The sequence below is a fragment of the Xenopus laevis genome, chromosome 3L, assembly GCF_017654675.1.
Source record: "Xenopus laevis strain J_2021 chromosome 3L, Xenopus_laevis_v10.1, whole genome shotgun sequence".
Classification (NCBI taxonomy): Eukaryota; Metazoa; Chordata; class Amphibia; order Anura; family Pipidae; genus Xenopus; species Xenopus laevis.
The window spans coordinates 137,473,569-137,545,657 of NC_054375.1; the positions used below are offsets into that span (position 1 = coordinate 137,473,569).

The 72,089-nt window shown below is 41.7% G+C and overlaps 2 protein-coding genes across 2 annotated transcripts; both read right to left on the bottom strand.

The window, feature by feature from the left end:
• Positions 1-991: 991 nt before the first annotated feature.
• Positions 992-41,903, bottom strand: LOC108710329 (synaptic vesicular amine transporter). Its single transcript, XM_041587009.1, has 15 exons — positions 41,821-41,903; positions 22,171-22,305; positions 21,644-21,950; positions 21,231-21,289; positions 20,500-20,583; positions 18,910-19,002; positions 18,561-18,650; positions 16,139-16,179; positions 15,998-16,058; positions 9,219-9,314; positions 6,821-6,899; positions 6,306-6,357; positions 4,040-4,223; positions 3,231-3,364; positions 992-1,243 (listed from the first exon to the last, which is right to left on the bottom strand). Exons 2-15 carry the CDS (start codon positions 22,283-22,285, stop codon positions 1,190-1,192), a joined length of 1,449 nt encoding a protein of 482 aa, XP_041442943.1. The 5' UTR covers positions 22,286-22,305; positions 41,821-41,903; the 3' UTR covers positions 992-1,189.
• A 7,210-nt stretch (positions 41,904-49,113) lies between these two features.
• On the bottom strand, positions 49,114-69,493 carry LOC121401585 (synaptic vesicular amine transporter-like). Its single transcript, XM_041587008.1, has 15 exons — positions 69,393-69,493; positions 66,051-66,185; positions 65,524-65,830; positions 65,100-65,158; positions 63,955-64,038; positions 61,949-62,041; positions 61,391-61,480; positions 59,330-59,370; positions 59,189-59,249; positions 57,279-57,374; positions 55,411-55,489; positions 55,250-55,301; positions 52,561-52,744; positions 51,472-51,605; positions 49,114-49,365 (listed from the first exon to the last, which is right to left on the bottom strand). The coding sequence occupies exons 2-15, from the start codon at positions 66,163-66,165 to the stop codon at positions 49,312-49,314; spliced, it is 1,449 nt and encodes a 482-aa protein (XP_041442942.1). The 5' UTR covers positions 66,166-66,185; positions 69,393-69,493; the 3' UTR covers positions 49,114-49,311.
• Positions 69,494-72,089: the final 2,596 nt, after the last annotated feature.

Genomic DNA, 72,089 nt, shown 5'->3' on the forward strand with positions numbered 1-72,089 from the left:
CAGGTGTAGTGAATTTTAATTAGTGATGGGCGAATTTATTCGCCAGGCGGGAATTTGCGGCGAATTCCCTCGATTCGCCGCCGGTGAATAAATTCACAAAACCGCCGCGAGAATTGGCCAGCAAAAATTCGCAGGCGTCAAAAAAAAAATGGACACGGGCATCCATTTTTTTGGACGCCTGCGAAATTTCGCCAAAAACTTTATGACAGCATTTATTATCATATTTATTAACACAGCTGATAAATTAGAGTCTATTGCATTTAAGTATAAGGCACTGGATCCTTTATTAAAGGGGTTGTATACCCTGCTGCTCTGCACTGCTTAACCCAACTTTTGCCGAACTACAAATACCAGAATAATGTAACATATAATGAAGGTTGAGGCATTCAGCAACGTGTTGTATTCTTAAAGCAAGATTGCAAAAAACAAAAACTTTTCCAACACTTTTACCCAAATTGCCACAGCCAATTGCCACAGTATTAAAATGAAGAAAAAAAAATCCTCCAATGAGAATCTCAGCTGATCTGTGTAAATCTTGCTCCCTGTTCTTTGTTCCAGCAACTGGAGCTGAACGCTTTCAAGGGATGCATCACCTTTAAGTTCATTTTTAGTATGTTATAGAATGGCTTATTCTAATCTAAGCAACTTTTCAATTGGCCTTCATTTTGTCTTTTTTTCTATAGTTTTTGAAGTATAGTTTTTGAATTATTTGCCTTCTTCTGCTGACTCTTTCCAGCTTTCAGATGGGGGTCACTGACTCCATCTAAAAACAAATGCTCTGTAAGGCTACAAATGTATTGTTATTGTTACTTTTTATTATTCATCTTTCTATTCAGGCCTCTCCTATTCATATTCCAGTATCCTATTCAAATCAATGCATGGTTGCTAGGGTAATTTGGACCCTAGCAACCAGAAATTGCAAACTGAAGAGCTGCTGGGAGAACTGTCCTGCAACATTATTTTGCAGAAATCATCCAGCACTACACATAGGAACAATTTAGCATTCAAAACTTTATTTAAATCATAATAGTATGCATCACATACAACAGTTTTATGGTTAACATATTTATCAGTGGAACATACTGTAGGTAACCAGGTGATTTAATGTTGTAAATGCAAATATTTGATGTTGCATCATGATGTGTCTCTCAGAGGTAGAAGTGTAAACTAGGTCCAGTAAGTTGTGGGTCTAGTGGTCATCAGGCTTGGTCTCCTCTGGCATTTCTTCGTGGTTTAAAATAGGCTTAAAGAAAAATTTTATTTAAGTTATATAACTGAAGGTGTTTTTTTTTTGTTTAGTTACTTGTCTCTTGGACAGAAATAGGACAACTGTGTGGCCTAATTACCATGATTTTCATTCCCTGGACTACACCATGTTACCAACCCTCCTGCTACCACCATAAGGACCATGCCAAAGCTTCAAAAGACCAACTCAAACCATTTCCATCATCATAGTGGAAAACTTCTAGAAACATACCAGAGAAGAAATGGGAAGATCTTACATGGAGCTGACCAGGTACGGAAAATCTGTAAGTATGAAACAGTTTTCCCTTTCCCTCAACACCTCCACGTCAGCATTGAGTGGGAAGTAGCAATCTAATACCTCCAAAAGGGGAGGGTGATACATCCAACCACGTTGCAGAAAATGCCAACAAGAATGAAACCTCCACAGGTGAACACAGAAAATAGCAGTAAATGATTAAAAGCCAGACCCCAGGACCCAGACACCAAGCTTATTACCAGGTTTAGTTAAACAGATCATAGCAACAATAGCTTAGTAGAAAACTCCAAGGGTATGAGGAATTGTACTGGAAAGGAGATAAAACCCATTGACCAAAGCCTGTTTGGCCTGACCCTGTTCCTATGATGCCTTATTGACAGACCTAATGCTTTGTCAAGGCTGAAAAGAAAAACATTGCTTGTGATCAGAGAAGGTCCACAAGACACTGGAATGGAAATGTGTTGGTCCTAGAAAGCTTAGGGACAGTTCTTTTGATAGCAACAATTGGGAGTGGATAATACAGCCATGCACCAATCACTTAAAGCTTTAGGTTGGGCATGTGACAGAGGGCAGAGAGGCCTTGCACAGTGTCGGACTGGCCCACTGGGTCACCAGGAAAACTCCCGATGGGCCCAGGTGTCAGTGGGCATCTTGCTTCTAACCATTTAGCATATTTCATGATCCTTACCTATTCCTTTATGGGGAAATGCTTAATAATGGAAAAATATAATAAGTAGATATAAAAGACTAGAAGAATAAAGAGGTTGAGAGAGGAGAGGAGGCATAATAGTTTGGAAAGTGGGCCCACTGTCTAAGGTTTTCCGGTGGGCCTACGGTCTAAGGGGCAAATTCACTAACCTGCGAAAATTTGCCAGCGATGGCTTCGTGCATATCGCAACACTTTGCCAGGCGTAAATTCGCCTGGACAACGCTAATTCACGAAGATCCAAAGTTGCGCACAGGGTACCGAACGCTGGCGAAATTATGCTCAGCAGTTCGAAATTCAATGGACGTATATTCTGCAGCAAATACATTGCACTACACAAGGCCAGGGAACCTTAATAAAATTATATAAAGTTGATATAATGCCCTACACATTTGCCCACAGTTTAGTTTAGGTGCCCTCTTTCGCCAGACCGAAAATTCGGCTGGCGGTACAGTGCGAAGTTGCACCAGAGTCTATCTCCTTGGTGAAATTACGCTAGCGAATTTACGCCAGCTACCATTAGTAAATCGGCGAAGTGCCGAAATGATGTCACGCTGGTGAATTTTCGCCATCGTTAGCCACTTCGCCCTTTAGTAAATGTGCCCCTAAGTTTTTCTGGCGGGCCCACTGTCTTAGGTTTTCTGGTGGGCCCCTGGCATCCCAGTCCAACACTGGCCTTGCACATGCCCCCCCCATAGTGTATTTAATGCTGAACTGCCTAAAACTTGTCAATAACACAGTATATGTTGTATTTCAAAGTAAAACAGACTCTTGTGCTTATATACCTTTGAGCACTTAAAGAATAAGTTGCCTTAACACATTTCCGTGATTTTACATTTTCCCGGATTTTATACTATTTTTCCCTGGTCCCCCAAAAAACAAAAATGTGGGCTCTACTGCATTTTACCTTGCAGCTTATTTGTGGCCTTGTTCAGTAAGAGCAAGTGGATGTTGACCACAGTTTAGCTAAAACATTGTAACATTGAATACATTTAAATACAGAAGGAAACAGAGTTTTCTCACCTTTTTCTCATCTTTTCCAGGGACATTACGTAGCAGAATGAGGAGAGGGGCATAAGTAATAAGTAACACACATAATATGACCATTACCCAGGTGAATCCGATGGCACTTGCAATGGCTCCACCAAATAATGGACCTAAAGAGTCAAACAAAAACAAACAGGCAAGTTAACTGGATCTTCAATAAAATGTAATACTCAATATATAGGGGGGTTATTTATTAAAGGTCGAGTTGTGTTTTTGCTGAAAAAAACTGAATTTTTCAAGGGTAGTTTCAGTAAAACCTCTAATTTTTCAGAATAAAAAAAAATTTTCAAGTTTTGAATTTATTCGAAGTAGAAAAAATCTCACAAACTAGATTTTATTGGCTTGGCTTCCTTGTATACTTTCTCTTTACAGAAAGTCCATCTCACATAGACATTTTATCAATATGATCCGAATTTTTAAAAACGTCCTTTTATACTGTAATAATAAAATATTACCTAGAACTTGAACCCAACTAAGATATAATTAATCCTTATTGGAGGCTAAACCAGTCTGCTGGGTTAATATAATGTTTACATGGTTTTCTAGTAGACTTAAGGTATCAAGGTCCGAATTATGGAAAGATCTATTATCCGGAAAACCCTAGGACCCGAGCATTCTGAATAACATCTCCCATACCTGTAGTACGTTATCTCAAATGCATTTTTGGGCATTGTGTATACTCCTGCATTCATAAATAAACACCGATAGTTTTTTCTTTAGATGATGAAGTGATTATTACAATCAGATGTTTGCTTTAACACATGATGCTATGGATGATTCCTCACCTATAGAAAATCCAAGACACAAAACTGAATCCAATATGGCGTATATCCCACCATAGACTGATGTGTGACGCAGATCAATGAGAAACGCCATCATTGGTACTACTGATGCCCCCACTAAGGAAATGCCAATGCCAAGTACAATGGAAGGTCCAATGAGTCCAAAGATATTTTTAGCTAAAGGAAACTAAGACAAAAAAGAAAGGTTAGCATTTATACATAGTACATACTTTAAGTAGGCATTTGGATTAAATGGATGATGAAGTCCTGCAATGTTACTACGTTTAAGCGGGTCAATATAACACTTTTTTCCATTATGATGAATGTTGTGGGGCATGTTGTCATGTGTTTATTCCAGCAGAGTTATGTAATATCAAAACAAAATCTGCCCCATCTGTATATACTTTAGAGCAGTGCTCCCAAATTGTGTGGCAGCCATCCCAAGGGGGACCCAGATCAATGGCAAGGGAACTGCTCAGACTAAAGGGGGTGAGATTTGGTGATAATGCCAGTTTGCTCTCCTAGCTTTACCTGAAGGGCCAGGTGAAATGTCAGTTAATTAAGACTTTTAATGAACATTCATTTGATGTCGCATATACTGTATTATCGGAACTTGGCTGAGACATCAGTGGTTTCTTTTCTCTGTAACCTTCTTATGAGGTATGGGGGAAGTGACCAAAGGTTGTACCTCCAACGGGACTTGAACTCAAAAAGTCTGACAACCACTTCTATAAGGAAGGGAATCACAAAAGGGTTGGTAAATACACAGTTCCTAAAGTGTTGGTCGCCAAATTGTAGAAAATATCGTAAGCATGCAAATGGAGAAGTATTAGAAGAAGAGTTATAGAAGGTATCCTATAGTTTTATGGATTCTTCATAATGCCACCAAATTGTTAAAAAAAACTGTTATTTTCTCTATTAACGTATCAACATTTTTGTTGGTGTGAAAAAATGTCTATAAAAATGTTGTGGGTATGACTAGTTCTCAGAAAGGTTGCACATAAATAATCACTTTTTAACAACATTTTTTAAAAAAAATTGTCTATAGAGAAGTGGAAAATCATGGATCCCCAACCTGAGCTACATTCAAATGTGAAAAGAGTTGTGGAGCAACACAATCATTAAAAAAGTTCCTGGGGACGCCAAATAAGGGCACCTATGTGGACTGGCAGCCTACAGGAGGTTCTGTTTGGCAGTTCACCTGGTTTTTATACAACTAAAACTTGCCTCCAAGCCTGGAATTGAAAAATAAGCACCTGCTTTGAGGCCACTGGGAGCAACATCCAAGGGGTTGGTGAGTAACATATTGTTAACGAGCCACTGGTTGTGCATCATTGATATATATTATTGCCATGGTGTCCTGACATTTTATAAAGATTTTGCTAATGCTGGCATTTTTTGTTTGCTTAGAAGAAAAAAACCCAAAGTTCTTATTGTTAATTTTAGCTATAAAATGAGAAAAACTCATTATATTACTGAAATGCACATGTAACACTTCAGCTCATAGAAATAAGAAACTTTCTAAATATAATAAATTCTAAATTCTTTATCAATACCAAAATATTCAAGTTACTCTTAACTAACCCCCCTCTGGGGGAAATTTACTAAAGGGCGAAGTGGCTAACGCTGGTGAAAATTCACCAGCGTGACGTCATTTCAGCACTTTGACGATTTACTAACGGTAGCTGGCGTAAATTCGCTGGCGTCATTTCGGCAAGGAGATAGACTCTGGCGCAACTTCGCACTCTAACGCCAGGCGAATTTTCAGTCTGGCGTTACTATGCAAATTCACTACGTTTTTGATTTCACTGACTGTTACCTCTATCGTCCTTCACCACCATTTTTTCCTATTTAAAGGGTGATAGACTGAAAAAGATCGTAATTTTTTTTTGGGGTACCCTCTTTCTCCCCATAATTTCGCCAGCATTTGGTACCCTGTGCGCAACTTCGGATCTTCGTGAATTAGCGTTGTCCAGGCGAATTTACACCTGGCGAAGTGTTGCGATGTGGGTGAAGCCAGCGCTGACAAATTTTCCCCAGTTAGTGAATTTGCCCCTCTATCTATATCCAGCTTTGTGTCATACACCAATGAATTTAACCTGTCTATCTAAATATGACTCTGACTGCTGAATAGGGAAAGATTAAACAGACTGAATATTTTGTAATTATCGTTCCAGATAATAGTCTAATAAACAACAGGCCATAGGGAGCACAAGACAATTACATTCCTCAGCACAGAACACACACAATAATGAGCACCAATACTCACACATATAACCCCGATCCCTTGAAAAATAAGTCCAAGCATAAGGCAAAGCCACCTGGGGTGTGAAAAAAGAAGGTCACTTATAGAGTCTTTAATTTCCACCAACCCTTATATTTGCACTCTTCCTTCACAGAAGCCCACTCTTAAGCTCCCCATAGACGCGACAATTCTTCTTGCTGAACGACCGTTTTAGGGAAGCCTGACCAATCGTTCGAAATTATCGTGCGGTTAGTGGGATTCGAACGATCGTACATCTTACGATTTTTCGGCCGACATCTGTCAGGAAATTGATTGGCCAGGTCAAAAAATCTTTGTCGGTCCCAGTGCAATCTATCTATGTTTGCAGGGCAAAGCAGGCAGCTCCCCTTTGTTTTCCTGGCAAATTGGTCTTTTTAGTTGATGGTAAATTCGTACGATCGTACGATCGTTCTGAGAAGATCGTGGTCTCACAATCAGGATCTGATCTTGTAAAAATCTCAACATCTATGGCCAGCTTTAATGTTTTGATTTTCACTCACCTCCCCCATTTTAAAGACAGAATCGCAAATCCATTGAGGGTCAAAATGCAGGTGAGCATAGCTGGAACAAATGCCAGACCTAAAGAGTGAATTTGTATGGAAACAAATGGGAAATTAAAAATGTAAAGTAACACATAATCTGTTTCATAACCTAGCACTATAGAGCTTAAAAAGGGCAAGTAAGTGTAATTTATTGCATCAAGATTTATGGAGTAGATAGTATTGAACCATACATTTTGCAAGAAGTCATACCTATGCTTTTCCTCTTCAACAGACAACACTGACTGTATTCAGGGTCAGAGTGGGGCACCGGGCCACCGGGAAAAAACCTGGTAGGCCCTGATGACCGAGAATCCAGACCCGATCCTGCACTCCCTCGTCGCTCCCCCGATCCAAACCTGATCCAGCATTCCCCCATCACTGCCTCGCTACCCTCCCTCCCCGATCCAGACCCGATCCTGCATACCCCTTGTCACCCCCTCACTGCCCTCCCTCTCCCGATCTTGCATTCCCCAGTTACTGCCTCGCTACCCTCCCTCCCCTGATCCAGACCTGATCCTGCACTCCCCCATTGCTCCTCCGATCCAGACCTGATCCTGCATTCCCCGCTGTCACCCCCTCACTGCCCTCACTTTCCCGATCTTGCATTCCCCCGTCACTGCCTTGCTACCCTCCCTTTCCTGATCCAGACCTGATCCTACACTCCCCAGTCAAAGAAGTGCAGGGTTGGGTCTTACTGCAAAGGCAGTAAGCTAATACTGTACATTGTTTGCTTACTATAGATTTTGTGATTGGGATACCAAATACAGTGTGTAATAATGCCACTCCACAAATGTATACCTTTAATCCATTTTATAACACCCAGTTACAGTTTTTAAAAAACTACATGACTTGTGATGATGAACACTGGCTAACATTTCAATATGGCAGTATCATTATTGTGGGCAACAACTCCTGCCTCTCCCCCCTTCCTTCAGTGGGGACTATTAAACAATACAAGGTTTGTGCTTCAGTACAAGTACATCTAGATATATAGGGATTCTATATGGAATAGAAATGGTCTTTTACACCCCTGGTAGGAGTTGAATGTGAATGAGCATCAAACCTGCCTATTATACCAGGGTTCCCACTTTTGCCAGTGGTTAAATCTGGGCAAATTGGGGAACTGATTAAGTCAACAGCGGGCAGTGACATTGGGGGTGAAAGGCATAAAGTCAGGGGGTAGGGGGTAAGGTTACTGCATCACTTAGACACAATTGGGTGGATTTCTGTTTTGTTTTCACAATGTTGGATGGGTGAAAACCCCAGATTATCATCACGTGGAGGAAATTAATAGACAATAGAAGAGGTGCCAATTGGAATGTCAGATGTTCTTAAAACAATGTTCTCCTTTAAAGGTATAACTTTGGTGAGTGATCTTATTAGATAATGTACTTGATCCGATTTTAAGAGTAAATACCTAGTGTGGTAGAGTGACCAGGAAAAGGTGGAAAAGGATCACTCTAGCCTTTAATTTCTCCCCAGGTACTGAGATAGGCTCCAGGAAGGGAGTTATAAGACTTTAGTAGTCAGGGACTGCATTCCGCAGATCCAGTCCAGAGATTGGAGTTCACCTTCCACAGGAAAGCTGTACTGTGGAAAGGGTAATTAAACTTAATTGGAAGTTTAGAGTGTGTCTCTCAGCAGGACACAGCAGGTAGGAGACCTGGCTGTGTTAGGAACTCCCAGAGGAGCTGGGAGTGCCGCCTGATACTGCACGAAGCAGAGGGAACCTGTGACCTTGACAAAGTTGTGCCAGGAGGCTGAACACTACCAGGAAGGAGTCCTATGAGTACAGGGGTGAGCCACAACATTGTTTTGTTTGCTGGTAGTCCACAAGGGGCCCAGCCTAGTCAGGGACTGCTCCAAAGTTGGAAGGTAGTGCCCAGTGGGCTAGGTTTTCTTTTATGATTTGTTTGTATGATACAATGGTCACCCCTGTGTCTGTGGACAATTCACTGTGTTTGTTTAAAGTGGGAAAATAAACTGCTGTTTTCCTCGAAGAAGCCTGTGTGTCCCTGTCTTTCTGCTCCTTTGACCCATGCTGCCTGCCCACCATTGACTAATCCCCCAAAAGTTACGTGTTCAAGCCGCCAGCTTGTCACACTAGTTACCAATCTGAAATTCTTCAAGCTTAAAATACTAGGGTTTGCAATCAGGACCTATGGAATTACACTCAACTAAATTATTATTTGTATTTGCAGCCTATGAATACAATCTTTAAAAAGTCCAAATTATTATTTGTATTTGCAGCCTATGAATACAATCTTTAAATAGTAAAAAATAAATAAGCTAGAAAAATATTTTAATTATTTAGTAGAATATGTTTTTTAAATAAGTATGATTGTCCGCAACTCACCAAGCTGATAGCTGGGGGCACACATGTGTTCCAACATCCTTAAAGGCACAGTTGTTTGCAGTAAGCTAAAACTTAATTTAGTGAGGAAGTCTCCCGCTAAAGACAAAAACAAAGTACATCTTACATAGGCTCATGGCACAGATTAAAGCTGTTTTACAACTCGTCTTTTTTATACAGACTACAATAAACTGGAATCAAAGGACTGTATAATTAAGAAGGATAGGTATGGGATCCGTTATCCAGAAACAAACAGAAGACAAAAAAATGTGGTTAAAATCAAATGGGTGAAAGAGAGGGAGGAATTTCCAGGCGGGCGCTTTGTGGCAAGAAATTTGATCAAGGGACTTATGGGATTTACCCCTGCTGATGTGTTTGCCCTGCTAAGTGTCACTGACACTGAGTTTGATCTAAGTTACAAACTGCCACAGGGGCTGGAGGAATTCTGGAGATTGTACCATCTGCAGAAGGGGATAAAGGAGTGGGAGGGTTTCAGAGTAACACCCGTCTCTAAGCCACAAACTCAGAATGTCACCATAATCATGAAAAGTGAGTCTGTGCACCCAGAAGACATTGTCATGTGGCTAAAGCGGCAGTGCACTGTATTGTCTCCCCTAGTCAAGATATATGATGAGGAGGATTTCTGTGTGGGGGGGTACAAGGTCCAGGTAAAACTGAATTCCCAGGGGTATGTTCAGCAGCACTTGCCAAATTCATTCTTTATTGGTAAGAGCAAGGCTGTGTGCTACTATGTTGGGCAGCCTAAGCTGTGCTAAATGTGGCTCAAAATCCCATTTTGCAGGGAAATGTACTGTACAAAAGTGTGCTTTCTGTTGGGAGATTGGGCATCACAGCAAAGAGTGTGTGAATAAGATCAGATGCAATCTGTGCTTAAGAACAGGAGAACCCGCTTTGTTGCCATTGAATATCTGAGCAATACAGAGGCAGACATTATTTTCCTACAGGAGACCAGACTTTCATCCCTACAGGAGATCAGGGAAGCAAAGAGAGATTGGAGGGAGGGACTTTCCTTTTGGTCCATAGCCTGTGAGCCAGCGGGGGGAGTAGCCATTCTTCTTAAGGGCAGTAAGCACTTTGTGGTGAAGAAGGTGGTGGACATACAGGTGGGCAGGTGTATGATGCTTGATATTCAGCATGAAGGGAAACTCCTCCGGCTAATTAACATCTACATCTGGGCCTCAGTCTATTTCTGAGAGGAGGACTTAATTGACTGATGTCAAGCGGTTTCTATACACTTCTGTCCCAATAAGTTTTGCTGGGGATTTTAACCAGGTCTTAACTGCTGAGGACAGAACTGGGAGGCTGAATAAATATGAGAGCTTGTTTTTTAAGACTCTGATAGAAGATGCAGAGCTGCAGGACTTGACCATTATAAATGGGAGAAAAGGAAAACTCACATATAGATGTGGGGAGCGCAGCAGCAGAATTGATATGGTTTTTATCAAAAAGAACGAAAGTTTTTCTAATTTTAAGGAAATAGGGGTTGAATTTTCAGACCATTTAGCTTTATTTTTTCATTATGGTCTGTTAGGTAGGATGGGTTTTGGCAAAGGGCTTTGGACTTTGGGGAAGGAGCTGCTAGAGGAGGAGAGTGTTAGAATGACTTTTAAGAATCTTTTACAGAATGAAGTATCTAAGAGAGTTTTTCGATTGTGTTTCAGATTGGTGGGAATTAGCTAAGGATACTTTCCGGACTTCTTTCCGAACTGTCTCTTTTAAAAAAGGGAGGGCTAAAGAGAAAGAGAGCTGGTCTCTAAGAAGGAAACTTGAGATCTGTATTTCGAACGGGGAGGGGGGAGAAAAAGTTAACTGGCTTGTTGAGGCAGTGTCAGTACAATCGGCTTAAGTCCCTGGTTCTGGCGAGGGACTACGGGAACTCAAATTCCCCGGACCCTTACCAGAACTGTAAGGAGACGTTTAAAAAGAAGCGTGATGAGGGCCTTTACAACCTTCAGGGTGAATTAGAAGTTTCTAGGGAGGGTATCCTGGAGGTTGTGAGGTCTTACTACACTGACCTTTACAAAGAAAGGGCTTTGGATAAAGGTAAGATTCAAGCTTTCCTGGAGGCAACCCTAGTTTCAAACACTGACAATTTGGACTTTTCCCCTTTGGTGTCAGAGATAACAGAGGAGGAAGTACTGCAGGCAATTGAAAAACAGCAGAAAAGGAGGGCCCCTGGGCCAGATGTTTTCACTGCTGAGTTTTAAAGCACGTTTAAAGAAGAGTTGGTTCCACTTCTTACTGACCAGGGGATGCCTTCCTATATCTATGCAGTCCTCCTCTCTGGTTCTGATATCAAAGGGGAAAGATTCAAGGCACGTTGAGAATTGGAGGCCAATTGCCCTTCTCAATTGTGATAGGAAGATTCTGGCTAGGATTCTCTCACAAAGGTTGGGTGTGGTGGCTGGGTCTCTTCTTTCTAATTCTCAGTTCTGTTCACTGGGGGAAGGGACATTTTTGGTGCTGTTCTTTCTCTCAGGGAAGCACTGGAGAGGTGCAAGGCTTGGCAATGGGGCAACTACTTTCTCTCTTTAGACCAAGTAAAAGCCTTTGATAAAGTCAATCATGAATATCTATGGGCTGCTTTGCAAAGATACTGCATTCCGGATGAATTCATTAGATGGCTAAGGGTTTTGTACAGTGGGGCAAGTAGCCTCCCATTGATTAATGGTTGGAAAGGTGAGGACTTTTTGGTGAGAGCTGGCGTGAGACAGGGATGTCCTCTGAGTCCACTACTGTATGTTTTCTCATTAGATCCATTCTTGAGGAGACTACAGGATTGTGGGCTTGAGGGGGTTCCATTTCCATCGGATCGATCCTTTAAGTCCATAGCCTATGCGGACGATGTCACTCTAGTAATATCAAAACCTGAGGAGGAGAGAGGTTTTGGAGTGCATCGAAAGTTACTCTGAGGCCTCAGGGTCTCAGATCAACCAAGAAAAATCAGAGGCTTTTTGGACTCTAGAGGGGGAACCAAGCTTCAGGCTTGACTAATTCCCAGTGGCCCCAGGTTTAGTTAGAATTTTAGAGATTAAATTTGGGAAGGGAGATCTTGCTAAGGAAAATTGGTAACACAAACTGAATGCAGGTCTGGCAAAGGTTCAGTGGTGTCAATCCTGGAAGCTGACCTATAGAGAAAGGATTCACATTATTAAGACTTTCCTGGTTCCGCTGTTTCTCTTTGTTTCTTACATCTTCTTGTTACCAGAATCTCTCTATGCCCGGATCCAGAGCCTGTTCTTCCAAATGCTTTGGGGGAATAGGCTCAACCTGGTAAAAAGGGGGATCACGTTCCTGCAGAAGAAAAGGGGAGGGGTTGGACATGCCATGTCCCGTGGCTTTCTTCTGCACCATCTTTCTGAAGTTTAACTTTGGTGGGGTGGTGCGGGGGAGAGAGTCTCTGTGGGAAATCAGTGTTAGAGACTGTCCATCGCCTTTTATTAGAGATTGGTTACTCGGTGGCAGAGTGAAAGCGGTCCGGATAAGAGGAGGCTTTTTACCCACATATCTGAGGCAGACTGTAAAGAAGATCCTGAAGAAGTGGAACATCAGTGCAGAGGATTTAAGATCAGTCCATAGGAAAGTCATTTATTGGAGAGTTTTAGATCTGTATTTTGTTTCTCCAATAAGTGTTGCAGATTGTCCTGGGGAGGTGATGGAGGAGAGTCTCCATTTTCTTACTAATAAGAGATTGTCAAGAAAGTTTTGGGACATCACATGGTTATCTCTGCAGGGCAGACTATTTGTCAGAGGCAATCTGAAATATTTAAATGTGGTTGACAGGGAGTGTCCATGGGGTTGTGGGGTGGAAGAGACACAGCAGCATTTCCTACTGGAACGTCCAGTTTCCTTCTCTCTAAGAGACAGTGTGGCAAGAGCTTTAGCTCTAAATATGTTCAGAGATTTGGACTTTGCTGAACTTTCATATGGTGTCATTAAGAACGATAAAGCAGGAAACATAAACAGACTCACACTGTATATAATTCTGGCAGTTATGAGGTATCACTTATGGCAAATGAGGTGCAGAATGACCCTGAGTCAGTTGCAGCTGTCAATTGAAAATGTCACCATTGCTATTTGTCGAGATATTGTTATTATTAAAACGAAGGAGACTGAGATTTTTGATATGTGCAAAGATTTGTGGGAAGGTTTTCATTTGTCTTTTTCAAATGTTTGATTTGTAAGTAATGTAATATTTTTCTTTGTTCTAATCTGATTTGTTTTTGTAATTTTGATTATTTTAAATAAAATTCCCTAACACAAGATAACAGCTGCCTGGTAGATCTAAGAACAACACGCAATAGTAAAAACCCATGTCCCACTGAGACACATTCAGTTACATTGAGAAGGAAAAACAGCAGCCTGCCAGAAAGCATTTCTCTCCTAAAGTGCAAGCACAAGTCACATGACCGGGGGCAGCTGGGAAATTGACAAAATGTCTAGCCCCATGTCAGACTTCAAAATTGAATATAAAAAAATCTGTTTGCTCTTTTGAGAAATGGATTTCAGTGCAGAATTCTGCTGGAGTAGCACTATTAACTGATGTGTTTTGAAAAAAACATGTTTTCCAATGACAGGATCCCCTTTTTCTCTGTAATAATAAAACAGTAGCTTGTACTTGATCCCAACTGGAAACAAAACCAGCCTATTGGGTTTATTTAATGTTTGTATGATTTTCTGTAGACTTAAGGTATGAAGATCCAAATTACAGAAAGATCTATTATTGAGAAAACTTATGGTGCCCAGCGTTCTGGATAACACGTCCCATACCTGTATTATAGCAACGTTTTCATTTATGGGTTCATGGTATATTTTTAATGTGTATTAAGGCTTCAGTTCTTTCCACTTTTCCAAGTGTCTTTCCTTTGGAACTCCTTTCCCCTTATGCACCCTGAAAACCAATTTATTGTGCAAGAAGTCCATATTTGGTTACCTACGCCCCATGAGAAGGATGTTTCCCTAACTGGAGGATCTTGTGACAAGCTCCTGTCCATAGGTTATATAAAGGGTTGCCACCTTTGCCAAAAAAAATTCCGACTGGTGGGGGCGGGTACAAAAAGGGGGCATGGCATGACGTCAAAGGGGCGTGGCGTGACATCAAAGGGGCGGGCCACAGCGCGGCCAAGACAAGAACCGAAGGACAAGGTAAGTTTACAGGGGATTGGGGGCTGGCCGAGGGGGTCTTTTTAGGGGTATTATATATTTACCGGCAGCTACATTGCCGGTAAATTTGTAATACCGGCCCCGGCCTTGGCAGGTGTTTTACCGGCTAGGCCGGTAAAATACTGTACGGGTGGCAACCCTAGTTATATAGGGGGCACATGGCTTTTCCTTTTTGGTTTCCACACTGGGAGCCTGGACTGTAAGGCCCCAGTATCAAACTGAGGAGCTATACAAGAGCAGAAACCTTAGAACATGGACTTCATAAATTTGGTAAATGCAGTGGATAGTATTAACTTCTGTAACAGCTATAGGAGTTGTGATTTAGATTAGTTTAGCAAGATCAGCAAATGGCTCTGCGGTGTTAGTTATCCAAAGAGACAGGTTTAAGGACCAAGGACTTGACCTTGAGTGATGAGACTATTCCTTCACAAATTCTTGTTAGATTGCTCACCCTTTGCTATACCACAAACCTTTATGTATATTTGGGGGTTATTTATCAAGGTCCTAATTTATCTCAGTATTTCTAATATCCAATTTCGAGTAACTCTGAATTCCCGAATGGACCTTATTTATGAAGGAAAAAGCCTGAAAAAATACAGTCAGGCAAAACTCGGAAAACTTAGGAGCTTTCCCCAAAAAAAAAATTGTTCGGAGTCTTCCGCAAAAACTGTGATTTTTTTTGGAGTTTTTTGCTCCTAATCCCTGAAATCATCGGATATCAGTACAGACATCGGCGCAAACACAGGGACCTTCCCCATTGACTTATACAGGACCTCAAGAGCTTTTAGATGCTGGTGTTTTGGAGTTTTTAAACCATCGGACTTTAATAAATCTCGAATAATTCATAGTTTTTTGGGGTTTTTTGCTCGGAAAACGACTAATTATTCGAGGTTCTGAGCCTGATATACGTATAACCCCCTTTATGTCTATATTTTTGGATTTATTGATTGTGAGATAAAAATGATTGCTAAGGTGGCTTCTGTTAAGTACTTGAAATGTTTTAACCCATCCCTTACAGCTGTGGGCCAACTCAAAGAGAAAATTCAGATGCATACTGAATCCTTTCCTATGAAACTAAGGGGGTTATTTAGTAAACTCAGAATGCAAAAATCACTAAAAAGTTGTGATTTTTTTTAATAAAATCGGACTTTTAAAAAAATTATGAATTTTCAGAAAAGTCTGAATCAGAAAATCCTGCATCTCAGACCTGTCGAGGTTGCATATAAGTCAATGGGAGAAGTCCCAATGATTTTTTGATGTGCGCTAGGTTTTTGACAATACCCCGAAGTTTTCAGAGTTTTCGGGCAGAATTCTGAATTTCCCGGTGAAAAATCCAAAAAAATCGTGAAGATCGGATGAGAAATCCCAAAAAAACGTGAAAAACAGTTTTTTTCGGATTTTTTCCCACAAACAAAATGTTTGGGAAAGTGTTTTAATAAATAAGACCAAGAAACCCATGAGGAGTTTTTTCAGAAAATATTAAAATAAATTTGGATTTTGATAAATAACCCCCTAAGTGATATCATCCAACATATCACAGAAAACAGAAGACTAAATCCTGCCACTTTTTCTAAATATCACACTTTAAATGGCATTACCAACAGTCACCAAAATGTAAGGATCCGCAAGTAGAGTCCGATAAGGTGTTGCAGGGATACTCTGTGGGGAAGAAAAAAAAAGTATTACAAGGACCCGATCTTCTCTATTCACTGACAGCTATTAAGTAGACAGGTACTTACTCCTGGGGAAAACTTTGGTTTAAGTATACACAGCCGGAGGGCTAAAGACAAAGTTGAAAATGAGCATGTTATTGTTGTTATTGCCCATTTTTAGACTCAAAGAACTGCAATTTTCAAGCAGGTGATAGGAAAAATGTCAGTCCCAGTAGCTTGACTTAGTGATATTGATGCTCTTGCTTGGACATCTTGTCATCGTACCAATGCAGACACTATATTATGACATCACTATGACAAACTCAAAATAAAAGGATGCCAGAAGCATAGGTTTAGTGCTCAATTATATTTCTTTCACCATAAATTTCCTGGGTGCACTATATCATTGGTTAGTGACTTCTACTCTGTCCCTGACTATTCTGATTGCTGACAGCCTTGACTTGTGCCTGACTCTTGAAATCTAATTATGCTTAACCACATGATACATCACAATTGAACTTTTATTGATTTCTCAGGAATTCAATTGAAGCCTTTGGGGAAAAAAATAGAATTGAATTAGGTGAAAATTTTTTCCTCCACCAATTGAATCTCGTCCATGGCTTTTCACGTGATAGACCATGAGATAACTTTTTCTTACTGAATCAAATCTGGCCCATTATTGGGAAATGTTTGGAATTTTACAACCAAAGTTTCCCAGTTTGTTTTTCTTCAACTACTGATCAACTACACCACCCAGCATCCAACAACAGACAAATGCTGACAGACAGTCTTTTGGAGTATGTGGTCTGTGCAAATGTACAGGTGCCATATGGAGGTGCGGTGGTTTGGAAAAACTGGCTATTAACCTTCTTACATGCCAAACATGAATTAAAGTAACACTGATATTTTCTCACTATCTGCTTTTTAAGCCAACCCGAGTATAAGCCGAGGTACCTAATTTTACCTACGAAAACTGGGAAAACGTATTGACTCGAGTATAAGTCTAGACACAACTACAGCCCTGTCTCTCAGCAGCGCACATTCTGCCAAAGCGACCCCCCCAGCGATCAACCGGACTTCTTTGCAAAGTTGATGGTGACAGAGAATTGCCAAACGGATTACTGTGTGCATTGTCCCACTGTCCCACTACCATGTGCAGAGGGTGCTGTGTGATATTGCCATCACTGTTAATCTTTCGTATAACCAACAGAGGGTGCTGTGTGATATTGCCATCACTGTTAATCCTTCATATAACCAACAGAGGGTGCTGTGTGATATTGCCATCACTGTTAATCTTTCATATAACCAACAGAGGGCACTGTGTGATATTGCAGTCACTGTTATTCTTTCATATAACAGAGGGCGCTGTGTGATATTGCAATCACTGTTAATCTTTCGTATAACTAACAGAGGGCGCTGTGTGATATTGCCATCACTGTTAATCCTTCATATAACCAACAGAGGGCGCTGTGTGATATTGCAGTCACTGTTATTCTTTCATATAACCAACAGAGGGTGCTGTGTGATATTGCAGTCACTGTTATTCTTTCATATAACAGATGGCGCTGTGTGATATTGCAGTCACTGTTAATCTTTCATATAACCAACAGAGGGCGCTGTGTGATATTGCAGTCACTGTTATTCTTTCATATAACCAACAGAGGGTGCTGTGTGATATTGCAGTCACTGTTATTCTTTCATATAACAGATGGCGCTGTGTGATATTGCAGTCACTGTTATTCTTTCATATAACCAACAGAGGGCGCACAGTTATTCTTTCATATAACCAACAGATGGTGATGTGTGATATTGCAGTCACTGTTATTCTTTCATATAACCAACAGATGTCGCTGTGTGATATTGCAGTCACTGTTATTCTTTCATATAACCAACAGATGGCGCTGTGTGATATTGCAGTCACTGTTATTCTTTCATATAACCAACAGATGGCGCTGTGTGATATTGCAGTCACTGTTATTCTTTCATATAACCAACAGAGGGCGCTGTGTGATATTGCAGTCTCTCCCCAAGTGAACTGTTGGTATAGGAATGATTAAAAGTGACTGCAATCTCAGCTACTGGCCCGCTGACTTGAGTATAAGCCGAGGTAGACTTTTTCAGCACATTTTGGATGCTGAAAAACTCGAGTATATACGGTATACATTGTAAGGTAAGGTATTGGCCTATGTTTCAAGCTGGCTGTAGATCAAGGAAGTACTGTAATACTGTAATCACAGGATGATATTTAACCCAAGGCCATGGTATATATACAATACGTGCTTCATAACAACAGAACAGATCAGATAAGCAAAAATGACCCTTAAGGTGGCCATAGACGCACAGATAATATTGTACGAAACAAATTTACGTACAATATTGTGTGCGTGTATGGTGGAAAAAGAGCCGACCAATATCGGCAGAAGACTTGGATATCGGACGGCTCGTCGATCGGGCTGGACGGAAAATTTCGATCGGGTGCCTTTGAAAAAACATGTATCCCATGTATTACCTCCATCCAGCAGAGTCACAGCAGCTATAACATAGAATGGAGAGGATTTCCCCAGAAACCCATTCATGAGAGATCCAAAGGGAGCAGCAACTGCACATGGGAGACAGCAGGAGAAGGGAAATTATTATTATATACTGTACATTTATATAAATAAAAGACTGGAAAGCTAATGGGATGCCTTACATGGTGGCCACAAGTTTCCAGCACAATTGTGCCATTGTGAAACTCAAGGTTCTGAACTTATTAAACTGCAAGGCACTACTGAATATTTGGGGGCCATAGCTGTTTGAATCCATCATTGTTGAAGTTCTGAGCAATACAGAGTGAAATAAGTTCTCAATGTACTTACCTAGGGCCCCAACTGCCAATCCACTTGTAGCTATTGCCATGACTTTCGCTCTTTCATTATCATCTGGGTAAATATTTGCTAGCAAAGCCAAACCTGACAGAGATGTATTTAGAGTTACAATATAAATAATTGTAGAGACGTCATACATTTTATTATTGTGTTGCAATGTTTGGTACGGTAAAAAATGGGATTTTTAATGTTATAAATAGAGTGTAAATAGAAATCTTTCATCTCCTACTAAAGGTTCACAAGAGAGGCAAAACTAGCTTGGAGAGTCCATGGCTGTTTACACTCCATCTCACAGCAGCCAAATCACTATGCCTGGACCTACAATTTCAACCAATCTCTCAATTCAGCAGAGACTTATGCAGAGCAACCGCTTCACTTCACCACTTCAGTCAATGGACAAATAGTTGCTGACAGCTCTGTGTAACCTGTGTGGAACTAGTCGAAAAGTGAATTTCTTGTAGTAGAGCACCACAAATCTTACTTGAATAAAATGCCTTTATTTGGAACAGTGTTCCAAATAAAGGCATTTTTATTCAAGTAAGATTTGTGGTGCTGAACTTCAAGAAATTCATGTAAGAGGATTGGAAAGTGGCCATTCAAGGTACGTGGCACCTTACACGCGCACCAGGACCCCCAGATTTAAAGATTTAAGAGCTGATTCGACTAACCAAACTAGTGGAAAAGTAACAAGATGGCATCATTTTTTATTCTTTCTGCTGTATGAGATATATGGTGGTGTATTACAGAAGAGTACTATATACATGTGTAGCCATGCATGTTTTCTTTGCAAATAGGCTTATTATCTTGTTTGTGGATTCATATTTACTGTTATTCTAAGAGCTGCAGCAGTGTAAAAAATAATGTGAATGAGGGGACTACAGCTCCCAGAAGGCCGTGCTGTGCAGAGGAAGTGGGAGAAAGAAAATCCCATAGAGGGGAGGAGGAGAGAGAAAAGGGCCTGAGAAGAAAGATTGCTGAGAACTGCTGGACATTTCTGGGATACAGGTAACCAGTATATCATTTGTGCAACAGCAGCAACACTGGGATTGACTCTACAATATAGTTCCCTCTAGGGTTGCCACCTGTCCGGTTTTGACCTGGACAGGCCGGTATTTTGAAGGGCTGTCAAAACTTCCTGCCCCGTTTTCCAAATTAGGAAAACCAGGCAGGATTCCCCATGATTGACATGACGATCGGCCAATCGCTGTATCATAGCCCCACCCCCTGATGTCATGACCCGCCCCACTGCATCCAAGTCCCGCCCCCTGCCCCAGCTTTGCTGTCTTTTAGGACCTTAGGGGGAGCTCCAAAACATCCATATATTAGATGTTAGATGCTTATTTATATTTGTTATTAAAATCAAATGCTAGTGTAGATTTGACCAATTGACATTGCCTAGCATTTTGTTATTGTTGACTGTTCCTACTTTCTGCATTTAACTTTAAATTAATTTAAGCCAAGTTCTTGTGTAATAAATCTGGGTTCAACTGCTGCTTGTGCCAGTATTTATTTAAAGGTGTCATCACAGACATATCCCTAGTATATCAAGCCATACCCTTGGGTGGACTACATATATATTACCTGGTACAGTGGTTAAGGATGATCCAATACCCTGAAATCCCCTGGCCACGCAAAGAAAAACATACTCTTCGCCAAAAGCGTACACTACAAAATAAACCAAAACACAGCTAGGAGGTTATTTATCACAGGATGAATTTTAGAGTTTTTTATAGCTCAAATGAATTCACAACTTGAATGGTTTCTAATTTAAGAAAAATCTTGAATGGAGAAAACTAGAATCAGCAAGTTTAGGGCTAACAACCCGAAAACTTGAATTGATCAAGTTTTTCGTCAAAAAAAACTCAAATCGTTGGAATTGATAAAATTTTCGGGCAAAACCCTCTGAAAAAAACCTCAAACATCATGAAGGCTATTGACATCATCAAATGGGTCAAAGGACCTCTGTCATTGACACCTACATGACCTTGACAGATTTTAGGATTCAAGCTATTTCCAGGGTCAGTGTAGAATACATTTAGAGGAATTCGAGTTTTTTTATAACACGAAAAATCTATTTTTGACTCAAAAATAACTTTGAAAACTCGATTTTTTTATGGAAAACACAACTCGAACTTTAATAAATCTGCCCCTTAAATCTAGGATGCCTGAACTGTTGATATCCGGCTATTGTTGAGCTATACTTGCAAAGGTCCTAACAATCTAATGAGAAAAAATCCATACTAAGGCAGGTGAAGCAAGGAGATAAGGAGATAGAGAGTGAACTTATAGAGAGAGGAGTACATTATACATACTTAAAGTTGAGGTGAACACAACAGCAAATCCAACAAACAATGGTGCATCATATCCAAACCTACAGGAAATAAATCAGTTATTTAAAGGAGTAGATAACAGCTAGTTTCCTCTTGGGTAACTAGAGTCCATGCGATGTTACGTCACTCTATTCCCGAAGATTACAGAAGAGAAGAAGATGTCAGGCGTGAACTCGAATGCCCTGAATCTGCACCGAGGGGTAAGTAAAGAGTTAGGGGCATTTACCAAGGCCGGGGGGAGCAGGGAGGGGGATCTATGTAGGGTATGGGGGTAGGAGTTTTTAATAGCATGGGTTTGGTTCTCCTTTAAAGAAAACATTTTCAATCATATTTCCGAATAAGGAAGCTTTAGATAATTGTATTTATTTATTTTAAGTGAAGACATATTAACTTACCTGTTTGTTAGTTTTCCCACTATGGGGTTTGCCACAATTTGCACCATACCCTTAAATGAAAGGAGTAGACCTATTTTCAAGTTCTCTCCATGTAAACTGTCCTTCTCCTGGTCATGGCATTCACCATCTATTCCAGATCCTTGAGTCCTGCTGACATTTTGTTCTTGGTAAATTCCTTCACTTGAGTTATTGTAGAGAGAAAGGTTGAATAAAAAAGTGTAGTCCGAGACAGCAGAGGAATTGGATGTTACGGATGTGTTTTCTTTTCCATGTAGAGAGTCATTAAGTACAGTTGGAAGTATTGGAGCTGCCAGAGGAAGAAGAATTAGTCAATGACCTTTGTATGACTGTAATTAGATTACTAATGTCTGAGGTTTCAACATTTATGATTTACTATAACATATTTAACAGTTATCAGGCAATATAAGGGGCACATGTTATACTGGAGGGTGAGCAGGATACGAGAAGGACAACATCTGGGAAACAGCAAACTGTTAACTGTCTATTCAGAAACTACACAGACCTACCAATAACAGTGCTAAGTATACAGTCCACAAACAGAGCCACCGTGACCACAATAACAACCATTGTCCGGGACTCACGTGTCTCCATCAGCCACTGACGGAAAGAGCGTCGCTCCATGGTGTTCTGGATTGCTGGCTCTGGAGAAGCATTAAAGTAAAAATAAATGTACAATTGAACATGGGTTAATAATATTTCAGCACCAAGACATCACTAGCCATAACTCTTTGTTCTTCTTTCCTTCCGTTCTTCTTAAAAATCTTCATGAAATCATTTGGTTAGTCAATTTTAGTCACCTATAAAATAATATGAGTGTCTGGGAGCTAGAGATGTCGCGAACTGTTCGCCGGCGAACTTGTTCGCGCGAACATCGGGTGTTCGCGCTCGCCGGAAGTTCGCGAACGTCGCGCGACGTTCGCCATTTTGGGTTCGCCATTGTTGGCGCTTTTTTTGCCCTCTCACCCCAGACCAGCAGGTACATGGCAGCCAATCAGGAAGCTCTCCCCTGGACCACTCCCCTTCCCTATAAAAACCGAAGCCCTGCAGCGTTTTTTCACTCTGCCTGTGTGTGCTGAAGAGATAGTGTAGGGAGAGAGCTGCTGCCTGTTAGTGATTTCAGGGACAGTTGAAAGTTTGCTGGCTAGTAATCGTTTTGATACTGCTCTGTTATTGGAGGGACAGAAGTCTGCAGGGGTTTGAGGGACATTTAAGCTTAGGTAGCTTTGCTGGCTAGTAATCTACCTTCTACTGCAGTGCTCTGTATGTAGCTGCAGTGGGCAGCTGTCCTGCTTCTGATCTCATCTGCTGACTGCTGCAATAACAGTAGTCCTTGTAAGGACTGCTTTTATTTATTTTTTTGTTGTTTTACTACTACTACTACTACTACTACTATAAGAGCCCAGTGCTATTAGTCTAGCAGTGTTGGGGAGTGGGACTGGTGTGCTAATCTGCTGCTCCTAGTAGTTCAGCAGCACCAACTTTAATTTTTTTTTTTTAATATTCATTTTTTTTTTATTTTACTTTTTTTTATTTTACTACCGCTGTAGTAGTGTATAAGTTGACCTTTTAGGCATTATTTGCCCTGTAGGCATTATTTGCACACTGTTTTCTTCAACCCGCCATCGAGCTGTGTGACCTTGTTCACATTCTGTCTAAATATCCATAATATTACCGTCTCCAGAAAAAACACCGGAGTCACTTTTTTCAAGCAGCCATAATATATTTTACGTAATCCGTATCCACCGCTGTAGTAGTGTATACGTTGGCCTTGTAGGCATTATTTGCACACTGTTTTCTTCAACCCGCCATCGAGCTGTGTGACCTTGTTCCCATTCTGTCTAAATATCCATAATATTACCGTCTCCAGAAAAAACACCGGAGTCACTTTTTTCAAGCAGCATTCATATATTTTACGTAATCCGTATCCACCGCTGTAGTAGTGTATACGTTGGCCTTGTAGGCATTATTTGCACACTGTTTTCTTCAACCCGCCATCGAGCTGTGTGACCTTGTTCCCATTCTGTCTAAATATCCATAATATTACCGTCTCCAGAAAAAACACCGGAGTCACTTTTTTCAAGCAGCATTCATATATTTTACGTAATCCGTATCCACCGCTGTAGTAGTGTATACGTTGGCCTTGTAGGCATTATTTGCACACTGTTTTCTTCAACCCGCCATCGAGCTGTGTGACCTTGTTCCCATTCTTTCTAAATATCCATAATATTACCGTCTCCAGAAAAAACACCGGAGTCACTTTTTTCAAGCAGCATTCATATATTTTACGTAATCCGTATCCACCGCTGTAGTAGTGTATACGTTGGCCTTGTAGGCATTATTTGCACAGTGTTTTCTTCAACCCGCCATCGAGCTGTGTGAGCTTGTTCACATTTTGTCTAAATATTGATAATATTATCGTCTCTAGAAAAACCACTTGAGTTACTTTTTTTCAAGCAGCATTCATATATTTTACGTAATCCGTATCCACCGCTGTAGTAGTGTATACGTTGACCTTGTAGGCATTATTTGCACACTGTTTTCTTCAACCCGCCATCGAGCTGTGTGACCTTGTTCACATTTTGTCTAAATATTGATAATATTATCGTCTCTAGAAAAACCACTTGAGTTACTTTTTTTCAAGCAGCATTCATATATTTTACGTAATCCGTATCCACCGCTGTAGTAGTGTATACGTTGACCTTGTAGGCATTATTTGCACAGTGTTTTCTTCAACCCGCCATCGAGCTGTGTGAGCTTGTTCACATTTTGTCTAAATATTGATAATATTATCGTCTCTAGAAAAACCACTTGAGTTACTTTTTTTCAAGCAGCATTCATATATTTTACGTAATCCGTATCCACCGCTGTAGTAGTGTATACGTTGACTTTGTAGGCATTATTTGCACAGTGTTTTCTTCAACCCGCCATCTAGCTGTGTGTATTATCGTTTCCAGAAAAACCAACTGAGTTTTTGTTGTTGTTGTTGTTTTTTTAAAAATAATGCCAGGCAAAGGCAGGCCGCCACGCAGAGGCCGTGCTAGGGGCCGTGCTGCTATGCAATCCTGTGGCCCTAGCAAATTGCCCAGTTTTAAAAAGCCAATGACCCTGAACTCCCAAAATGCTGAAGAGGTAGTTGACTGGCTTACACAGCACACCCCATCCTCTACCATTTCTAACTTTACCACAACATCCTCCTCATCCTCCACTGCTATGGCCACCCCACGTAACACTTCCTCCACCACCGGTGCCCCTTCTTCACTGGGGTCAGAGGAGTTATTTTCCAATGAGTTTCTTGAACTGAGTAATGCGCAACCATTATTGCCAGAAGAAGATGAAGGAGATGAGGACCTTACACCAGGTTTAATTCTGGCAGAGAACACGATAGAGATGGACATAATGAGTGATGAGGAGGAGGTCCCCGCTGCTGCTTCCTTCTGTGATGTGTCAGAAGAAATTGATGCATCTGAGGAGAATGATGATGAGGAGATTGATGTTTTGTGGGTGCCTAGTAGAAGAGAGCAAGAGGAGGGTAGTTCAGATGGAGAGACGGAGAGTCAGAGAGGCAGTAGGAGAATAAGACTTAGAAGAAGCAGGGAGGACAGCCCGCAGGGATCAGCAGGGCAACAACATGTATCGGCACCTGTGTTCAGCCGGCCAACGCACCCGCCATTGCCGCCAATACCGCCAACTCCGCCAACTTCTACTGTTACCGCCAGATCGCACACTTCCAAAAAGTCAGCAGTGTGGGATTTTTTTAATGTGTGTGCCTCTGACAAAAGCATTGTAATTTGCAATGAGTGCAGTCAGAAACTGAGCCTTGGTAAGCCCAACAGCCACATAGGTACAACTTCTATGCGAAGGCACATGAGCGGCAAGCACAAAGCACTTTGGGAGCAACACCTCAAAGGCAACAGGCAAACTAAAAGCCACACTCCTTCTGGTCCAGCATCTTACTGCTCTACCTCTGCTCTCCTTGACCCGTCTGAACCACCCTCCACTCCGCCTTCCACCTTGACCACCTGTTCCCATTCCCAGTCATCTGCCACCAGCCAAGTTTCTGTGAAGGCCATGTTTGAGCGTAAGAAGCCAATGTCTGACTGTCACCCCCTTGCCCGGCGTCTGACAGCTGGCTTGTCTGCACTCTTAGCCCGCCAGCTTTTACCATACCAGCTGGTGGACTCTGAGGCCTTCCGCAAATTTGTAGCAATTGGGACACCGCAGTGGAAGGTACCCAGCCGCAATTTTTTTTCTAAAAAGGGAATACCACACCTGTACCAACATGTGCAGAGCCAAGTTACCGCATCTCTGTCACTTAGTGTTGGGCCAAAGGTCCATATGACTACTGACGCATGGTCCTCCAAGCATGGTCAGGGCAGGTATGTCACCTACACTGCCCACTGGGTGAACTTGGTAATGGCTGGGAAGCAGGGAATGGGTAGCTCAACAACAACAGTGGAGTTGGTGTCACCGCCACGGATTGCACGCGGTTCTGCCACCACCTCTACTCCTCCATCGCTCTCTACCTCGTCTTCTTCTTCTTCTTACTCTGCTGCTGGGTCCTCCTTCTCCTCCTCCACACCTGTGCACCCCCAGCTCCCCCTAGGCTATTCGACGTGCCAGGTACGCCGTTGTCACGCTGTCTTGGGGATGACGTGCCTGGAAAGCAAAAACCATACCGGATCTGTACTCCTGTCATCTCTGCAGTCACAGGCCGATCGGTGGCTGACCCCACACCAACTGCAGATCGGAAAAGTGGTGTGTGACAATGGAAGCAATCTGTTGGCAGCGTTGAGACTAGGCAATTTAACACATGTGCCCTGCATGGCACATGTGTTAAATTTAATAGTCCAACGTTTTGTCTCCAAGTACCCAGGATTCCAGGACGTTCTCACCCAGTCCAGAAAGGTGTCGGCCCATTTCAGACGTTCCTACACAGCCATGGCACGCCTTGCTGACATTCAGCAGCGCTACAACATGCCAGTCAGGCGTTTGATTTCTGACAGCCAGACTCGCTGGAATTCAACGCTCCTTATGTTGGAACGTCTGCTGCAACAACAAAGGGCCGTCAACGAGTACCTTTTTGAACTGGGTGGTAGGACTGGATCTGCACAGCTGGGGATTTTTTTCCCCCGTTACTGGGTGCTTATGCGCGATGCCTGCAGGCTCATGCGACCTTTTGAAGAGGTGACAAATATGGTCAGTCGCACCGAAGGCACCATCAGCGACCTAATACCCTTCGCTTTCTTCCTGGAGCGTGCCGTGCGACGAGTGACAGATGAGGCTGTAGACCAGCGTGACGAGGAGCTGGAAGCGCACGATTTCTGGTCGGAATCACCAGAACGAACCCAGGCACCTGCTGCAACGCAGGGAGAGGTGCCAGAAGTGGAGTCAGAGGAGGAAGGTGGCTTTGTGGAGGAGGAGGAGGAGGACCAACAGGAGCAGGCTTCCCAGGGGGCTAGTGGTGACCTTTTGGGGACCCCTGGTCTTGTACGTGGCTGGGGGGAGGAGACCGTGGATGATGCAGTCCTTGATAATGAGGAAGCGGAGATGGATAGCTCTGCATCCAACCTTGTGAGAATGGGGTCTTTCATGCTGTCATGCCTGTTGAAGGACCCCCGTATCAAGAGGCTTAAGGAGAAGGACCTGTACTGGGTCGCAACGCTACTAGACCCTCGGTACAAGCATAAAGTGTCAGAAATGTTACCAACATACCACAAGTCCGAAAAGATGCGGCATTTACAAACCAGCCTGCAAAACATGTTGTACAATGCTTTTAAGGGTGATGTCACTTCAGGAACTCATCAACATTCCAGGGGCAGAGGTGCCAGTAATCCTGCCACGAGCACACCTGCAAGGACAAAGCCCTTTGGCCAGTCTGTAACGTCAGACATGCAAATGTTTTTCTGTCCAAGGCAGCGCCACAACCCTTCTGGATCCACCCTCAAAGAACGCCTCGACCGGCAGGTAGCGGACTACCTGGCATTAACTGCAGATATCGACACTCTGAGGAGCGATGAACCCCTGGACTACTGGGTGCGCAGGCTTGATCTGTGGCCAGAGCTGTCACAATTTGCCATGAACCTCTTGTCTTGCCCAGCCTCAAGTGTGCTCTCAGAAAGGACCTTCAGTGCAGCAGGAGGGATTGTAACTGAGAAGAGAACTCGCCTAGGTCACAAAAGTGTCGATTACCTGACCTTTATTAAAATGAATGAGGGGTGGATCTCGGAGGGTTACTGCACGCCGGAAGACTTGTTCTGACTTCTATGCAGCTGTCCTTCTCTTCAAGCCTCATGACTCCACACACAGCTGTCCTTTAGCGTCCTCCTCCTCCCTCCGCCACCGTTACAAACTAGGGTGCAAACCCTACTGGTTTAATTTTTTCTGGCCTCTGTGCTTCAGTGGCTGCAACCAAAAAAACTGGGCAAACAATGTCTACAAGGTCAACGTATGGCAAAAAATGACTATTTTCAGCATTTATATGGCATATTTTTTCTGGCAACTGTGCTTCAGTGGCTGCATCCAAAAAAATGCATATTTTCTGCATTTATATGGCATAATTTTTCTGGCCTCTGTGCTTCAGTGGCTGCAACCAAAAAAATGCATATTTTCTGCATTTATATGGCATAATTTTTCTGGCCTCTGTGCTTCAGTGGCTGCAACCAAAAAAATTTATATTTTCAGCATTTATATGGCATAATTTTTCTGGCAACTGTGCTTCAGTGGCTGCGACCAAAAAAATGACTATTTTCAGCATTTATATGGCATATTTTTTCTGGCCTCTGTGCTTCAGTGGCTGCGGCCAAAAAAACTGGGCAAACAATGCCTACAAGGTCAACGACGTTGACCTTGTAGGCATTGTTTGCCCAGTTTTTTTGGCCGCAGCCACTGAAGCACAGAGGCCAGAAAAAATATGCCATATAAATGCTGAAAATAGTCATTTTTTGCCATACGTTGACTCAACGTATATGGCAAAAAATGACTATTTTCAGCATTTATATGGCATATTTTTTCTGGCAACTGTGCTTCAGTGGCTGCGACCAAAAAAATGCATATTTTCTGCATTTATATGGCATAATTTTTCTGGCCTCTGTGCTTCAGTGGCTGCAACCAAAAAAATTTATATTTTCAGCATTTATATGGCATAATTTTTCTGTCAACTGTGCTTCAGTGGCTGCGACCAAAAAAATGCATGTTTTCTGCATTTATATGGCATAATTTTTCTGGCCTCTGTGCTTCAGTGGCTGCAACCAAAAAAGTTTATATTTTCAGCATTTATATGGCATAATTTTTCTGTCAACTGTGCTTCAGTGGCTGCGACCAAAAAAATGCATATTTTCTGCATTTATATGGCATAATTTTTCTGGCCTCTGTGCTTCAGTGGCTGCAACCAAAAAAATTTATATTTTCAGCATTTATATGGCATAATTTTTCTGGCAACTGTGCTTCAGTGGCTGCGTCCAAAAAAACTGGGCAAACAATGTCTACAAGGTCAACGTATGGCGAAAAATGACTATTTTCAGCATTTATATGGCATATTTTTTCTGGCAACTGTGCTTCAGTGGCTGCGTCCAAAAAAACTGGGCAAACAATGCCTACAAGGTCAACGTATGGCAGTTGTTTAAAGAGAACAGTAGATTACTAGCCAGCAAAGCTACCTAAGCTAAAATGTCCCTCAAATCCCTGCAGACTTCTGTCCCTCCAATACAGAGCAGTATCAAGCAGATTACTAGCCAGCAAACTTACTATCATCTGTCCCTGAAATCACTAACAGCTCTCCCCCTACACTATCTCTTCCAAGCACACACAGGCAGATTTTTCAGATACATTTTTGCCCTTGATCCCCCTCTGGCATGCCACTGTCCAGGTCGTTGCACCCTTTAAACAACTTTAAAATCATTTTTCTGGCCAGAAATGTCTTTTCTAGATGTTAAAGTTCGCCTTCCCATTGAAGTCTATGGGGTTCGCGAACCGTTCGCGAACCGCTCGCGTTTTTGCGCAAGTTCGCGAATATGTTCGCGAACTTTTTTTCCGACGTTCGCTACATCCCTACTGGGAGCAACTAGTTTTGAAATGTCTTTGGACATCTGGAACAATTAGGGAACAATAGTGATGGGCGAATTTGCGCCGTTTCACTTCGCTGAAAAATTTGTGAAATTCGCGAAACGGCGAAAAATTTGCGAAACTGTGCCGTTGTCTCGTTTTTTGGCAGCGCGGCAAAAAAATTTTTTTGACGCCGGCGAATTTTTGCCGCGAATTTTCGCGGGCGTTTCGCGAATTTATTCGCTTACTGCAAATCGGGCAAATTTGCGCCTGGCGAATAAATTCGCCCATCACTAGGGATCAACCAAAGGGTCACTGCTGGCTTAAAGGATAAATACACCTTTAAAATAAGTGAATGTAAAATTGGTGAAAGTGCTATTCTAAGCACTTTTGTCTTTTACATTCATTATTTATTGTCTTTGTATCCCAAGATATTAAAGGAACAGTAATGTCAAAAAATAAAAGTGAAAATATAATGCAGTTTTGCCCTGCACTGGTAAAACTGATGTGTTTGCTTCAGAAACACTACTATAGTTTATATAAACAAGCTGCTGTGTAGCAATGGGGGCAGCCATTCAAAGGAGAAAAGGCTCAGGTTACACAGCAGATAGCATACTGTATAAGCTCTGTCTGTCTAATGGTGTTATCGGTTATCCATTAGTTAACCTGTGCCATATAGCCGTTTTTCAATTTCTGCCATTGCTCCACAGCAGCTTGTTTATATGAACTATAGTAGTGTTTCTGAAGCAAACACATCAGTTTTACTAATGCAGGGCAACACTACATGATATTTTCATTACATTAAAACACTTTCATTTTTTGGTGTTACTTTTCCTTTAAAGGATACATTTACTATTAATATGAATGAATTTTGTTCCAACAGCGCCACCTTCTGGTCATTTTCTTGCATGCATTGCAATGACAAACTGAAGAATCCTATGACTGTCCCTGATGTACTTTTCTTCTACGGGAATGGGTAATGACTCTAATATCCACAGGATAATGGTTACTACTAGAAATGGACATGCGGAAAATCTCAGGCATGCACTACAGACCTTATTAGTGTTCAGAAGTCAGTGAATGATCTTTTGTGGTTGGAATGGCACAAACCTTCATTAGGTTAGAGTACTCTCTACAATTGTACTGTACTACACTGGGAACTCATGAGTAGTAAAAGAAGAACACTGAACAAAATGGCTACAGAATGATTCAAGGAAAAGTTAGCCTTGTGAACTTACTGAATTGTAGCTTAAACAACCCCAGTTACAATTTATTGTAGGCACACCAGAGGGACTAATATAGCCTTAGATGGATATTCATTTTCCTTTCTTCTTGTTTTGATTATATGAAGTTAGGAATGTAGCCTTGAAAGAGGCTATGCGGCCCATGAGAACTTTGTGCACAATAAACAGCTGGTAATGTTCATATTACTCCTTTTGGGAGGGGAGGCATCCAAGGCAGGAACACTAGTGCGGAGAGCGCAACTGCGCTCTCTCGCACTAGTAAAGCAGAATTTCCGGTTTCAAAACAGGAAATTCGGCTCTTAAAAGTACAGGAGCGGCTTTTTGCCGCCCCTGGAAATGTATCTGGTGCTGCCGCCTGAGGCAAGCGCCTCGGCACGCCTCATTGGCCGAGCACCCCTGGCCCGGCATTGGTATTTATATAAAAAAGCTGCTGTGTAGAAACGGGGCAGCCATTCAAAGGTGAAAAGGCTCAGGTTACACAGCAGATAAGCTCTGTAGAACACAATGGTGTTATCTCTTATCCACTATTAATCCTGTGCCATATAGACTTTTTTCAATTTCCACCATTGCTACACAGCAGCTTGTTTATATGAACTATAGAAGAGTTTCTGAAGCAAACAGATCCGTTTTACCGGTGCAATGCAAAACTACATGATATTTTCATTACTTTAAAACACTTTTATTTTTTGGTGTTACTGTTCCTTTAAGGTATTCTTAAGGTAGATCCAAATAATGGAAAGATCTGTTCCCTGGAATACACCAGGTCCCAAGCATTCAGTATAGCAGGTCCCATACCTGTATCTCTTTCTTTTGAGCTTTGAGTCCCCTTGATAAAATTGGTTTAAAATTCCCGTGTTTCTGGGTCACTAGGGAAAAGCAAACTTTTCCAAGATTGGTTTGGATGATTTCTTGGACAAGAATGATAGCCAAGGCTATTGTGATAGTCTTGGATACAATGAAGATAGATATTGGTATATATAGTTTCAGTGGATGTGTATAGGTATGTGTGCTGGGTTTCATTTGGAGGGGTTGAACTGGATGGACTTTGGTATTTTTTCAACCCAACTATGTAACTGAGGGCCTCCAGCCATGCTGAAAAGGACTGTATAAAATTCTGCTGATCACCCAGAGAAACTGTCCTTCAATAAGAATGAAAGGCATGTGTTATTATATTTACTGGTGTCAGTAGGAATATTGTAGAGATATTACTGATAAAGAGAATGTTGTACAAGCACATCTTAAAAAGATTTATAAGTTACAGAATGAATCCAGAAAATTGGGCTAAAATAGAAAATAGAGCTGACCTTTAGGGATGTAGCGAACGTCGGAAAAAAAGTTCGCGAACATATTCGCGAACTTGCGCAAAAACGCGAGCGGTTCGCGAACGGTTCGCGAACCCCATAGACTTCAATGGGAAGGCGAACTTTAACATCTAGAAAAGACATTTCTGGCCAGAAAAATGATTTTAAAGTTGTTTAAAGGGTGCAACGACCTGGACAGTGGCATGCCAGAGGGGGATCAAGGGCAAAAATGTATCTGAAAAATCTGCCTGTGTGTGCTTGGAAGAGATAGTGTAGGGGGAGAGCTGTTAGTGATTTCAGGGACAGATGATAGTAAGTTTGCTGGCTAGTAATCTGCTTGATACTGCTCTGTATTGGAGGGACAGAAGTCTGCAGGGATTTGAGGGACATTTTAGCTTAGGTAGCTTTGCTGGCTAGTAATCTACTGTTCTCTTTAAACAACTGCCATACGTTGACCTTGTAGGCATTGTTTGCCCAGTTTTTTTGGACGCAGCCACTGAAGCACAGTTGCCAGAAAAAATATGCCATATAAATGCTGAAAATAGTCATTTTTCGCCATTACGTAAAATATATTATGGCTGCTTGAAAAAAGTGACTCCGGTGTTTTTTCTGGAGACGGTAATATTATGGATATTTAGACAGAATGGGAACAAGGTCACACAGCTCGATGGCGGGTTGAAGAAAACAGTGTGCAAATAATGCCTACAAGGCCAACGTATACACTACTACAGCGGTGGATACGGATTACGTAAAATATATGAATGCTGCTTGAAAAAAGTGACTCCGGTGTTTTTTCTGGAGACGGTAATATTATGGATATTTAGACAGAATGGGAACAAGGTCACACAGCTCGATGGCGGGTTGAAGAAAACAGTGTGCAAATAATGCCTACAAGGCCAACGTATACACTACTACAGCGGTGGATACGGATTACGTAAAATATATTATGGCTGCTTGAAAAAGTGACTCCGGTGTTTTTTCTGGAGACGGTAATATTATGGATATTTAGACAGAATGTGAACAAGGTCACACAGCTCGATGGCGGGTTGAAGAAAACAGTGTGCAAATAATGCCTACAGGGCAAATAATGCCTAAAAGGTCAACTTATACACTACTACAGCGGTAGTAAAATAAAAAAAAGTAAAATAAAAAAAAAATGAATATTAAAAAAAAAAAATTAAAGTTGGTGCTGCTGAACTACTAGGAGCAGCAGATTAGCACACCAGTCCCACTCCCCAACACTGCTAGACTAATAGCACTGGGCTCTTATAGTAGTAGTAGTAGTAGTAGTAGTAAAACAACAAAAAAATAAATAAAAGCAGTCCTTACAAGGACTACTGTTATTGCAGCAGTCAGCAGATGAGATCAGAAGCAGGACAGCTGCCCACTGCAGCTACATACAGAGCACTGCAGTAGAAGGTAGATTACTAGCCAGCAAAGCTACCTAAGCTTAAATGTCCCTCAAACCCCTGCAGACTTCTGTCCCTCCAATAACAGAGCAGTATCAAAACGATTACTAGCCAGCAAACTTTCAACTGTCCCTGAAATCACTAACAGGCAGCAGCTCTCTCCCTACACTATCTCTTCAGCACACACAGGCAGAGTGAAAAAACGCTGCAGGGCTTCGGTTTTTATAGGGAAGGGGAGTGGTCCAGGGGAGAGCTTCCTGATTGGCTGCCATGTACCTGCTGGTCTGGGGTGAGAGGGCAAAAAAAAGCGCCAACAATGGCGAACCCAAAATGGCGAACGTCGCGCGACGTTCGCGAACTTCCGGCGAGCGCGAACACCCGATGTTCGCGCGAACAAGTTCGCCGGCGAACAGTTCGCGACATCTCTACTGACCTTGACCCTGAACATGGAATAATAACATGCCTGTATAAAAAAATCAAATATCAAAAACATGTAAAAATACAGGTCATAGGGGGGGCGTGGCCGACTGAGCAGCTACGTGGCCGCATTTTTCCGGTGCTCCAGGGGCCCTGTAGTGAACACCCTATAACCCCTTACATACACTGGCACAGCACTCACCACCGGCATCCTGAGAGCGGAGAGGCACTCCGGCACCCGCTCGAGTAAGTGCGGGCTTTCCAGCTCTCCCAGAGCCTGAGGGCGCGGCGCGGCCTAGCAGCGCTAGAAGCCGCGGCCTCTAGTAATCAAGGCCCCCAGGCGCAACTGCCTGGCAGCGCGGTCCCCGCCGGAACCCGAAAATAGAGCTTGGTCGGAGGAAACAGTGACAAGCAGCAGTGGGTGAGTGGCTTGGAGCCCCGGGGGCCCCTCACTGCCACCTAATATTCACGCCACAAGTGCCCAACAGCACCAGCACACAAGGCCCTGCCTTGTATCCAGCTATGCCATAGTGGCTCCCTATGCCCAGCAAGTTCTAAGTGGCACCTGTTAGTACCTATCTGCCTCCCTTTGACCCAAAGGACTCTAGCCAGCGCAACTCCAGGGTCAGGCACTGAAACTACATACCTCTGGGCCCATTGGGTCTACTCGCTGCCCCTGTGTATTATCTGGACTGTCACTTTGGCCCTGAGCCTAGCTAATTGTAGGAGCGCAGTGTATCACTCTATCATGCCAGCTTGACCTGCTACCCTGAATGGTCGACCCATGCACCACCAGTAATCCTCACGCACGCTTTCTCCTTCCTTCTAACCAAGTCTTCATAAGCAGAATACTGTTGCAGATCGTTCTGTCCAGTGGAATACAAAGATGGGAAAACACTCTCAAAAACCAAAGTCTGACACAGCAACGAAGCTTGAACGCTTTGCAAGAACAACGTCTCAGGGCCCGTCGCGAGACTCTGATAATGCTTCACCTCCATCATCACCGGCCTCCCCTCCTATGGACCAGGAGACGAGAGAACCATCCTCGTCGGAGCTGCTTGCAGCGATAATGGAGAGTCGTACGGCGACTACATCACAGTTGGAGGAAATAAAAGTGGATCTCTCGCTCTTACGGCATGACCTCCAAAATATTAGAGAACGCACTACTGAACTGGAGACAAGGGTCTCCACACTGGAAGACACTGTAACTCCTCTTCCAAACGACATCTCAGAAATTAAACAGCAACTGAAGTCAGCTATTGACAAATCTGACGACCTAGAAAACCGACTACGCAGGAACAATGTGCGCATCATAGGTCTGCCAGAGAAGTCAGAAGGCCGACACCCTGAATTATTCATAGAAAACTGGCTCAAAGACTTGCTGGGAGCGGAGACCTTCTCCAATATTTTCGTGGTTGAGAGGGCGCACAGAGTACCGACTAGACCCCTACCACCGGGGGCCCCTCCTCGACCATTTCTTCTCCGCATGCTAAATTACAGAGATCACGACGCTGCACTACGGGCAGCCAGACTCAAAGGGCCTCTCTCATTTAATGGAACCACTGTGTCGCTGTATCCAGACTATTCACCGACCATACAGAAACAGAGGGCTACTTTTACTGCAGTCAAGAAGAGGCTCAGAGATGCTAAGATTCCCTACAGTATGATCTACCCCGCTAAACTACGAGTACAGGAAGGAGACAGAGTCCAAATTTTCAGCACACCTACAGAAGCTGATGATTGGATCACCCGAAAACAACCCGGGAGATCACCACCCCGCAACTAAGCTGAGGAAAATACCTTAAAGGCCGGACACTCTGCACATAGTGTGCCCCATCGATATGAATCTGACCACATACTGTCATATTGGTGAGTAGCTGTTACTATGCACCCCTCCTGTAAGCTACTGATTTCCCCACACACCCATCCTTGGCCAACGGGCTGGCCCCCAACATTGATCCCTTGCTAACCACCTCAGTTAACGGCTGCGGACCCCACCACTGATCCCACCTTCGAAGTATATTCATGATAGGGCCCAGCCCTTAGACATGCTCCAGTGGAACGCATAAGCATTTACTAGCCCCCTTATAGTCAGACTTTTGTACTTGGGGGTACTGGATCATTGCACCCTAACGAATTGTGACTAATGTTGGTGCCAGACTACCCGCTCCTGGTTACGGGGCTGCACATTGCTTACAAGGTTCCATCTTTATCTCACTTTCATCAGAGTTGTGCCGGTCAACACAACAGGTGCATGGGAGGCCGCGACATACGGCATCCCATTTAAACTTTTGAACAATTTATTATTACATTTGTTGCTTACTACTGTTATATTTTCATGTTTATGGGTTAAGAAGGAGCGCTGCTTAGGCTGCCACAGCAACACTCCCCATGTCATGTAATTGTTCTGGGTATAGGCCCACCCAGGTTTGGTGGGTGGGCAGGGAGGGAAGGGACTGTTTGTTTGTCTATTGTTTGATGTTCAACAGACATACAGTATGTACGCAAAGCACTCTACCACAACAAAACCTGGCAGGAGCAAAAGTCAAACCCCAATAGGACACCAATCTGTCAGTCATTATTCAGAATTATTATGGGGGACATAAAGTTAATATCATGGAACGTTCGAGGTCTGAACTCGAAATTTAAGAGGGCCCTAGTATTTGATTATGTAGCCAGATATAAACCAGACATACTCCTACTACAAGAGACGCATCTGGTAGGACAAAAATTGCTGGCACTTAGGAAACGGTGGGTTGGGTATGCCTATCACTCCCACTATTCCACTCACTCCAGAGGAGTATCTGTAATAATCCGTAAGACTTTACAATTTGAACTCCCAGATCTAACCACTGACCACTATGGGCGATTCATAGTTCTCCACTGCAGGATAAATAACCAAGAGATGGTACTGGTTAATTTATATATGCCACCCCCCTTCAGTAGGGAGACACTAACCATACCTCCCCAACCCGCTCTGTATTATTGGAGACTGGAATGCGGTAATGGACCCTCAATATGACAGGCAACACACCAACCTGGCCCACTTAAACAATGGACTGAAGCTCTAGGGCTATTAGACATCTGGAGGCTTAAAAACCCCCTGGGAAGGCAATTCTCCTGTCATACGGTGGGGAAACATACCTTGTCACGGTTGGATATGGCCATCGCATCTACAGACTTTACACAATGGGTAAAAGACGCCAATTACCTCCCAAGAGCCTTGTCAGATCATGCCCCCCTGCAACTACTGATTAGCACTACACCAAGGCAGGGACACTCTCTTTGGAGACTATCCCCCTGTGGCTTAACAGCACGGAGGTGACGGAGGCATGTATATCTGAATACACCGCATATTGGGATGTCAATTCAGGAACCAGCAGCCCTAATATGGTCTGGGAGGCGTCCAAGGCAGCCGCTAGGGGCACACTCATCTCGGCAATTGCTGGGGTATGCAAATTGGCTAAACAGGCTGTCACTGAGGCAGAGGAGAGGGTCTGGGAAGCAGAACGAGCATACAGTGATAGGGAGGGGGATGCTAACCACCAGGCACTAGTACTTGCCCAAAGGAACTTAGAACTAGCACAGACGGCTATTACCAGGAAAAAACTTCTGTATGCAGCCCAGAGGTCCTTTGACCAAGGAGATAAAAATGGGAAGACCTTAGCATACCTAGCGAAAGCGGTCCAACCGTCTACACTGATTCCCAGGATCAAAACAACTGCAGGCATATATACCTCTGACCCAGCAGACATGGCAGAAATATTCGCATGCCACTTTGCCGACCTATACACCACACGAGTCAAATACTCTGACACCGAACTAGAACAGTTCTTACAAGAAATCCCCTTTCCTAACCTTTCCAGAGCAGAATCCTCCTATCTAGACAGCCCAATTACGCTAGGAGAGGTAGTAGACGCCATTGGCAGTCTCCCATCCGGGAAGACCCCAGGCCTTGACGGACTTCCGGTAGCCTGGTACAGACTCCTTAGTGAAACACTTGCCCCGCAACTTCTTACCACTCTTCTAGAGGCTCAAAATACAGGCTCCCTCCCTCAGTCCTTCTACTCTGCACTGATTGTGCTTATACCAAAGGAAGGGAAGGACCTGGACCTATGCGACTCCTACCGTCCCATTTCACTTATAAACACAGATGTCAAAATTCTGGCCAAAATTCTCTCCAAACGCCTCAACAAAGTTATAACCTCAATTATCCACCCAGACCAAACAGGCTTCATGCCCAATAAAAGTACGACTATTAACTTACGCAGATTACATACCCATTTGCAAGCCACTCATACGAACGGGGGTACCAGACTTATAGCGGCGTTAGACGCCACTAAAGCCTTTGACTCGGTTGAATGGCCCTACCTATGGAAAACCCTAGAGAAGTTTGGTATAGGCCCTACCTTCATAACTTGGCTTAAAATCCTCTACCTAAACCCAGTTGCGCAGGTCAGAGTCAATAACACTCTCTCCAGAGCCTTCCCTCTTACCCGAGGCACCAGACAGGGCTGCCCCCTCTCTCCCCTCCTTTTTGCCTTAGCAATAGAGCCCTATGCCATTATGGTCCGACATACCCCTGAAATTAATGGACTCAAATATGGGGAATTGGAGGAAAAAATAGCACTATATGCGGATGATCTTCTATTACTCCTAGCAGACCCACATGACTCACTCACACTGGCGCTCTGCCTAGCTGACAAGTTTGGCACATACAGCGGTCTGGTTATAAATAAAGGGAAATCAATCTTATTTACTCTAGAAACTGCGCAGAGAGTAGGTGCAATCCAGGGGCTGCGGTGGGTATCCAGCTTTAAATACCTTGGTGTGAATATCTCGCCCGGCACACAAAACTATGTAACAGACAACATTGATCCAGTGATACAAGGTTTCAAAACCACTGTCAGCCAATGGGCCGGCTTACCTCTGACGGTCTGGGGCAGGGTCAACCTATTCAAAATGGTATACCTACCCAAATTCTTATACTTCCTGCAGAATTCCCCAATATGGATACCCCCGCAGGTCTTTAAACGCATTGACGCTATTCTCTTTCCCTTTATTTGGGCAAACAAACCCCCTAGAGTTAACAGGCTAACACTCCAGGCTTCCTTGGATAAGGGGGGATTAGTCCTTCCACATCTGCAAATGTATTATTATGCAAGTCAACTAGCGTTCATACATAACTGGTTTCATCCCGACCCCGAAAACACACTCACAACTCTACACGCCACGCTGGCGGGCTCTCTCGAAGCAATTAGAAATATGCCTTACAGGAAAGCCAAAGACACCCCTGAACTGCCCCCCACACTAGGCTGCCCACAAAGAGCCTGGATGCTTGCCACTAAAGTTCTCTCAAAAGCTGCAAGCCCTCCATCCCCCTATACCCCACTATGGAGAAACTCCAACCTGCAGCACCTACTTCATCTACCGGACTTTAAGTGCTGGCCAAAATTAGGGGTCAGACACCTATCAGATCTCTTAGTTAACAGCACCTTCCCGACTCTCACCCAGCTAGCGACTAAACTGAACCACCCAAACATTGCTTGGCACCGTTATTTCCAACTCAGACACGCATTTGCGGCCCAATTTGGTAGTCTGGCAATCTGTACAAATACTCAACCGCATGAAGACAGGCTTTGGGACCCAAATCCTCAAAAGCTGGTCTCTGGGCTGTACAAGGTTCTAATGTCCACCATCACTAGTCCATTTACCAAAGCAAAAACCAAATGGAATGACCTTATTCCTGCTCTAGATGATGATATGTGAGAAGATGCAATAGGGGAGCTATACAGCTTTCTAATCTCTACAAAAGATAGGATGGTGCAATTCCGTATTATAAATTGTACATATATTACTCCAATCAGGCTCAAAGCCATGGGCAAATGTCCAAATGGAAATTGTCCCAAATGCCAGCATCCAAACGCTGACTTTTTTCATTTGCTTTGGTCGTGTCCCCTGGTACAAAGATTCTGGGCCAAGGTGATAGCCTACCTAACTAATGAAATTCTGCTCCCTGGAGCACTAACACCAGAGGTGTGCTTACTGGGACTGGTGGACGAATTGGCACCTCTAAATAAAACGCGGTATTTACTAAAAACCCTGCTATTTTACGCCAAAAAACAAATTGCCATGACATGGATGAGCCCACAGCCCCCCACAGTGAAGCAATGGGTAAAACTGGTCAATACCAGGCTTCCGATGATAAAACTAACGTACATAGCCAGACAGTGCCCGGAAAAATTTGGGAAAATCTGGGAACCCTGGTTAGAGCTCTGTCCCGATGTAGAATCAGAGTCTTAATAATTGCAAGTATATAAGAGAATATATATGTAATATAACTACTACTTTTTCAGCAAACTGAATCCTATATCAGCATGCTCAAATCCTGTGGGAATTGGAAGTAACATGTAATACTCACATTAACCTAATATGTAGCAGACTCTATGCTCCAATTGTGTACCTGAATGCCTTAATCTGATATGTTGTGGTCCTGCGTGTCCACCTGCACTTTTTTATTATTAATGCCTACATTGTCTGTTCTTAAGTATGTTGTTTGTTTCAAAACGCAAAATAAAATCCTTTAAAAAAAAAAAAAAAATACAGGTCATAAAATCCTTCAGTAGGTATAAACACAGAAGAAAACGTCTCCCAGCCAAAAGAAATATATTAAACCAAAATGAGGGCAGCAAATGTGTGTATTCCCAAGATGAGTGCCAATTTTCCAGGTCACGATCAAAAGCATCAGGTTTTATATCCTTAATAAAGCAACTACTTCCTCTGGATACCAGTCTTCTAGAATTAAAGCCATAGCATATGCAATATCCAGTATACGGTAATCTATATTATTACAATTTAGCAACAAAAAAAAATAAACTATTGACACTCCCCTGCACAACGCAGAATTGAAAGTTTATCTACTGTGTTCTTCTTAGAGTCTACCAATAAAATGAATTGCTGCATCCCAACATGTACACTGCCAGACCCATTACCCATACCAGTAAATAATAATAATAATTGTTATTATGATCAGATCATAGCCAGACCACAAGACCATGGCAGAAAATAATGGGGCTCCCCATGTAGTTTAGCTTTGAATTAAGCACATTACCAGGCCCTAGAGCCAAGACAGTGTAACTTCTATGTATAATAACTATTCAACTTGGACACTGCATTCAAGCTAGCCTATTACTGGCCCCAGAATCCTTACAGTCAGATATTTCAATTAATCATTGAGTGTGATAATATTCTACTAATGGATTTTTGTCTCATAACACCAAATAGTACATTAAACAAAGCCTCAAAAATATCCAGAGTAGATCAAAACTCTTATTGCTCTTTCATTGACTTGAATGGTGTTTTGGATCCTACTGCTGCACCCAGGCAATTATTGCTCAGAAACACTCAATGCCCCCAAGCCCCAGTTGCAGTGTGTAATTCATATTTTCAGTTTGGCAGCGACTTTAAGCAGACGCAATTCTTGTACAGAGCCCCAGTCAATACCCCAGGCCCCAGACAGATCATAACTAAATACATACACATTGACCGTTGCTCACTAAACCAGCACACTATATGTTGCTGCTCTATAAATACATGTTAATAAATAATAAAATTATCAAAGCCAAAAACAGAAAAACATTAGTATTTTGCAAGAGACTGGTTCCATATAACGTAAAGCTAAAGTAGATTTCTAACAACCTTGTATTCTGCCTTACAGAAAATAAACATAAAATTAATAGTATTACCTTTCCTGAAGCTCCGGGAACTAAATCCTGGGCTGCTGAGCAATGGAATGGAAAAGGAAGATTCCTATTGCATTCAGCTAAAGGCTGCTCAGAGAGAATAATCACCTGATTGCCATCCGTTAATATATGCACAAACAAGAATTACAATTAAAAGTGCTCAGAGGCAAGTTTAATAACTTTTACAATTAAAAGTGCTCAGAGGCAAGTTTAATAACTTTTACAATTAAAAGTGCTCAGAGGCAAGTTTAACAACTTTTACAATTAAAAGTGCTCAACTATTTAAAAACCTTCTGATACCCGACTTGCACAACAACCCTCTACCATACTTCTGAACTAGATGACTAAAGGGGCAAATGGAGGTAACAGTAGCTAAAATTGCCCCCTGCCAGCGCTAGGACACCCCCACCAGGAGCGAGCTCCAGCTGTGAACAGCCATGTTGGGGCACACGCATGAGCATAATGAGCGAATGCCGCAACTTGCGAGTGTCCTAGTGCTGGCGGGGGAGCAAATGTTTTTTAAAAAGCTACTGTTACCACCAACCGGGTAGAGTTCAGACTCTATTAGTCCGTACCTTTGGTCTGGGATAATATTTTTTGACAAAGGTGCCCTTTGCTGTTAGTAAATAGGCCCCTGCATACTATCCCAGAATATCCCTCTCTACAAGATACTAAAAGTTAACCCAAAGGAGAACAACCCCTTTAAGTTTACTATAGATGAGGACAAGTCAAGGAAATGTATCGTATGTATTAAATATCCACTTCTATCAAAAGAAAAATGGACCCCACTGCACTGATATTTTGGTAGGATGAGAAAATAATCATTGGTCTGCTCCTTATGCATTTTCTGCACTTCACAGTCTTAGAAAGATCTCAGCAATGGCGGAATGTGGTCGTGGCTAAAGGAGAAGCGAGAGTCAAGGCAGCTGGTCCTTGTGGTGCTGTACTTTGATCTCTTCCTGGTGTGGTAGAGTGACCAAACAGATGTGTACAAAGGTGTGTTTTGCCTTTAATTTCTGCTCATTAGGGGATGTAAGCTCCAGGAAAGTTGTTAATAAACAGAAAAGACTTTAGTAGCCAGGTCCTGGAAGCTGGAGTATTCTGGAAGGAACAGGCAGGGTCGGACTGGACTGGCGGGACACCGGGAAAAAACCTGGTGGGCCCATGTTCTCATGTCCCCTGCCAGACAATACCTGCTCCCTGCTTCAGACAGATTATGATGCCACTGACCTCCTTTCCCGGTCCCAGACGCTACTGTAAAGGAAAAAAAGGTACACATGGGGTGCTGGAGGGGAGTTGCGGCTGGGGGCTGGAGCAGGGTTGCAGTTGGGGCAGGGGTCAGAATGGGGGGTGGGGCCCTGTTGGGTGGTGCAGGGCCCTGAGGCAGCAGCCCTGGTGGGCCTTATGCCCCCCAGTCTGACACTGGGAATAGGGAAGCCAGGTACTCTGATCCAGTAGTCCAGCTATTGACTGCAGGGCATGGAATTATAAAGGTCAGATACACAATTCTTCTATGCTGTTTATAGAAGTAGCATATGGGTTTGACACAGGTGCAGAATATTGTCTAAATCTACAATGCACTTAAGTATAGGCTCCATTTATGTGTTGACAGTGCGATAAATCACTCATGAACAGTATTTTACAAATGTAACAAAATGAACGTGATATGTACCTTTGATCTACTTTAGCTCCCTCAAGTTGCACCTAAAATGCTCAGAGCAGTGATGACATCACTTATGAATTGCAGATGCACATGGCATTAATAACGCCATTAGTGTGCGAGTTGCTTGGAGTAAATCAGTCTATTGTCCATTGATGCAAAAGCCTAGCGGAACCATGGACCTAGCACCACATCCAAGATATTAAATCCAGGGTTCCCTAGGATTTTGCACACTATTGATCAGACCAGGCTCGGAGTGTTCATTGTTGCTTCTCACAGGGCATCTGTGGGTGCAGGTGCAATTGTCCTATAGCTGGTTAATTGTCAGGGATAGGTAGGGGGTGATAAGGAGATAGAGGTGAGGTGAGTCCTTCAGGCAGGAGCTGTTTGTGCACAAAGGACACACATAGGAGATAAATAGAAAAAGGAGAAGCAGGATCAGGGTGATGACGGCATGGAGTGAGACGGTGAGGGTGAAGAGGCAGAATCAGGAACAGAGTGAAACAGGATGGAGTGTACCATGAATCTGTGACTGGACAGGTAGGGACAGAGAGGGCGAAGGAACTGTAGGTAGACAGGAGTGAAGCAGGGTGAAGAATCTGGGACAGAACAAGACATAGTTATATCACCCCTCAAGTGCCTCTTCTCCAGCATAAACAACTCCAACTTGGGGTCTTTCCTCATAGCTGAAAACTTCCATACCTTTTACCAGCTAAGTTGCGCTTCTCTGGATTTTGCACACTATTCATCAGACCAGGCTGGGAGTGTGCCTGGTCGCTCCTCACAGGTGCAATTGCCCTATAGATGGTAAATAGTGGAGTTCCGCACACCGGACTTGCTTTTTAAAAGACAAAAATCGTTATTTGATCCATGTATAAAAAACACGCCGCATCAGTGTCGGACTGGCCCACCGGGATACCAGGAAAACTCCCGATGGGCCCAGGTGTCAGTTTGCCCTCCTGCTTCTAAACTTTTGGCCTATTTCATGGAATAATAGATTATAGTGTGTAAAGAAAAGAGAATAGGAGAATAGAGGTTGAGTGAGGAGAGGAAGAAAATAATATTAAGAGTGGGCCCCTGGTCTAAAGGTTTTTGGGTGGGCCCCTGGTCTAAGGGTTTTTGGTGGGCCCCTGGTGACCCAGTCCAACACTGTGCCGCATGGCTAGCTTGGCGTGTTTTGGGCACAGCTGCCCTTAATCATGAGCATAAAACAACCACCAGGAAAACTATTTAAATAGTCAGATCCCACAGTGACCCCCAGTGGCAGAATTTAGTAATTTGGTAATTTGATTACATCATGAATGACATCAGCATTCAGTGTATCTATCTGCTCAAAAAGGGTTAAATAATCAAATACAAAGTTGCTTTAAAAATATTATGAATTAATAACAAAAAAAAAAAAAATTAAAAAAATTAAGCAAATGACTAAAACATCACTTCATATGAATTGGGAGATATTAAATCTAGTATTTAAACCATGCGGCCTACGTGTGTGCGGAGTTAATATCCAGAAAGCCTCACGGGTGTTTAGAGGGCGCAATGGATCTCCACCTCTTAAAAGGGTATGTACTTTTTCAATAACCTTGACCCCTAAGTCCAAAGTGCCCGTCTACTGCAAGTTTTAAAATGTTTACTAATAGGTGATTCAGTATCAACTTTTTCTATGGCATTTAAGTGTCAGAGATAGGTAGGGGGCGCTAATGAGGAAGAGGTAGGGAAGATCAGTCCCTCAGGTAGAAGGGACTATCTAAGATAGATAGATAGATAGATAGATAGATAGATAGATAGATAGATAGATAGATAGATAGATAGATAGATAGATAGATAGATAGATAGATAGATAGATAGATAGATAGATGATAGATAGATAGATCGATCGATAGATACTGATGTACAGATATATTTATTTTTCTATTTAAGGTTTGGCCATGCTGGTAAATACACATACTGAAGAAAGAGGACATGAGATAGATAGATAGATAGATAGATAGATGATAGATAGATAGATAGATAGATAGATAGATAGATAGATAGATAGATAGATAGATAGATAGATAGATAGATAGATAGATAGGTAGATGATAGATAGATAGATAGATAGGTAGATGATAGATAGATAGATAGATAGATAGATAGATAGATAGATAGATAGATAGATGGATGGATGGATAGATAGATAGATAGATAGATAGATAGATAGATAGATAGATAGATAGATAGATAGATAGGTAGATGATAGATAGATAGATAGATAGATAGATAGATAGATAGATAGATAGATAGATGGATAGATAGATAGATAGATAGATAGATAGATAGATAGATAGATAGATGTACAAAACACAGATTCCTTGCAGACAAAAGAATTATATTTTCTATGACTTGATTTCTGCATCAGTTGAGCTAGAAATCATGAAAAAGCTTTGAGAGGAAGAGGAGCCCTGAGACAAATGTATATGTTTTAATTGAGGTTCTATGAGTCAAACACACCAGCTAGTATAAGCAAAGGTTTATTACATACATAGAATGAAGAAGATATACATTACTGAATGAGTAAAAGAGTGAAGCAGACAACTAAGACTGGGAGATCTCGGAACAGTCAGCAGATTGAATCCCTCAAACGGAGCACGGAAGGTCCTGGGGCGGCACGCGTCAACCCCACAAGTGAGATCTCAACTGAACGAATGTAGACCCCCAGTTTATATAGGCTTAGCAAACATTGAGCTCATATAGTAGTTTAATCAATAGCTCATATTATTCATATAATGGTTTGGTTAATAACAGATCTTGCTTCTCATGCGCTCATCAGGATCTGGCCAGACTCCCAACAAGCACATCCGAAGCAGAGATCTTATCTTAGCTAGCTGGTATCTGAATAGCATATTGTGCCCCTATCTATAATAAAGAAGAGTCTGATAAGGGCTTCAGAAATCATAAGAAATAATAAATATGAGAATAATGAACAAGTATTAGGTCATCGAGTTGATTCCTTCCCATGATTTCTCTTGCACAACGCTTCATTATACAGGATTATGGATTATAAGGCTGCCTTGTATACTATGATACAGAGCTTTGTTATACACAATTATAAGTCATTATATTATAAGTCTTTTAACACTATATTGGGCTCAACATACGACATTGGGTTCAACAGTAGAACAGTTCTCTGTGTTATATTTTATACAGTTCTTTATCAAAGTATTGCGATGAGCTAATGGGTTTAATCAGAGTATTACCATGAGCCATTATTGAAAAAATTCCTATTAATACAGTATATCACTGTGATTGCACCTTGGAACCTTTCTTGTACCCATAAGTTTTGCTGGAGTAGAGCTAAAATGTATGGTTGTGTGAGGCACAAGATGTTTAAGTTAATACACACTGTAATAAGAAACAGACTGTGCCCAACATATGACGGAAAGTTCAGGAATTAGTTAACCACATATTGACGGCAGCTCGTCAGGCAATTGCAGCGAAATGGAAGATGTTTCACCCACCTACCCTGGCTGAAGTGCTTACTGGAGTGGAATCTAATAGGAACTTCGAATCTAGGATTGCTTACATTCGAAAGACCATGGCACAATTCCTGGAAATATGGTCTCTATGGGACCTGCGGAATGTAAATTAGTTGTAGGGTCAATTGTTCTTTACTAAAAACCAAACCAGGCGAGGGAGTCCTGGTCTATATCCCCAGCCCTGTTCTGTACATTTTCTTAACTGGTCTGCTTCTTCATTTTGGTCCATCAACCCGTTATGTTGGCTACCCTTTTGTACCTCATATGTAAACACCGACTGGCACGCTTATATATACATATGTATGTATGTATTTCATATGTCTTTTCGTATGTTTTTTGTATACTACTGAACCCACTCATTTTCTTCTTTTTGTTTTTTTTTTGAATGCTCTTTTTTTTTGTTTTCTGATGAAAAATTTCAATAAAACTATAAGTCACAAAAAAAAAAGAAAAAGACTGTGCCAACATAATTTATAGGAGATTCAACTAGAAGAACTAGTTGCAACCGAGCTACCCATGTTTACTTGGATGTATATAAAGAGTCAGATTCACTGGGTGATCATCTTGTTTACCAGTATTCTCTCTAGATCAGCAACAGTCCACTTTGTCTTGTAAATATAAATAGAGAACCTGCCCTATGCTCCCTGTATGTGCCATACTCCACCTGTGGGACGTGAGCCTGGTAGGGTTAGTTCTGGGGGTTGTTAGGGGGCTCTAAGGTCTTTAATCATGTGCTGGGGGTGCTGTTTTATCCACAGGGGAGGAGGAGGCATAAGGATTTAAGGGTATGTTTTAATATATGATATTTTTTTACATATGAGTGATTTCCCTGAAGGGAGCACCAACCATTTGCTTTTTTTTGTGTCACTACCATTAATGTGGACATGGTCTTAAAACTTCTTGAGGTAACATGGGTGTGGTTTAAAGTGGGTGTGGTTTAAAACATGGAGTTGTCAACACTGGCTTCCATTGTCGGCCCTCCACCACGTAGGCCAGAAAAACTCTCATTGCCACAGAAGTTGTACAGCACTGTTGTAGATGATAGTACTACAGTATATTTATCAGGTGTAGTGTATTTTAATTAGTGATGGGCGAATTTATTCGCCAGGCAGGAATTTGCAGCGAATTCCGTGATTCGCAAAACCGCCACGAGAATTGCATTTATGTATAAGGCACTGGATCCTTTATTAAAGGGGTTGTATACCCTGCTGCTCTGCACTGCTTAACCCAAATTTTGCCGAACGACAAATACCAGAATAATGTAACATATAATGAAGGTTGAGGCATTCAGCAACGTGTTGTATTCTTAAAGCAAATTGCAAAAAACTAAAACTTTTCCAACACTTTTACCCAAATTGCCACAGCCAATTGCCACAGTATTAAAATGAAGAAAAAAAAATCCTCCAATGAGAATCTCAGCTGATCTGTGTAAATCTTGCTCCCTGTTCTTTGTTCCTGCAACTGGAGCTGAACGCTTTCAAGGGATGCATCACCTTTAAGTTCATTTTTAGTATGTTATAGAATGGCTTATTCTAATCTAAGCAACTTTTCAATTGGCCTTCATTTTGTCTTTTTTTTATAGTTTTTGAAGTTTAGTTTTTGAATTATTTGTAGTGATGGGCGAATTTATTCGGCAGGCGCGAATTTGCGCGATTCGTCGCCAGCGAAAAAATTTGCGAAACGCCCGCGAAAATTCGCCTGAAAAACGGACGCCGGCGTCAAAAAAAACGGTCGCCGGCGTCAAAAACGGGTGCCGGCGTCAAAAACAAGACGCCGGTGGCGTTTCGCGAATTTTCCAGCGAAACAGCGCAAATTCGCCCATCACTAATTATTTGCCTTCTTCTACTGACTCTTTCCAGCTTTCAAATGGGAGTCACTGACTCCATCTAAAAACAAGTGCTCCGTAAGGCTACACATGTATTGTTATTGTTACTTTTTATTATTCGTCTTTCTGTCCAGGCCTCTTCTATTCATATTCCAGTATCCTATTCAAATCAATGCATGGTTGCTAGGGTAAGTTGGACCCTAGCAACCATATTGCTGAAATTGCAAACTGAAGAGCTGCTGGGAGAACTGTCCTGCAACGTTATTTTGCAGAAATCATCCAGCACTACACATAGGAACAGTTTAGCATTCAAAACTTTATTTAAATCATAATAGTATGCATCACATACAACAGTTTTATGGTTAACATATTTATCAGTGGAACATACTGTAGGTAACCAGGTGATTTAATGTTATAAATGCAAATATTTGATGTTGCATCCTGATGTGTCTCTCAGAGGTAGAAGTATAAACTAGGTCCAGTAAGTTGTGGGTCTAGTGGTCATCAGGCTTGGTCTCCTCTGGCATTTCTTCATGGTTTAAAATAGACTTAAAGAAAAATTTTATTTAAGTTATATAACTGAAGGTGTTTAGTTACTTGTCTCTTAGACAGAAATAGGACAACTGTGTGGCCTAATTACCATGATTTTCATTCCCTGGACTACACCATGTTACCAACCCTCCTGCTACCACCAAAAGGACCGTGCCAAAGCTTCAAAAGACCAACTCAAACCATTTCCATCATCATAGTGGAAAACTTCTAGAAACATACCAGAGAAGAAATGGGAAGATCTTACATGGAGCTGACCAGGTACGGAAAATCTGTAAGTATGATACAGTTTTCCCTTTCCCTCAACACCTCCACGTCAGCATTGAGTGGGAAGTAGCAAGCTAATACCTCCAAAAGGGGAGGGTGATACATCCAACCACGTTGCAGAAAATGCCAACAAGAATGAAACCTCCACAGGTGAACACAGAAAATAGCAGTAAATAATTAAAAGCCAGACCCCAAGATTATTACCAGGTTTAGTTAAACAGATGATAGCAACAATAGCACAGTAGGGTATGAGGAATTGTACTGGAAGGGAGATAAAACCCATTGACCAAAGCCTGTTTGGCCTGACCCTGTTCCTATGATGCCTTATTGATAGGCCTAATGCTTTGTCAAGGCTGAAAAGAAAAACATCGCTTGTGATCAGAGAAGGTCCAAAAGACACTGGAATGGAAATGTGTTGGTCCTAGAAAGCTTAGGGACAGTTCTTTTGATAGCAACAATTGGGAGTGGATAATATAGCGATGCACCAATCACTTAAAGCTTTAGGTTGGGCATGTGACAGAGGGCAGAGAGGCCTTGCACAGTGTCGGACTGGCCCACTGGGTCACCAGGAAAACTCCCGATGGGCCCAGGTGTCAGTGGGCATCTTGCTTCTAACCATTTAGCATATTTCATGATCCTTACCTATTCCTTTATGGGGAAATGCTTAATAATGGAAAAATATAATAAGTAGATATAAAAGACTAGAAGAATAAAGAGGTTGAGAGAGGAGAGGAGGAATAATAGTTTGGAAAGTGGGCCCACTGTCTAAGGTTTTCCGGTGGGCCTACGGTCTAAAGGGGCAAATTCACTAACCGGCGAAAATTCGCCAGCGAACACTTCGCCAGGCGTAAATTCGCCTGGACAACGCTAATTCACGAAGATCCGAAGTTGCGCACAGGGTACTGAACGCTGGCAAAATTACGCTGAGCAGTTCGAAGTTACTCTAGCGTTGGCTAATTACCATACGGCGTGCGGTTAAAGTACAATGGACGTATATTCTGCAGCAAATACATTACATTACACAAGGCCAGGGAACCTTAATAAAATTATATAAAGTTGTTATAATGCCCTACACATGTGCCCACAGTTTAGTTTAGGTGCCATATGTTAGCAAATGTAGGGGGTAAGGAGGAATTCCTATCTACTCTGTTGCACTTCACCTGGTCTGAGGTGGCGAAGGCAAGCCTGGCGAAAGAGGTAACGGTCAGTAAAATCAAAAATATAGTGAATTTGCATAGTAACGCTCTTTCGCCAGACCGAAAATTCGCCTAGCGTTAGAGTGCGAAGTTGCGCCAGGGTCTATCTCCTTGGCGAAATTACTCCAGCAAAATTATGCCAGCTACCATTAGTAAATCGGCGAAGTGCCGAAATGACGTCATGCTGGTGAATTTTCGCCCTTTAGTAAATTTGCCCCTAAGTTTCTAAGTCTTTCTGGTGGGCCCACTGTCTAAGGTTTTCTGGTGGGCCCCTGGCATCCCAGTCCAACACTGGCCTTGCACATGCCCCCCCATAGTGTATTTAATGCTGAACTGCCTAAAACTTGTCAATAACACAGTATGTGTTGTATTTCAAAGTAAAACAGACTCTTGTGCTTATATACCTTTGAGCACTTAAAGAATAAGTTGCCTTAACACATTTCCGTGATTTTACATTTTCCCGGATTTTATACTATTTTTCCCTGGTCCCCCAAAAAACAAAAATGTGGGCTCTACTGCATTTTACCTTGCAGCTTATTTGTGGCCTTGTTCACTAAGAGCAAGTGGATGTTGACCACAGTTTAGCTAAAACATTGTAACATTGAATACATTTAAATACAGAAGGAAACAGAGTTTTCTCACCTTTTTCTCATCTTTTCCAGGGACATTACGTAGCAGAATGAGGAGAGGGGCATAAGTAATTTGTAACACACATAATATGACCATTACCCAGGTGAATCCGATGGCACTTGCAATGGCTCCACCAAATAATGGACCTAAAGACAAAAACAAACAGGCAAGTTAACTGGCTCTTGAATAAAATGTAATACTCAATATATAGGGGGTTATTTATTAAAGGTCAGGTTGTGTTTTTGCTGAAAAATTTTTTCAAGAGTAGTTTCAAGAGTAGTTTCAGTAAAACTTCTACTTTTTCAAAATAAAAAAAACTTGAATTTTTCAATATTTATTATGCCCAAAGCTCCAAAAAAAAGCCAAATCCAAAAATACTACAGCTAAAACCCATTGAGGTCATGTAGAAGTCAATGGCAGAGGTCCTTCGAACCATCTGAAGTTTGTAGCCTTCAATCAATTCGAGCTATTTGATTTTTTTTCGACGATAGCTCCATCAATTTGTATTCGAGTTTTTCACTCAGATTGCATTGATTCAAGTTTTTTACATTTGGATTTTTCCATAAATAAGCAAACATTCAAGTTTTGAATTTATTCGAGGAAAAAGAACTAGACCATTGATAAATAACCCCCATAATCATGTATGTACACTTATTGGCTTGGCTTCCTTGTATACTTTCTCTTTACAGACCATACTCTCTTTACAGGCCATCTCACATAGACATTTTATCAATATGATCCGAATTTTTAAAAATGTCCTTTTTTTCTGTAATAATAAAATATTACCTAGAACTTGAACCCAACTAAGATATAATTAATCCTTATTGGAGGCTAAACCAGTCTGCTGGGTTAATATAATGTTTACATGATTTTCTAGTAGACTTAAGGTCTACAAAGATCTATTATCCAGAAAACCCCAGGACCCGAGCATTCTGAATAACAAGTCCCATACCTGTAGTACGTTATCTCAAATGCATTTTTGGGCATTGTGTATACTCCTGCATTCATAAATAAAGACCGATAGTTTTTTCTTTAGATGATGAAGTGATTATTACAATCAGATGTTTGCTTTAACACATGATGCTATGGATGATTCCTCACCTATAGCAAATGCAAGACACAAAGCTGAATCCATTATGGCGTATATCCCACCATAGACTGATGTGTGACGCAGATCAATGAGAAACGCCATCATTGGTACTACTGATGCCCCCACTAAGGAAAAGCCAATGCCAAGTACAATGGAAGGTCCAATGAGTCCAAAGATATTTTTAGCTAAAGGAAACTAAGACAAAAAAGAAAGGTTAGCATTTATACATAGTACATACTTTAAGTTTTAGGCATTTGGATTAAATGGATGATAAAGTCCTGCAATGTTACTACGTTTAAGTGGGTCAATATAACACTTTTTTCCATTATGATGAATGTTGTGGGGCATGTTGTCATGTGTTTATTCCAGCAGAGTTATGGAATATCAAAACAAAATCTGCCCAATCTGTATATACTTTAGAGCAGTGCTCCCAAATTGTGTGGCAGCCACCCCAAGGGGGACCCATATCAATGGCAAGGGAACTGCTCAGACTAAAGGCCCTTGAGGGTGAGATTTGGTGATAATGCCAGTTTGCTCTCCTAGCTTTACCTGAAGGGCCAGGTGAAATGTCAGTTAATTAAGATTTTTAATGAACATTCATTTGCTGTCGCATATACTGTATTATCGGAACTTGGCTGAGACATCAGTGGTTTCTTTTCTCTGTAACCTTCTTATGAGGTATGGGGGAAGTGACCAAAGGTTGTACCTCCAACGGGACTTGAACTCAAAAAGTCTGACAACCACTTCTATAAGGAAGGGAATCACAAAAGGGTTGGTAAATACACAGTTCTTAAAGTGTCGGTCGCCAAATTGTAGATATTTTGGTGTAAAAAATGTCTATAAAAATGTTGTGGGTATGACTAGTTCTCAGAAAGGTTGCACATAAATAATCACTTATTAACAAATTTTTTTTAAAAAAAATTGTCTATAGAGAAAGGAAAAATCAGGGATCCCCAACCTGAGCTACATTCAAATGTTGGGGAGCAACACAATCGTTAAAAAAGTTCCTGGAGTCCCAACACTTCAGAGACCAGCTACAAGACCGACAACAACTGAGCTATGCCCCCCGAGAGCCACCTTACTAACAGGTTGTTAACCTCTTATCCATAGAACCCTATATAAGGTCCTAACTGTCAATTGTCATTTCAGCTGATAGTTTGTATTGTTAACTTAGTTAATTTTGTTAATTTTGTTAAGAAACTAGACACATAACTAAAATGCAACAATGCAGAATCTTACTGTCTAGTTTTGAACGCATAAATTATGTGCAAATCTTTAATAAAAACAAGTTTAAAAAAAAACGTTCCTGGGGACGCCAAATAAGGGCACCTATGTGGACTGGCAGCCTATAGGAGGTTCTGTTTGGCAGTACACCTGGTTTTTATACAACTAAAACTTGCCTCCAAGCCTGGAATTCAAATAAGCCCCTGCTTTGAGGCCACTCAATATTCAAGGGGTTGGTGAGTAACATATTGTTAACGAGCCACTGGTTGGGCATCATTGATATATATTATTGCCATGGTGTCCTGACATTTCATAAAGATTTTGCTAATGCTGGCATTTTTTGTTTGCTTAGAAGAAGTTCTTATTGTTAATTTTAGCTATAAAATGAGAAAAACTCATTATATTACTGAAATGCACATGTAACACTTCAGCTCATAGAAATAAGAAACTTTCTAAATATAATAAATTCTAAATTCTTTATCAATACCAAAATATTCAAGTTACTCTTCACTAACCCCCCTCTGGGGGAAATTACTAAAGGGCGAAGTGGCGTCATTTCGGCACTTTGCCGATTTACTAATGGTAGCTGGCGTAAATTCGCTGGCGTAATTTCGGCAAGGAGATAGACTCTGGCGCAACTTCGCACTCTAACGCCAGGCGAATTTTCGGTCTGGCGAAAGAACATTACTATGCAAATTCACTACGTTTTTTTAATGACTGTTACCTCTATCGCCAGACTTGCCTTCGCCACCTCAGACCAGGCAAAGTGCAATAGAGTAGATAGAAAAATTTTCAACTTTTTTTTGAGGAACTCCTAAGTCCCAAAAAACACTGGCGTTTTTCCTATTTAAAGGGTGATAGACTGAAAAAGATGGTACATTGTTTTTGGGGTACCCTCCTTCCCCCCTACATTTGCTAACATATGGCACCTAAACTATACTGTGGGCACATGTGTAGGGCAATATAACAACTTTATATAATTGTATTAAGGTTTCCTGGTCTTGTGTAGTGTAATGTATTTGCTGCAGCATATACGGCCATTGTACTTTAACTGCACGCCGTATGGTAATTAGCCAACGCTAGCGTAACTTCGAACTGCTGAGCATAATTTCGCTGGTGTAATTTCGCCAGCATTTGGTACCCTGTGTGCAACTTCGGATCTTCGTGAATTAGCGTTGTCCAGGCGAATTTACACCTGGCGAAGTGTTGCGCTGTGCATGAAGCCAACGCTGACAAATGTTCCCTGGTTAGTGAATTTGCCCCTCTATCTATATCCAGCTTTGTGTCATACACCAATGTATTTAACCTGTCTATCTAAATATGACTCTGACTGCTGAATAGGGAAAGATTAAACAGACTGAATATTTTGTAATTATCATTCCAGATAATAGTCTAATAAACAACAGGCCATAGGGAGCACAAGACAATTACATTCCTCAGCACAGAACACACACAATAATGAGCACCAATACTCACACATATAACCCCGATCCCTTGAAAAATAAGTCCAAGCATAAGGCAAAGCCACCTGGGGTGTGAAAGAAGAAGGTCACTTATAGTCTTTAATATCCACCAACCCTTATATTTGCACTCTTCCTTCACAGAAGCCCACTCTTAATGTTTTTCTTTTCACTCACCTCCCCCATTTTAAAGACAGAATCGCAAATCCATTGAGAGTCAAAATGCAGGTGAGCATAGCTGGAACAAATGCCAGACCTAAAGAGTGAATTTGTATGGAAACAAATCGGAAATTAAAAATGTAAAGTAACACATAATCTGTTTCATAACCTAGCACTATGGCGGCTTAAAAAGGGCAAGTAAGAGTAATTTATTGCATCAAGATTTATGGAGTAGATAGTATTGAACCATACATTTTGCAAGATGTCATACCTATGCTTTTCCTCTTCAACAGACAACACTGACTGTATTCAGGGTCAGAGTGGGGCACCGGGCCACCGGGAAAAAACCTGGTAGGCCCTGATGACCCAGACATGATCACTCCCCCGCTACCATCCCCCGATCCAGACCCAATCCTACACTCCCCCGTTGCTCCCTCTCTGCCCTCCCTACCCTGATCCAGACCCGATCCTGCACTCTCCAGTCGATTCCCCAATCCAGACCCGATCCTGCACTCCCTCATCACTCCCCCGATCCACACCTGATCCAGCATTCCCCCGTCACTGCCTCGCTACCCTCCCTCCCCGATCCAGACCCGATCCTGCATACCCCCTTGTCACCCCCTCACTGCCCTCCCTCTCCCAATCTTGCATTCCCCAGTGACTGCCTCGCTACCATCCCTCCCCTGATCCAGACCTGATCCTGCACTCCCCCATCGCTCCTCCGATCCAGACCTGATCCTGCATTCCCCCCTGTCACCCCCTCACTGCCCTCACTTTCCCGATCTTGCATTCCCCCGTCACTGCCTTGCTACCCTCCCTCCCCTGATCCAGACCCGATCCTACACTCCCCAGTCAAAGGAGTGCATGGTTGGGTCTTACTGCAAAGGCAGTAAGCTAATACATTGTTTGCTTACTATAGATTTTGTGATTGGGATACCAAATACAGTGTGTAATAATGCCACTCCACAAATGTATACCTTTAATGTATTTTATAACACCCAGTTACAGTTTTTAAAAAACCACATGGCTTGTGATGATGAACACTGGCTAACATTTCAATATGGCAGTATCATTATTGTGGGCAACATCTCTTGCCTCTCCCCCCCTTCCTTCAGTGGGGACTATTAAAACATAAAAAGGCTTGAGTTGCATTTAAAGGGATTGTGTTTGCTTAAGTACAAGACATGAGTTGTGTGAGCATAAGCAATTCTTTTTTTGCCCAGACATTTTGTTCAGACAATGGAAGACACATCTAGATATATAGGGATTCTATACGGCATAGAAATTGTCTTTTACACACCTGGTAGGAGTTGAATGTGAATGAGCATCAAACCTGCCTATTATACCAGGGGTCCCACTTTTGCCAGTGGTTAAATCTGGGCAAATTGGGGAACTGATGAAGTCAACAGCGGGCAGTGACATTGGGGGTGAAAGACATGAAGTCAGGGGGTAGGGGGTAAGGTTACTGCATCACTTAGACACAATTGGGTGGATTTCTGTTTTGTTTTCACAATGTTGGATGGGTGAAAACCCCAGATTATCATCACTTGGAGGAAATTAATAGACACTAAATAGAAGAGGTGGACATTCAAGGTGCCAATTGGAATGTTAGATGTTCTTAAAAAATGTTCTCCTTTAAAGGTATTACTTTGGTGAGTGATCTTATTAGATAATGTACTTGATCAAATTTTAAGAGTAAATACCTAGCTGCCAATCTGAAATTCATCCATCTTAAATAGGGTTTGCAATCATGACCTATGGAATTACACTCAACTAAATTATTATTTGTATTTGCAGCCTATGAATACAATCTTTAAATAGTCCAAATAAGCTAGAAAAATATTTTAATTATTTAGTAGAATATCTTTTTTAAATAAGCAACTCACCAAGCTGATAGCTGGGGGCACACATGTGTTCCAACATCCTTAAAGGCAAAATTGTTTGCAGTAAGCTAGAACTTAATTTAGTGAGGAAGTATCCCACTAAAGAGAAAAACAAAGTACATCTTACATAGGCTCATGGCACAGATTAAAGCTGTTTTAACACTCATGTCTTTTTTATACAGACTACAATAAACTGTAAAAAACCTGGAATCAAGGGACTGTATAATTAAGTAGTATAGGTATGGGATCCGTTATCCAGAAACCCATTATCCAGAAAGCTCCGAATTACAGAAAGGCAGTCTCAAATAGACTCCATTTTGTCCAAATGATCCACAGTTCTTTAAATTATTTCTGTAATAATAAAACAGTACCTTGTACTTGATCCCAACTAAGATATAATTAATCCTTATTGGAAGCAAAACTATTGGGTTTATTTAATGTTTGTATGATTTTCTGTAGACTTAAGGTATCACGATCCAAATTACAGAAAGATCTATTATCTCGAAAACCTATGGTCCCAAGCGTTCTGGATAACACGTCCCATACCTGTATTATAACAACATTTTCATTTATGGGTTCATGGTATATTTTTAATGTGTATTAAGGCTTCAGTTCTTTCCACTTTTCCAGTGTCTTTCCTTTGGAACTCCTTGAAAAACCCTGAAAACCAATTTATTGTGCAAGAAGTCCATATTTGGTTACCTACGCCCCATGAGAAGGATGTTTCCCTAACTGGAGGATCTTGTGACCAGCTCATTTCCATAGGTTATGGCTTTTCCTTTTTGGTTTCCACACTGGGAGCCTGGACTGTAAGCTGTGGAGCTATACAAGAGCAGCAACCTTAGAACATGGACTTCATAAATGTGATAAAGGCAGTGGATAGGATTAACTTCTGTCACAGCTATAGGAGTTGTGAGTTAGATTAGTTTAGCAAGACCAGCAAATGGCTCTGCCAAGAAGTGTTAGCTTGGTGTTTGTTAACAAAAGAGACAGGTTTAAGGACCAAGGACTTGACCTTGAGTGGTGATGAGACTAATCCTTCACAAATTCTTGTTAGACTGCTCACCCTTTGCTATACCACAAACCTTTATGTATATTTGGGGGTTATTTATCAAGGTCCTAATTTATCTCAGTATTTCTAATATCCAACTTCGAGCAACTCCGAATTCCCGAATGGACCTTATTTATGAAGGAAAAAGCCCAAAAAAATACAGTCAGGCAAAACCCCAAAAACTCAGAATTGTTCGGAGTCTTCCGCAAAAACTGTGATTTTTTTGGAGCTTTTTCCTCCTAATCCCTGAAATCATCGGATATCGGTACAGACATCAGCTCAAACACAGGGACCTTCCCCATTGACTTATACAGGACCTCAAGAGCTTTTAGATGCCCGTGTTTTGGAGTTTTTAGACCATCGGACAAAAATCACGAAAAAGTTGTGATTTTTTAATAAAATCGGACTTTTAAAAAAATCATGAATTTTTCAGAAATTATTAAACCCCGAGGATGGAAAAAGTCAGAATCTGAAAATCCGGCATCTCAGACCTTTCGAGGTTGCATATAGGTCAATGGGAGAAGTCCCAATGATTTTTTGATGTGCGCTAGGTTTTTGCCAATACCCCAAAGTTTTCAGAGTTTTCGGGCAAAATTCTGAGTTTCCGGGTGAAAAATCCAACAAAAAACGTGAAGCTCGGATGAAAAATCCGAAAAAATCATGAAAATCTGATTTTTTTCATGCAAACAAAATTTTTTGGGAAAGTGTATTAATAAATAAGACCAAAAAACCCATGTGGATTGGGTCGGAGTTTTTTTCAGAAAATATTGAAATAAATTTGGACTTTGATAAATAACCCCCTAAGTGATATCATCGAACATATCACAGAAAACAGAAGGCTAAATCCTTTAAATGGCATTACCAACAGTCACCAAAATGTAAGGATCCGCAAGTAGAGTCCGATAAGGTGTTGCAGGGATACTCTGTGGGGAAGAAAAAAAAAGTATTACAAGGACCCGATCTTCTCTATTCAATAATAGCTATTAAGTAGACAGGTACTTACTCCTGGGGAAAACTTTGGTTTAAGTATACACAGCCGGAGGGCTAAAGACAAAGTTGAAAATGAGTATGTTATTGTTGTTATTGCCCATTTTTAGACTCAAAGAACTGCAATTTTCAAGCAGGAGATAGGAAAAATGTCAGTCCCAGTAGCTTGACTTAGTGATATTGATGCTCTTGCTTGGACATCTTGTCATCGTACCAATGCAGACACTATATTATGACATCACTATGACAAACTCAAAATAAAAGGATGCCAGAAGCATAGGTTTAGTGCTCAATTATATTTCTTTCACTATATCATTGGTTAGTGACTTCTACTCTGTCCCTGACTATTCTGATTGCTGACAACCTTGATTTGTGCCTGACTCTTGAATTCTAATTATGCTTAACCACATGATACATCACAATTGTACTTTTATTGATTTCTGTCTGTTCCTCAGTTTCTTTTTGACCTTCTGTAAGGAACGTACCTGGTGGTCTAGTGGGGGGACGGCAGGGACGCCCACCGCAACGAGCGGCCTCCATTAGGCCACAGGCGCCGGCATCTTAGGGCGCCGGCATCTTAAAGGCACAGGCGCACTGACGTAATGACGTCAGCGCACAATGGCGCGAAATTCAAATACTATTTAAAGCCCATTAGGGCTGTGGGACCTTGCCGTGATAGGAGTTTGTTCCTGGTGCTTCCTGAGCTTTTGTTAATCCTGTTTTGAACCTGTTTGATTCCTGTTGTGACCCCTGCCTGGCTTTTGACTATTCTGACCTCTGGATCCTGACCCTTGCCTGAATACCGACTACCTCTTCTGCTTAACCCTCTGATTGACTTCCTGGTTTGACTCTTGCCTGCCTGACTATGTTTATTCTCTGCCTGCCTCAACCCGACCTGATCTGACTACTCTTTTGCCTTGTACTATGACCTTCTGCCCAAAGACTTTGCTTTACAGTCGTGCCCCTCTGCCTATCCAGAACCTATTGCCTTTCACGTCTCGTTTAAGTCCTGGTGGCATCCAAGTAGCTGAGGGCTCCTGCCGAGGCCAAAGGCGTTCACACTACAGGTGAAGCACGAGCCAAGACCAGGGTGCTTGGCATTTGTTCTGGTGTTGGGTGCCGACCGTTACACCTTCAAGTACCAATTGGCTTTTATTGTTCACACTTTTTTTTAAACAAGTACTTGTTAGTGTTTATTCCTTGGAGGCCTTCTACCCTAGGGTGGCGAATATTGGGCCAGATTCAATTCAGTGAGAAAAAGGTTTATCATATGAAAACTCATGTATGACATTCAATTTGAGATGAAATTCAGTTCAGAAAAACTTATCTCACGGTTTAACACATGAAAACTCAATTGAAGCCTTTGGGGAAAAAAATAGAATTGAATTAGGTGAAAATTTTTTCCTCGATCAATTGAATCTCGTCCATGGCTTTTCACGTGATAGGCCATGAAATAACTTTTTCTTACTGAATCAAATCTGGCCCATTATTGGGAAATGTTTGGAATTTTACAACCAAAGTTTCCCAGTTTGTTTTTCTTCAACTACTGATCAACTACACCACCCAGCATCCAACAACAGACAAATGCTGACAGACAGTCTTTTGGAGTATGTGGTCTGTGCAATTGTACAGGTGCCATATGGAGGTGCGGTGGTTGGGAAAAACTGGCTATTATCCTTCTTACATGCCAAACATGAATAAAAGTAACACTGATATTTTCTCACCATCTGCTTTTAAGTATACATTGTAAGGTAAGGTATTGGCCTATGTTTCAAGCTGGCTGTAGATCAAGGAAGTACTGTAATACTGTAATCACAGGATGATATTTAACCCAAGGCCATGGTATATATACATAACAACAGAACAGATCAGATAAGCAAAAATGACCCTTAAGGTGGCCATAGACGCACAGATAATATCGTATGAAACAAATTTACGTACGATATTCTGTGCATGTATGGTGGAAAAAGAGCCGTCGATATCGGCGGAAGACTTGGATATCGGACGGCTCGTCGATCGGACTGGACAGAAAATTTTGATCGGGTGCCTTTGAAAAAACATGTATCCCATGTATTACCTCCATCCAGCAGAGTCACAGCAGCTATAACATAGAATGGAGAGGATTTCCCCAGAAACCCATTCATGATAGATCCAAAGGGAGCACCAACTACACATGGGAGACAGCAGGAGAATGGAAATTATTATTACATACTGTACCTATATAAATAAAAGACTGGAAGGCTAATGGGATGCCTTACATGGTGGCCACAAGTTTCCAGCACAATTGTGCCATTCAGTCAGGTGCATATAGTTATCTTTAAGCTTCTTTTCTTTAAAAAAATAAACCTGCCCTGGTTATTGTTTAAGGAACATTGTGCCAAATACTTCTTACTCTTCTTATCCTCATCCTCTTTTACAGAGGGCGCCTGAGAGAGGAAAGAAGTTAGTAACAAAATACTCCACAAACAGTTCTCCAAACTGGTGCATCTTTTAAAGAAATGCCTTGTGAAACTCAAGGTTCTGAACTTATTAAACTGCAAGGCACTACTGAATATTTGGGGGCCATAGCTGTTTGAATCCATCATTGTTGAAGTTCTGAGCAATACAGAGTGAAATAAGTTCTCGGTGTACTTACCTAGGGCCCCAACTGCCAATCCACTTGTAGCTATTGCCATGATTTTTGCTCTTTCATTATCATCTGGGTAAATATTTGCTAGCAAAGCCAAACCTGACAGAGATGTATTTAGAGTTACAATATAAATAATTGTAGAGACGTCATACATTTTATTATTGTGTTGCAATGTTTGGTACGGTAACAAATAGGATTTCAATGGCAATAGAATATTTTTTAATGTCATAAATAGAGTGTAAATAGGAATCTTTCCTACTAAAGGTTCACAAGAGAGGCAAAACTAGCTTGGAGAGTCCATGGCTGTTTACACTCCATCTCACAGCAGCCGAATCACTATGCCTGGACCTACAATTTCAACCAATCTCTCAATTCAGCAGAGACTGTATGCAGAGCAACCGCTTCACTTCACCACTTCAGTCAATGGACAAATTGTTGCTGACAGCTCTGTGTAACCTGTGTGGAACGAGTCGAAAAGTGAATTTCTTGTAGTACAGCACCACAAATCTTACTTGAATAAAATGCCTTTCTTTGGAACACTGGCAGGACCTGGATAGTTTATCCAGGTCCGGCCAGTGTTCCAAATAAAGGCATTTTTATTCAAGTAAGATTTGTGGTGCTGAACTTCAAGAAATTCATGTAAGAGGATTGGAAAGTGGCCATTCAAGGTACGTGGCACCTTACACGCGCACCAGGACCCCCAGATTTAAAGATTTAGGATCTGATTCGACTAACCAAACTAGTGGAAAAATAACAAGATGGCATAAATTTTTATTCTTTCTGCTGTATGAGATATATGGTGGAGTATTACAGAAGAGTACTATATACATGTGTAGCCATGCATGTTTTCTTTGCAAATAGGCTTATTATCTTGTTTGTGGATTCATATTTACTATTATTCTAAGAGCTGCAGCAGTGTAAAAAATATGAGGATAATAGTCACCTCGGAGTTCCATGACCTCGGAGTTCCATGACCTGTATAAAAGCACTTAGCCTTCGACCTCATGTATTTATATGGTCATGGAAATCCTCTGTGACTTATAATATCCATATATTTTACAATAGGAGGTACTTTATTCACTATATCATTTGTGCAACAGCAGCAACACTGGGATTGACTCTACAATATAGTTCCCTCTAGGGTTGCCACATTTGCAGGCAAAATTTACCTGCCAGCTAGGGTTGCCACCTGTCCGGCTTTGACCTGGACAGACCAGTATTTTGAAGGACTGTCAAAACTTTCCTATGATTGACACGATGATCGGCCAATTGCCGTGTCATGGCCACACCCCCTGATGTCATGACCCGCCCCCACTGCATCCCAGTCCCGCCCCTGCCTGGTCTCGACCGCGCTTAAAGGTGGCAACCCTACGGGCGGCATCAAAGGGTGTGGTCAGTGATGTCAGAGATGTGGGATGATGGTGAAAGTGGGCAGAGCCTCCAGGAGTATCGGGGAAGGAAAAAAAGTTTAAGTGTATAACTACTACATTGCCTGTAAATTTGTAATACCGGCCCCAGCCTTGGCATGTATTTTACTGGCTAGGCCGGCAACCCTAATTCCCTCACAGACAGACTCTCTTGAAAGAACATTCTATGACAGTAAAGTAGTGACCAACTTTACTACATTTAAAGTGACGGAATGCATTTAAATCTATTATACAAAGATCAGAAATCCTGGCAGTAAACTTTTGTTTAAGGGCACCAGCTTTGCTGTCTTTTAGGACCTTAGGGGGAGCTCCCAAACATCTATATATTAGATGTTAGATGCTTATTTATATTTGTTATTAAAATCAAATGCTAGTGTAGATTTGACCAATTTACATTGCCTTGCATTTTGTTATTGTTGACTGTTCCTACTTTCTGCATTTAACTTTAAATTCATTTTAGCCGAGTTCTTGTGTAATAAATCTGGGTTCAACTGCTGCTTGTGCCAGTATATATTTAAGGGTGTCATCACAGACATATCGCTAGTATATCAAGCCATACCCTTGGGTGGGCTACATATATATTACCTGGTACAGTGGTTAAGGATGATCCAATACCCTGCAATCCCCTGGCCACGCAAAGAAAAACATACTCTTCGCCAAAAGCGTACACTACAAAATAAACCAACACACAGGATGAATTTTAGAGTTTTTTATAGCTCAAATGAATTCACAACTTGAATGGTTTCTAATTTAAGAAAAAAACTTGAATGGAGAAAACTAGAATCAGCAAGTTTAGGGCTAACAGCCCGAAAACTCGAATTGATCAAGTTTTACGTCAAAAAAAAAAAACTCAAATCGTTGGAATTGATAACATTTTCGGGCAAAACCCTCTGAAAAAAACCTCAAAGATCATGAAGGCTATTGACATCATCAATTGGTTCAAGGGACCTCTGTCATTGACATAATAAAGATAAAGTTTGTGCTACTGCCACATTAAAGAAAAAATGTAAATAGTACCACTCAAAAATAATTAATAAACCAAAAAAATTACATTATTAAGTAAATAACAGGAGGATTCACTCACAGTTCACCTCGGTCCCAAGGTGCAAAGTCCAAAACACTGTATCCAAAAAGAAGAATGTGAGGACCTCCAATAATAAAGAAACTAAATGATTTAAAAAATTAGAAAATGTATTAGAACATAAGACCTAACGCGTTTCGTGTCTATTGGGGCATAGGCTATAAGTAAGTGCCCCAATAGGCACAAAACGCGTTAGGTCTTATGGCCTAATACATTTTCTACTTTTTTAAATAATTTAGTTTCTTTAGTATTGGAGGTCCTCACATTCTTCTTTTTGGATACAGTCTTTTGGACCTCTGTCATTGACGCCTACATGACCTTGACATTGTATTTTCGGATTCAAGCTATTTCCAGGGTCGTTGTAGAATACATTTAGAGGAATTCGAGTTTTTTTATAACCCGAAAAATCGATTTTTGACTCAAAAATAAATTTGAAAGCTCAAATTAATTATGAAAAACACAACTCAAACCTTAATAAATCTGCCCCTTAAATCTAGGATGCCTGAACTGTGGATATCCAGCTATTGTTGAGCTATACTTGCAAAGGTCCTAACAATCTAATGAGATAAAATCCATACTGAGGCAGGTGAAGCAAGGAGATAAGGAGATAGAGAGAGAACTTATAGCGAGAGGAGTACATTATACATACTTAAAGTTGAGGTGAATACAACAGCAAATCCAACAAACAATGGTGCATCATATCCAAACCTACGGGAAATAAATCAGTTATTTAAAGGAGTAGATAACAGCTAGTTTCCTCTTGGGTAACTAGAGTCCATGCAATGTTACGTCACACTATTCCCAAAGATTACAGAAGAGAAGATGTCAGGCGTGAACTCGAATGGCCTAAATCTGCACCGAGGGGTAAGTAAAGAGTTTGGGGCATTTACCAAAAGTACCACCTAGGCTGGGGGGGGAGCAGGGAGGGGGATCTATGAAGGGTATGGGGATAAGAGTTTTTAATAGCAAGGGTTTGGTTCTCCTTTAAAGAAAACATTTTCAATCATATTTCCAAATAAGGAAGCTTTAGATAATTGTATTTATTTATTTTAAGTGAAGACATATTAACTTACCTGTTTGTTAGTTTCCCCACTATGGGGTTTGCCACAATTTGCACCATGCCCTTAAATGAAAGGAGTAGACCTATTTTCAAGTTCTCTCCATGTAAACTGTCCTTCTCCTGGTCATGGCATTCACCATCTATTCCAAATCCTTGAGTCCTGCTGACATTTTGTTCTTGGTAAATTCCTTCACTTGAGTTATTGTAGAGAGAAAGGTTGAATAAAAAAGTGTAGTCCGAGACAGCAGAGGAATTGGATGTTACGGATGTGTTTTCTTTTCCATGTAGAGAGTCATTAAGTACAGTTGGAAGTATTGGAGCTGCCAGAGGAAGAAGAATTAGTCAATGACCTTTGTATGACTGTAATTAGCTTACTAATGTCTGAGGTTTCAACATTTATGATTTACTATAACATATTTAACAGTTATCAGGCCATATAAGGGGCACATGCTATGCTGGAGGGTGAGCAGGACAAGAGAAGGACAACATCTGGGAAACAGCAAACTGTTAAATGTCCATTTAGAAACTACACAGACCTACCAATAACAGTGTTAAGTATGCAGTCCACAAACAGAGCCACCGTGACCACAATAACAACCATTGTCCGGGACTCACGTGCCTCCATCAGCCACTGACGGAAGGAGCGTCGCTCCATGGTGTCGTGGATTGCTGGCTCTGGAGAAGCATTAAAGTAAAAATAAATGTACATTTGAACATGGGTTAATAATATTTCAGCACCAAGACATCACTAGCCATAACTCCTGGTATGGATTTGCAGCAAAATGAGCGTTTTCGTGAGTAGCAAAAATGTTCATGAATTTGCTCTAAAATTGACTTCAATGCACTTTGCCATGGGAAAAAACACCCACAAGGTTCAATGCATTAGGAGTGAGAACATTCTTGAGAAAAAATGTCCACTTATTCCAATACATTTGTCTCAAGAACAAATATCCCATTGATCCTACAGCGTTTGGTGAAGTTTTGCCATTTTGTAAATCTTTCTGCAGTTTAGCATATTTTTTTCTGTTAAATGAAACAGGGAAGTTTTTTACTGCTTAAGCGTGGTTTAAAATATTGGGCCTTAAATAGTGATTAATGAAAAACTGCCAATGCTGCAATGTTTCTATTGGCTAAAAAAATTGATCTGGCAAATTTACAATTCAGTGTAGTTTTCCATTACTTTTTCTTGTACCAAATTCATAAGAGTCAATGGACATTTTTTCTTGTGCCAAATGCATTTCAGTAAAAGTTTTTTATTCCTTTCTCTGAATACATTGGAGTTAATGGGGTTTTTCTTCCGCCAAATGCATTTGAGTCAATTGTTTTTTTTTTTCTTGCCCAAAATGCATTGGAGTCAACGGTTTTTCAGGTCTTTTTTCCCTTGATCTTTTACCTGCCAGCAGGCCCGCGGGCCTAGGGCGGCAAAGAAATAGGGGCGGCATGCCGCCCAGCCGCCATTCAACTGCACTAGCTGCGCCGGCTTTTTTTCGCCGGCGCGCTGGGAAGGCGGGCGCTAGGACCGCGCGGCCTAGGGGCGCCCAAAAGTGAAATCCGGCGCTGCCTGCCAGAGGTGTAGACATGGGTTTACCTGTGGAGATATGTTTAGCCTTAAAGAATTATTCTGATTTGTTTCTGTTGAACTTGAGTTGAACAATATATCTACAAATGACAGATGGAGATAGCATTCTCCAATTTACTCCTCCTTGAAAGATCCAGCATTCACCCCAGGGACATATGCCTTTGCGCCAGATGAATGGGTTCTCATTAGTTGGCTTGTCCCTGTGTTGGGAGTTTCCATAAATGAGAAGGATCTAGGGGTGTTATCTTATTCCAGGCAGTGTCATTCTGGGGCCACTAAAGCAAATAAAGTTCTGTCTTTCATAAAAAAGGGCATAAACTCAAGGAATGAAAATACTATTTTGCCTCTTAGGTCCCTGGTAAGGCCTCATCTGGAGTATGCAGTTCAGTTTTGGACTCCAGTCCTTAAGAGGGATATAAATGAGCTGGAGAGAGTGCAGAGACTAAGTGCAACTAAATTGGTTAGAGGGAGGGAAGACTTAAATTATGAGGGGAGACTGTCAAGGTTGGGGTTTTTCTTGCTGGAAAAAAGACTCTTGCGAGGGGACATGATTACACTGTATAAGTACATTAGAGGACATTATAGACAGCTAGTGGGAGATCTATTTTTCCATAAAATGGATCATCTGACCAGAGGCCTCCCCTTCAGACTAGAAGAAAAGAACTTTCATTTGAAGCAACATAGGTCGTTCTTCACAGTCAGGACAGTGAGGTTGTGGAATGCACTGCCGGGTGATGTTGTGATGGCTGATTCAGTTAATGCCTTTAAGATTTTCTTGGATGATTTCTTGGACAAGCATGATAGCCAATGCTAATATAGATATTGGTATATATAGTTTCAGTGGATGTGTATAGGTATGTGTGCTGGGTTTCATTTGGAGGGGTTGAACTGGATGGACTTTGGTATTTTTTCAACCCAACTTAACTATGTAACCGAGGGCTTTTTTATTGGTGTCAGTAGGAATATTGTAGCGATATTACTGATAAAGAAAATGTTGTACATCTTAAAAAGATTTTAAGTTACAGAAAGAATCAAGAAAATTGAGCTAAAATAGGAAATAGAGCTGACCCTGACCCTGACCCTGAACCCTGAACATGGAATAATAACATGCCTGTATAAAAAAATCAAATATCAAAAACATGTAAAAATACAGGTCATAAAATCCTTCAGTAGGTATAAACACAGAAGAAAACTTCTCCTAGCCAAAAGAAATATATTAAACCAAAATGAGGGCAGCAAATGTGTGTATTCCCAAGATGAGTGCCAATTTTCCAGGTCACGATCAAAAGCATCAGCTTTTATATCCCTAATAAAGCAACTACTTCCTCTGGATACCAGTCTTCAAGAATTAGAGCCATAGCATAAGCAATATCCAGTATAATCTATATTATTACAATTTAGCAACAAAAAAAAATAAACTATTGATAGGGCCCTGAGTCACTCCCTGCACAACGCCGAACTGACAGTTTATCTACTGTGTTCTTCTTAGAGTCTACCAATAAAATGAATTGCTGCATCCCAACATGTACACTGCCAGACCCATTACCCATACCAGTAAATAATAATAATAATTGTTATTATGATCAGATCATAGCCAGACCACAAGACAACGACAGAAAATAATGGGGCTCCCAGTGTAATTTAGCTTTGAATTAAGCACATTACCAGGCCCTAGAGCCAAGACAGTGTAACTTCTATGTATAATAACTATTCAACTTGGACACTGCATTCAAGCTAGCCTATGACTGGCCCCAGAATCCTTACAGTCAGATATTTCAATTAATCATTTCATGAGTGTGATAATATTCTACTAATGGATTTTTGTCTCATAACACCAAATAGTACATTAAACAAGGCCTCAAAAATATCCAGAGTAGATCAAAACTCTTATTGCTCTTTCATTGACTTGAATGGTGTTTTGGATCCTACTGCTGCACCCAGGCAATTATTGCTCAGAAACACTCAATGCCCCCAAGCCCCAGTTGCAGTGTGTAATTCATATTTTCAGTTTGGCAGTGACTTTAAGCAGACGCAATTCTTGTACAGAGCCCCAGTCAATACCCCAGGCCCCAGACAGATCATAACTAAATACATACACATTGACCGTTGCTCACTAAACCAGCACACTATATGTTGCTGCTCTATAAATACATGTTAATAAATAATAAAATTATCAAAGCCAAAGACAGAATAACATTAGTATTTTGCAAGAGACTGGTTCCATATAACGTAAAGCCAAAGTAGATTTCTAACAACCCTGTATTCTGCCTTACAGAAAATAAACATAAAATTAATAGTGTTACCTTTCCTGAAGCTCCGGGAACTACATCCTGGGCTGCTGAGCTATGGAATGGAAAAGGAAGATTCCTATTGCATTCAGCTAAAGGCTGCTCAGAGAGAATAATCACCTGATTGCCATCCGTTAATATATGCACAAACAAGAATTACAATTAAAAGTGCTCAGAGGCAAGTTTAATAACTATTTAAAAACCTTCTGATACCAGACTTGCACAACAATCCTCTACCATACTTCTGAACTAGATGACTAAAGGGGCAAATGGAGGTAACAGTAGCTAAAATTGCCCCCTGCCAGCGCTAGGACACCCCCACCAGGAGCGAGCTCCAGCTGTGAACAGCCATGTTGGGGCACATGCATGAGCATAATGAGCGAATGCCGCAACTTGCAAGTGTCCTAGTGCTGGCGGGGGAGCAAATTTTTTTAAAAAGCTACTGTTACCACCAACCGGAGTTCAGACTCTATTAGTCCGTACCTTTGGTCTGGGATAATATTTTTTGACAAAAGGTGCCCTTTTCTGTTAGTAAATAGGCCCCTGCATACTATCCCAGAATATCCCTCTCTACACATACTATAGATGAGGACAAGTCAAGGAAATGTATCGTATGTATTAAATATCCACTTCTATCGAAAGAAAAATGGACCCCACTACACTGATATGTTGGTAGGATGAGAAAATAATAATTTGGCAGAATGTGGTCGTGGCTAAAGGAGAAGCGAAAGTCAAGGCAGCTGGTCCTTGTGGTGCTGTACTTTGATCTCTTCCTGGTGTGGTCGAGTGACCAAACAGATGTGTACAAAGGTGTGTTTTGCCTTTAATTTCTGCTCATTAGGGGATGTAAGATCCAGGAAAGTTGTTAATAAACAGAAAAGACTTTAGTAGCCAGGTCCTGGAAGCTGGAGTATTCTGGAATGAACAGGCAGGGTCGGACTGAACTGGCGGTACACAGGGAAAAAACCTGGTGGGCCCATGTTCTCATGTGCCCTGCCAGCCAAGACCTGCTCCCTGCCTAAGACAGATTATGATGCCACCGACCTCCTTTCCCAGCCCCAGTCACTACTGTAAAGGAAAAAAAGGTACACATGGGGTGCTGGAGGGGAGTTGCAGCTGGGGGCTGGAGCAGGGTTGCAGTTGGGGCAGGGGGCAGAAAGGGGCTTTGTGAATGGGGTGGGGCCCTGTTGGGGGGGTGCAGGGCCCCTGAGGCAGCAGCCCTGGTGGGCCTTATGCCTCCCCAGTCTGACACTGGGAACAGGGAAGCCAGGTACTCTGATCCAGTAGTCCATCTCACGTAATGGAGCTCAGTGTCCACAGGAAGGCTGTCCTGTGGAAAATAATTAGATTTTTGCTGGTAGTCCACAAGGGACGCCGGTTAGTGAAGGAACTCATGAAATGTGTGAAAGTAGTGCCCTGTGGGCAGGATTTATTTGCATTTGCAGAATGCGACAAATGCATGCATCACAATGTAAACAGCGGGGCATGGAATTATAAAGGTCAGATACACAATTCTTCTATGCTGTTTATAGAAGTAGCATATGGGTTTGACACAGGTGCAGAATAATGTCTGAATCTACAATGACCTTAAGTATAGGCTCCATTTTTGTGTTGACAGTGCGATAAACCACTCATGTACAGTATTTTACAAATGTAACAAAATGAACGTGATATGTACCTTTGATCTACTTTAGCTCCCTCAAGTTGCACCTAAAATGCTCAGAGCAGTGATGACATCACTTATGAATTGCAGATGCGCATGGCATTAATAACGCCATTAGTGTGCGAGTTGCTTGGAGTAAATCAGTCTATTGTCCATTGATGCAAAACCCTAGCGGAACCATGGACCTAGCAGCACATCCAAGCTGGTAAATCCAGGGAGCTTCTCACAGGGACTCACAAGTACAAAGGGCATCTGTGGGTGCAGGTGCAATTGTCCTATAGCTGGTTAATTGTCAGGGATAGGTAGGGGGTGATAAGGAGATAGAGGTAAGGTGAGTCCTTTAGGCAGGAGCTGTTTGTGCACAAAGGACACACATAGGAGATAAATAGAAAAAGGAGAAGCAGGATCAGGGTGATGACGGCATGGAGTGAGACGGTGAGGGTGAAGAGGCAGGATCAGGAACAGAGTGAAACAGGATGGAGTGTACCATGAATCTGTGACTGGACAGGTAGGGACAGAGAGGGCGAAGGAACTGTAGGTAGACAGGAGTGAAGCAGGGTGAAGAGCCTGGGACAGAACAAGACATAGTTATATCACCCCTCAAGCGCCTCTTCTCCAGCATAAACAACTCCAACTTGGGGTCTTTCCTCATAGCTGAAAACTTCCATACCTTTTACCAGCTTAGTTGCGCTTCTCTGGATCCTCTCCAATTCAATAATATGCCATTAGAGTGATGGAGAATAAAATTGTACGGCATATTCTAGATAAGGCATTACCAGTGCTCCATACAGTGGAAGAATGACCCCCTCCTCTAATTTATGGCCCTTTTAATACAACTCAAGACCTTATTTGCCCTTGATGCTGCTGACTGGCATTGCTTGCTACAGCCAAGTTTATCATCTACAACAACTTCAAGGTCTTTTTCCATAATGGATTTGCCTAGTGCAGTCCCATTAAGGGTATAAGTGGCTTGGATAATTTTACCAAAGAACTTGGTGGGGAGAACAATCCTACTAAACCAGTAAAATTTTACCAACTGTCACTCTTTT

What these genes read in the sequence shown, in the direction of transcription:
- LOC108710329 (XM_041587009.1), bottom strand. Translation starts at nt 22,285, where the DNA reads ATGGAGCGACGCTCTTTCCGTCAGTGGCTGATGGAGACACGTGAGTCC. An exon ending in TGTGTTCACCTCAACTTTAA is followed by an intron (nt 20,584 to 21,230) that starts GTATGTATAATG and finishes TTTATTTTGTAG; the next exon opens with TGTACGCTTTTGGCGAAGAG. An exon ending in ATCCTTAACCACTGTACCAG is followed by an intron (nt 19,003 to 20,499) that starts GTAATATATATG and finishes CATCTCTGTCAG; the next exon opens with GTTTGGCTTTGCTAGCAAAT.
- LOC121401585 (XM_041587008.1), bottom strand. Translation starts at nt 66,165, where the DNA reads ATGGAGCGACGCTCCTTCCGTCAGTGGCTGATGGAGGCACGTGAGTCC. An exon ending in TGTGACTCTGCTGGATGGAG is followed by an intron (nt 59,371 to 61,390) that starts GTAATACATGGG and finishes CTTTGTCTTTAG; the next exon opens with CCCTCCGGCTGTGTATACTT. An exon ending in CTGTCTTTAAAATGGGGGAG is followed by an intron (nt 55,302 to 55,410) that starts GTGAGTGAAAAG and finishes TTCACACCCCAG; the next exon opens with GTGGCTTTGCCTTATGCTTG.